The following is a 61483-nucleotide window of genomic DNA, read 5'->3' as shown; positions in this document are numbered from 1 at the left end:
GAAGAGGCACAGAGTAAGAAACCTCCTGGAGGGACACAGGAAATCTCAGCAGGCCTAACACCGAAGTGATGTTGATTACTGGGGTCCCCCACCCCCCCCATCATCCCTCACAGACAACCCCCCCGCCCCCCGACCCCGCCCTCCGAGGCCACCCTATTCAACTCACCATAGCACAACGATGACGAAGAACACCCAGGTTAGATACCCGAAACGAAAACCGAACCGAACGTTGTAAACCGTTTGCTGCTGCTTGCCGCTGCTGCTGCTTTTCACAGCGACATTTCTCCGCAGCGTCGTGCCCCGCTACACGCCGTCCCGTTCGCCGCGGCGACGCGTCCGACGTTTCGCGCTGCGCCAAACAGCGGGCAGGAAGATTCGTGGCACGAATGCGAAAACCAACCCAAGCTCGACTCCTCTCCTGCTGACGAGACGTCGGATCTCAAAGCCGCTCAAGACGCACTCCCAGGGAGGAAGGCCGCCAGGCTGATGGGATGTGTAAAAGAAAAATGTGTATGTGGAGGGGCAGATATGGGAAGGATATGGACGATTGGTCTTTTCACAGTCAGCCGAAACAATCTCCATTCGCCCCAAACGGGATGCGACAAAGTGGTGGGTTTCTGCCCTCTAACGGCTACGCCCGGGATCGCAAACTTTTGAGAGTTCATCTTCTTGGTTCTTTCGGTAAAGTCACGTAGAATGGAAATAATAAAGTAATAAAAATAAAACATAATAAAATAATATGTTTTATTTTTATTACTTTATTATTTCCCTTCTACGTGACTTTACCAAAAGAACCAAGAAGATGAATCCCTGCAGTCACGAAAGCTTTAAATCGAAATTTTGAGAGTTCGTTTCGTTGAAACGAGAAGATAACTCAAGTGGATGGGGGGGGGCCGCACCCCACAGGGGGCAATCTCATTGGCGACAGCGATGCAATCGTTCAGGGCAGCAGGGTGGCGGTGCAGTGGTCACGCTCGCGCCTCACAGGGAATAGCTGGGGTTCAACTCCCTGCCTGGGACTCTATTTTTGTGTGCAGTGTGTATGTCGCCTCCCTGTTCTGGAGTGTGTGTGTGTGCAGTGTGTATGTACTCCCCCTGTTCTACAGAGTGTGTGTGTGTTCAGTGTGTGTGTGTGTTTAGTGTGTGTGTGTGTGTTCAGTGTGTGTGTGTGTTCAGTTTGTATGTACTCCCCCTGTTCTACAGAGTGTGTGTGTGTTCAGTGTGTATGTGTATGTTCAGTGTGTGTGTGTGTTCAGTTTGTATGTACTCCCCCTGTTCTACAGAGTGTGTGTGTGTTCAGTGTGTGTGTGTGTTCAGTGTGTGTGTGTGTTCAGTTTGTATGTACTCCCCCTGTTCTACAGAGTACGTGTGTGTGTTCAGTGTGTGTGTGTGTTCAGTTTATATGTACTCCCCCTGTTCTACAGTGTGTGTGTGTTCAGTGTGTGTGTGTGTTCAGTGTGTGTGTGTTCAGTTTGTATGTACTCCCCCTGTTCTACAGAGTGTGTGTGTGTGTTCAGTGTGTATGTACTCACCCTGTTCTAGTGAGAGTGAGTGTGTGTTCAGTTTGTATGTACTCCCCCTGTCCTAGAGAGTGTGTGTGTGTTCAGTATGTGTGTGTGTTCAGTGTGTGTGTGTTCAGTTTGTATGTACTCCCCCTGTCCTAGAGAGTGTGTGTGTGTTCAGTATGTGTGTGTGTTCAGTGTGTGTGTGTGTTCAGTTTGTATGTACTCCCCCTGTCCTAGAGAGTGTGTGTTCAGTTTGTTCAAATTTTGCCCGATTCGAAAAAAAAAATCGCACCACAAAATCACTCGCTTGGGATCACCAAACGTCGCCAAACTACCGTGAGACCACCGGGCAGTCGGTGCGACGAGAGCGATAGCGCGAACAAACACCACGCGTACAGTGCCCAATTGGTCACTGCTAACACTGCCCCGAGCGTGCGTTAGACGACAGCGAGGAGGAAGTGAGGCGAGTTCGGAAGCTTGCGGAAACTTAGCGGAATACAGTTTAGAAAAACAACTAAAAATCTTCAAGTACCATATTTCACCGCACCTGGGGGGCCACGTCTTCTGGCCCCGGTAGCTCAGCGGCGGAGCGAGCGGAAGTCCCCGAGTTCGAATCCTGGTTGGCGGGGTGGGGGGAGGGGGGGTGGCTTGCTTGTCCCGGCCCATCATCTCTCCGAAACGCGGTCGAGAAAATGAAGCACCACTTCGCAGGAGACGTCAATGGCGGTCGTCCTACGGGTAGACTCGCTCGCCCCCCCCCCCCCCGTCCTCCACCTGCCACGAGAATGTGGAATGTCTCCGGCGGCTGGCTCTGCAGGGCTGTAAACAGATGAGCGCCGGCCTCAACGATGCTCATCGGAGCAGGGGGGGTAGCGGAGAGTAAAAAAACCGTCGTCGCTCCGACCCAACCCTCACCGCGTGCGCTACCGCCACGTCCGGCAAACGCCGTCCAGCATCGGCACTCACGGTGGCGGCGAGCGGCCAGGTCGCGGGTCAGGCCGCACCGACCTCCCCCCCCCTGCCGCCCCCCCCGTTCCCCCCCCCAAGTCAGCCGCTACCTCTCAGTGCCGCCACTGACATCCACAATCCCCGCCGCCGCCGCCAGCTTGCTGTAGTTGGCGTTGAGATCGGCGAGCCATCTTCGCAACTCTCCGGCTGCCGCGGCCCGCCCGCCGGGCCTCTTGGGCCGCACGCATTCGGCCAGCAGGGCCTCTAGGCGGCCCGCCAGGGGCCGCGGGGCCCCCCCGAGCAGAGCCGCCCCGCCCCGGGTGCCCCCGGCCCACAGCGGAGCCAGGAGGTTGCGGCACACGGCGTAGTGGTTGTGGTCGTGAGAGAGGCGCGAGCAGAGGTGCTTGCGCGACGGGGAGAGGGCGAGGCAGTCGTAGGAGTCGCGGCAATCCTGGTGCGCTGTCTCGTATGGGGAGTCAAACTGGGCCGGGCGCTCTGTGAGGGATGGGGGGAGGCGGTGAGGGGGTGGCGGTGTCGCGTGGATAATAAAGTACATGGTCAGCGTGACCACGTCACGGCGCTGCAGAGCCGAGTTCGTTTCCGGCAGATGTTCGAGATCCATCCTTGAGTCCGAGCCAGTTTTGCAACAGCAGGCTTAACTGGACGCGGGAAGGCATTTCTCACTGCAGGGCTATTGTAGTTCACTAGGATCTTGTGAACTACAATATCTAGAATTAACACAAGGATCTTGTGAACTACAATATCTAGAATTAACACAAGGAGCTTGTGAACTACAATATCTGGAATTAACACAAGGATCTTGTGAACTACAATATCTAGAATTAACACAAGGATCTTGTGAACTACAAATATCTAGAATTAACACAAGGATCTTGTGAACTACAATATCTAGAATTCACACAAGGATGTTGTGAACTACAATATCTAGAATTAACACAAGGATCTTGTGAACTACAATATCTAGAATTAACACAAGGATCTTGTGAACTACAATATCTAGAATTAACACAAGGATCTTGTCCGTAGATCTTGTCTGACCCGTCGTTATTACCGTTGGACAAATCCGAAAAAATCTGCGACGTGCGTCTAATTGTCTATGAACAGTTCCCAGATTTCGATTTAAAGCTTTCGTGACTGCAGGGATTCATCTTCTTGGTTCTTTCCGTAAAGTCACGTATGTTTTATTTTTATTATTTTATTATTTCCATTCTACGTGACTGTACCAAAAGAACCAAGAAGATGAGTTCCCAGATTTCGCATGTAATTTGGGATCAAAAGCACCGCGCCCGGACACCTTTGTCTCGCCAGTGGCAATGTTTACACACACACGTAGACACACGCGCGCCAGACACACGCAAGGGAGTTCCACGTCGTGGTTTTGCTGCAAGCGAATCGCCAGCGACGTCACGGCCGTACCCTGGCGGATGTGGCGCTTGTCCGACACCAGGACTCGCGAGGCCTCGGTGAGGATGAGCCGCCCGTCGCGTGTGCCCACGCCGAAGCTCTCGGCTCGCACGTCCAGCAGGTAGAGGCCAAAGTCCAGGTCGTTGTTGCTCAGCTGCTCCGCCAGCTCCAGGGCCTGCGGGAGGTGGTGGCGGACGGGGCAATGGTGGCGGAGGTGGTTACGGTGGTGATGGTTATGATGGTGGTGATGGTTAGGATGATAGTGGCGGTGGTTATGACGGTGATTATGAATATGATGGTGGTGGAGTTGATTGATGGCAGTGGTGATGGTTATGATGGTGGTGGTGATAGCTGTGATGGTGGTGGCGATGATTGACGGTGGTGGTGGTGATGATGATGGTTGTGGAGATGGTTATGATGGTGGTGGTGATAGCTGTGATGGTGGTGGAGATGATTGACGGTGATGATGATGATGGTTGTGGAGATGGTTATGATGGTGGTTTCGGTGGTGATGGTTATGATGGTGGCGATGATTGACGGTGGTGGTGATGATGATGGCGGTGGTGATGGTTATGATGGTGGTGGTGATAGCTGTGACGGTGGTGGTGATGATTGACGGTGGTGGTAGTGGTGATGATGATTGTGGTGATGGTTATGATGGTGGTGGTGATAGCTGTGATGGTGACGGCGATGATTGACGGTGGTGGTGGTGATGATGCTGGTTGTGGAGATGGTTGTGATGGTGGTGGTGATAGCTGTGATGGTGGTGGAGATGATTGACGGTGGTGGTGGTGGTGGTGGTGATGATGATGGTTGCGGAGATGGTTGTGATGGTGGTTTCGGTGGTGATGGTTATGATGGTGGTGGTGATAGCTGTGACGGTGGTGGCGATGATTGACGGTGGTGGTGGTGATGATGCTGGTTGTGGAGATGGTTATGATGGTGGTTTCGGTGGTGATGGTTATGATGGTGGCGATGATTGACGGTGGTGGTGGTGGTGATGATGATGGCGGAGGTGATGGTTATGATGGTGGTGGTGATAGCTGTGATGGTGGTGGCGATGATTGACGGTGGTGGTAGTGGTGATGATGATGGTTGTGGAGATGGTTGTGATGGTGGTTTTGGTGGTGCGTGCGTGACGCGCCTGCCAGGCGAGGTCGACACGTTTCTCCCAGGGCGAGCTCAGGAGGTCGGAGAGCGGAGGCCCCACGTAGCTCTCGGCCACAATCCGCCCACACGCACCCAGGTACTTGGCCAGAGGCCAGCCCTCATCCGGAGGGAAGCTCTAGCACACGCACACACGCACGCCACAGTCTCTGTGTGAGTCTACGGGTCTCTGTGTGAGTCTGTGGGTGTCTGTGTGAGTCTGTGAGTCTCTGTGTGAGTCTGTGGGTCTCTGTGTGAGTCTGTGGGTCTCTGCGTGAGTCTGTGGGTCTCTGTGTGAGTCGGTGGGTCTCTGTGTGAGTTTGTGGGTCTATGTGTGAGTCTATGGGTCTCCGTGTGAGTCTATGGGTCTCTGTGTGAGTCTGTGGATCTCTGTGTGAGTCTATGGGTCTCTGTGCGAGTCTGTGGCTCTCCGTGTGAGTCTATGGGTCTCTGTAGGAGTCTGTGGGTCTCTGTGCGAGTCTGTAGCTCTCCGTGTGAGTCTGTGGGTCTCTGCATACATCTATGGGTCTCTACGTAAGTCACTTGTGACCTGGCTGAAACCATCAACTTTCCGCACTTGCGAAGCCGGTTTAATTGCTGTGGTCGTGCAGCTGAAACCCAGATGGGAGGCCAGGATTCTCAGCGGTGTCCTTTCGCGAGTTCTTTTTATGTTTTTGTATTTTAAGGAACAGGCGATGAGGCATGCGGCTGGAGATCGCGACATCAGCACGCGGCCGCTCGGGTCAAAGGTCGTGAGGTCGCTAAGAATGAAACCCCCACCACGCCACCCGGCTATTGTTGCACGGAATGTCTGGCTGGTTGGTTAGGGGTCTGCTTAGGGCTTTGGTTAGTGTTCTGGTTAGAGGTCTGGTTAGAGGTCTGGTTAAGGGGCTGGTTAGGGGTCTGGTTAGGGGTCTGTTTATGGTTCTGGTTAGGGCTAGCATGAAGCTGGCTCGTGAGCACAACCTCCCAACCCCCTTCCCCTCCCGTCATTCACCCCCCAATTGCAATTCATTATCTTGCCAATAGATGCCAAAGTGGCCGAGCGTTCGAATGCTCGGCAGTTGTTGGGAGTGGCTCGTGGGTCGAATCTGGCAGGCCGTCCTGGTTAGTGCTGCGGGTGGGTGTGTTAACCACGGTGGCTAAGAGATGTTAACTACCTCGCCTGGTATACAGGAGGTTGTGGGTTCGATCCCGACCCTGACGCCTGCTGCTGTATATTTGGAGTTTGCGTCTCTCTCTCATCATCATCACGGTGGCTAGGAGATGTTAACAACATCGCCTGGTATGCAGGAGGTTGTGGGTTCGATTCCGACCCTAACGCCTGCTGTATATTTGGAGTTTACGTGTCTCTCTCTCATCATCATCACGGTGGCTAGGAGATGTTAACTACCTCGCCTGGTATGCAGGAGGTTGTGGGTTCGATTCCGACCCTGACGCCTGCTGTATATTTGGAGTTTACGTGTCGCTCTCTCATCATCATCACGGTGGCTAGGAGATGTTAACTACCTCGCCTGGTATGCAGGAGGTTGTGGGTTCGATTCCGACCCTGACACCTGCTGTATATTTGGAGTTTACGTGTCTCTCTCTCATCATCATCACGGTGGCTAGGAGATGTTAACTACCTCGCCAGGTATACAGGAGGTTGTGGGTTCGATCCCGACCCTGATGCCTGCTGCTGTATATTTGGAGTTTGCATGTTCTCCCCGTGGTCGCGTGAATTTTTCTCCGGGTCTTCCGGTTTTTCCCTCCACATTTAGAAACGTGCGTTTAGAGCATTTGGCTACCGCTGTACATTTCCACGTGACAAGCCACTTTGGCGAGCTATCGTTTGTGGTCAGGTCGCTTCTGAAGAAGAAGTTACATAGCTCAGTGGGCCTTAACTGGTAGAATTAAAAATAATCGTAACAAATTTAAAAGTTTCGATACTACGACAACGCACCCCGCCTAATTCGCAGCGGAACAGCGGAGGGGGGGGGGGGGCAACGCTCGATCCCCGTGCTGATGGAAATTGCTGGGCTGGCAAGACCTCGACGCCCGCGGGTAGAGGGGGGGAGAGACTGACAGGCGCAATCCACCAACCCTCGCTGGCCTTCGCTGTGCCACTGCGCTAAGGGCCAAGCGCGGCGCTACCCCCAGTGTCAATGTCACACCGCAGAAGCGCGCAGGGTAAATATAGGAACAATTGTCATCGAGCACCCGTGCGTGCATGCGTGGTGCCCGTAGACAGGTTTTGCTCCGACGGCTCACGCTGCGAGCGCGTTCCACCGAGACACAGGTCGTGACGGCGGTGCTGATGATGATGCTGCTGCTGCTGCACAGGGCTGCCCCAAAGCTCACAAGTCAATTACCGCGAGCGCTTACTTAGCGACGCCGTGGCGGCACGGGTCAGAGACGGCGAGCGCTCGGCCTGCCTGCCTGCCGACCCCGAAGTAGTAACCCGCAACCCTAATCGCATTATCCACCCCACGCACCATGCCCCTAAGCCCAAGTAATGAGCCACTTGCACGAGCCCTTGCACTGACCCTACCTGTTACTTACTAGCCAAGAACATTAGCCCCACCACGAAGCATAACCTTAGCTAACTAGCCACGAGTGCTAACACAAGCACCGACCCAAATTCATGAATGCAGAGTACACGAGGATAATAACAATACGCGCACGCACGCGCGCGCACACACAAAGCACGCACGCACACAATGGACGGGCATATGAGGCGGGGAGGAATGCAGAGCGAGTTATTTCCGTCGCGCGTGTGTCGCGTGTGTGCGTGTGAGTGCAGATGCACCGACAGAAGCACCGGGGAAACAAAGACAGGTTGAGATTGAGGACTCCTGCAATTCTCTCCTCTACTGCCTCCCCAACTCCGTCCTCTCCCCCACATCCCTCTCCTGCCTCTCACTCTACTACCATCCCCACGCTCTCCTCTCTCAGCTCACTCTCCTACTCCCCTCCACACACTCTCCTACCACTCCCCTCTCATCTCACTCTACTCTGGTCTGCTCCACAAGTCTATAGATTGCGTCTCTCTGGGTTTCTCTGCCCGTCTGTGACTGTCTCATTAACTCTGTCATCGTCTCCCCCTCCTCCTCCCCCTCCTCCTCCCCCTTCTCCTCTCCCTCCTCCTCCCCCTCCTCCTCCCCCTCCTCCTCCCCCTCCCCCTCCGTCTCCCCCTCCTCCTCCCCCCCCCTCCCCCTCCTTCCCCCCCTCCTCCTCCTCCTCCCCCTCCTCCCCCCCCCTTCCTCCCCCTCCTTCCCTCCCTCCTTCTCCTCCTCCCCCTCCACCTCCTCCTCCTCCCCCTCCTCCTCCCCCTCCTTCTCCCCCTCCCCCTCCTCCTCCCCCTCCTCCTCCACCCCCTCCTCCTCCTCCCCCTCCGTCTCCCCCTCCGTCTCCCCCTCCGTCTCTCCCTCCGTCTCCCTCACCTGCATGACGAGCGGCTCGGGGTTGAACGCGATGGTGAGGAGGAGGGTGATTTTCTCCGAGTCCTTGAGGTTCTTGAGCAGGAAGCTGCCCGAGTCGCGTGTTTCCGCGTAGCGCCGCACCACGCGGTCCAGCAGCCGCTGCGACGGGCAGTGCACCAGGTCGGACCAGCCCTCCACCACGGCCGGCGTCAGCAGCCGCGCCGGTGGCACGCCGGCCTTGGGGTCGCCTACACGGCCGCACCGCGTACGCACGGCGTGAGTCTATGGCTTTCTGCACAGATCTACTGGTCTCTGCGAGCCCGCGGGTCTCTGGCGAGTCTACGGGTTTCCGTGCGAAACTACGGGCATTCTCGCGAGTCCGCGAGTAACGCGGCCTTCACGATAACTCTCACGAAGGTCGACTCGCCGCGGAAATTCAAACTGCGCGGACGGCGAGGCTTGCGTCGCCCTTAGCTCGCTCCCCCCCCGGCACCGCCCGTACCCACGCCCGGGCCGCTCACCGTTGAGACGGTTGAACTCGGAGCGCAGGACGGCCTTGGCCACGTCGCACGCGGCCCGCCCGGTGGCGCGCAGGCAGAGGGCGCGGTCCAGTTCGGCCAGCTGCGCCGGCGAGCCCAGGCGCTTGAGGGTGACATCGCGCGGGCCTTCCCGCGGCTCCGTGTGCCGCCCGGCAAACACCTGCGGGCGCCCGGCGGAGGGGGGTGGCAAACCGGGCAAACTAAATAGACGCTCCAAGCCTGGGGTGTGTCATTCAGACTCTGTCTTCTCGACAGACTTGTTCTCCACCTGAGGACGGCTGCTTGCGTTGTGGCCGAAACGTCGTGAGAATTATTTTATTATGTTTAATTTTTATTATTTTATTATTTCCCTTCTACGCGACTTTACCGAAAGAACCAAGAAGAAGATAAACGTCGTCGTCGCTCCGTCGGCGTCGTCCGTCGTTGACGTCATCGTCGTTAAAACCGTCGTCATCAGCAACGTCGTTGTGGCTGCTGCCAAGGTGTAAGCACGCAGCACTTGAGGGTGGGAAAGATTCCACCGTTACCATCAACACCGTCGCCAGTCTTACACGTTTTCTTTACGATTTAAAGCTTTCGTGACTGCAGGGATTCGTCTTCTTGGTTCTTTCGGTAAAGTCACGTAGAAGAGAAATAATAAAATAATAAAAATAAAACATAATAAAATAATATATATAAAAATATTATTTATATTATTTTATTATTGTAATAAAAATAAAACATATAAATAATATATATATAAAAAATATATTATTTATATTATTTTATTGTTTTATTTTTATTATTTTATTATTTCCCTTCTACGTGACTCTACCGAAAAAACCAAGAAGACGTTTTCTTTACATATATATTTTCAACAAAGCAACGGGTGGAAATCGCACCGCTGTTCGGTCATCGCGTCACCGCCACCATCATCACCACTGCCGCCAAAGACAAAGATCCCCCGTATAGCCTGAACAGACTGTTGGTGCAAGTGCTGTTAGCGAGTAGCAGCACCTATGAAGGCCAGCATGGAACACAAGGTGGTGGGTGGTCAGCACCACACCTGGCTGCCTTCATCTCCCGAGGGGCGATGTTTACACACCGCACCAGGTACTGATTTGAGGCTGAGTCGACCGACCACAACCACAATCACCAAAACAAAGACAAAGATCCCTCGTGTAGCCTTAACAAACTGTTAGGGCAAGAGCTGTCCACGAGCACCTATGAAGGCCGAAACGGCACACGAGGGGTTGGATTGGCAACACCACCCCCTGCCACCTTTGTCTCCCTTGTGGCGATGTTTACACACCGCACCAGGCACTCATCTGAGGCCGTGTCGACCTACCACAGTCACAACCACCGCCACCGCCACCACCACCGCCACCACCACCACCACCACCGCCACCGTCACCGCCACCAACACCGCCACCACCACCGCCACCACCACCGCCAGCACCACCACCGTCACCGCCACCACCACCATCACCACCACCACCGTCACCGCCACCACCACCACCATCACCACCTTCACCACCACCACCACCACCGTCACCACCGTCACCACCACCGTCACCGCCACCACCGCCACTGTCACCGCCACCACCACTACAGTCACCACCACCACCGTCACCGCCACCGCCACACCTGCTGCCGGTTGAACCTGTCGAGCAGGCGGAACTGCGCGGCTCCCCGGAAGGTGAGCTGCCCCGCCGAGAAGCGTCGGCACCAGCTGGTGCCGAAGCACGCCGGGCAGCGGTGCAGGCCAAGGAAGCGGCGCTCCGTGAGCACGTTGTGCCGCAGCGAGCTGAGGAAGTCGTGCGAGCGAGCCAGCGCCAGGCACAGCAGCGCCAGGCACAGCAGCAGCTTGAGCCAGCGCAGCAGCCGGCCCAGCTTGCACAGCGGGAACGCTCGCACCACCATCGTCGCCGCCGCCGCGCGCTGACGCTACCACCGCTGCGGTTGTGCGTGTACGTACGCTGAGCTTCTTTAGCGGCGTACGTGGTCGGAGGTGCCGGGGGAAGTAGAACAAACTAAAGCACGAAAATCATTTCTCCAGAAATGAGTATTCAATCGAGATGATGTGAAACGTGCATCGCCCCCGGTAGATTGCTAATATCGGAAGAGCGTTCCAGACGGCCACAGAAGCGCGTCTGAAAGCGGCCGATGCGGTGACCGTCTTTGTTTGGTGGCCAGCCAAAAGCCGCTGCTCCTTGACGAGATCAATTGTTGTTGTTGTTGTTGTGCCGGTAGATGACTGATGTTGTGGGTTGTTGTTGTGGTTGTTGTACCTGCTGAGGTGGTTGATGCCGTTTTGGACTATTAATGCTGTTGTTGTTGTTGGTTTTGCTGCTGTGGATTATTGTTGCTGTTCTTGTTGCTGGTTGGAGCTTTTGTTGCGGTTGTGGCTTTTGCTGCTGTAAATTTTTGACGATGACGATGTTGAAACCGTCAACACCGATGAAAGGAATGTCCGGGTGATGGGCCTCGCACGGTATCCGCGGGTCTCCCGCTCCCCAAAGTTCTCAGTCAAGAGCTCATCGTGGTATAAGGGAGCGAGACCGGGACCCGTCACGCCGCGCGTGTCAGCGAGGCAAACCGTACACGCCTGGGGTCAGGCTCAAACCAATCGTGAACATGTATAAAGTGGCTACGCGCGGTTAGGCCATCTCGTGTTAAGTGTCACAAGTTATATAAAATCGCGAGCGGCGGTGGCGCCGTCTGACGCCCGCTGGGGACCGGCTGATTTTGGCAATTAGCGCTGAGGACAGCAAGTTTATAAAACACCGATTACAGTTTGTTTGGTTTTTTTGTCTCACGGAAAATTAACACGGCTGCGATCAATTCGCGAGCTTCGTACAAACACTGCTGGTGGTAACCCAAACCAAACGGCGAAACTTCAGCAGCCGGCGGCGAGTCGTGCCGCCCGGCAACTCGCCGGCGAGACCGAGAGGAGATCCCGGCGTAGCCGCGGCGCGGCGCGGAGGAGACGTTGCCGGTGCCGGTGAGGGTTTCGGTGAGGGTTTCGGTGAGGGCGGCCGCTACCGATTCCCCACTCGCCCGACCAGCGCCCCCTCCTCATGTCCCCCCTAGAGCATCACGCCGGCACTGCGGTGAAGGCGGGGTCTGCGCACGGTCACACACACGGAAACACAGTCAAAGATCCCTCATGTAGCGTTAACAGACTGTCGGGGCAAGTGCTGTTGGCGAGTACCAGCGCCTGTGAAGGTCGGCACCACACACGACGGGGTGGGCAGCCGGCAACACACGCGGCCACATTCATGTCTCCCGAGTGGCGATTGTTTCCACAACGCGCCGAGTCGACTTAGGGGAGGCACAGGACCTGTTCGGATATTCGCCAACATTGTTAGCTGTGAGCAGGAATCGCACTCAGGTTGCCGGGGTCGTAGCGCAGTATGGCAACCACTCCACGACCGCTCCCCATAGAAGCACACGCACACACACACACACGTGGCAACGCACACACACGTACACGGGTACACGAGTTGACACGGCCTACAACAGACTCCTGGGGAAACTGCTCTTCACGAGCAACGATGCAGGACGCTTTGGATGGACTTGGGGGTGGTGTGGCCAGAACCACGCGCGGCCACCTTTATCTCCCCAACGGTGATGTCTGATACTTGCCGCTAAGGCACCCGTTGTTCAAGGCTGATGACAATGATTGTGATGATGCCAACAAAAACGACAATGTGGACCAAGATGATAGTAGATGACGATGATGACGATTATCGTGATGATTATGATGATCACCATCACACATGGCCACACACATACGTACGGACACACAGACACGAGGACACGCGGACACAGCAACGGACGTATAAAGACAATAACCGCCGCTACCACGACCTCTGCCATCACCGCCACCGCCAACGCCAACACCATAACAGGAGAGGAAGGCTGCCTTGTGCCGAGCCCCGAGTCAAAGTGCAAGCTGAGCATCACGGCTCAACGTGCCAAAGCAGTCCACCCGCCATGAAACCATCCTCCTAAATGCAGCGAATTGAAGGACTCCGCAAGGCCACCAGTGCCTAATCACGTACGATCCTACAGACTCACAGAGACCCCCTACACTCGCGCAAAGACCCATCGGCTCACGCAGTTGCTCGTAGGGACCATCAACTAACGACGCTTGACACCCCGGTGCAATCGCCGTGGCTGTGCGACTGGGGGCGCCATGGTGGCGAGATGTTAGCAACCTCGCCTGTTATGCAGGAGGTCGTGGGTTCGATCCCGACCCTAAAGCCTGCTGTATATTTGGAGTTTGCATGTCTATCTCTACCGTGGCGAGATGTTAACAACCTCACCTGGTATACAGAAGGTCGTGGGTTCGATCCCGACCCTAACGCCTGCTGTATATTTGGAGCTTGCGTCTCTACCATGGCGAGATGTTAACTACCCTGTTATACATACAGGAGGTCGTGGGTTCGATCCCTAGCCTGAAGCCTGCTGTATATTTGGAGTTTGCATGTTCTCTATCTCCCCGAAGTCATGTGGATTTTTCTCCCGGTCCTCCGGTTTTCCCCTCCACATTTAGAATCGACGTGCGTTTAGAGTACTTGGCTGCTACACATTTCAACATGATAAGCCACTTCGGTGAGCTCTCGTTTGTGGCCAGGTCGCTTCTGAAAAAGAAACTAGACAGCTCAGTGGGCCATACCTGATCAAATAAAATAAAAAAAAATATTAAAACCTGGATCGGAAGCCGGGATCTCACTCCGGGTCAGCGCTTCCGACCCCCGGGCCACCCAGGCACCAACGCTGCTGCGCTGGCAATTTAAAAATCGCCGCGCTCAACACAAGCAACACGAACACTGCCATGCCCCCCCCTCCCCGCCCCCAATTATAGCGGCGAGAGGGAGTCAGGGGGGGAGTGGATGACGCTAAATGAGATGTAACAGCTACGCACACACGGGGTATTCACTGGGGAGCGTGAGAGACGAGCGTAGATTCACCATCCCCCCCACCCACCCACCAACCCCCCTCCCCACCCCGCCTGACACTCCTCGTCCCTCCGCCAAGTAGCGGAAGGAAGCACAAACACGTCAAGCAGCCAGCAACAAGCAGCACGACCAAAGTTGTACATTTAAGAGTTGGTACACTTAAATTTCGATTTAAAGCTTTCGTGACTGCAGGGATTCATCTTCTTGGTTCTTTCGGTAAAGTCACGTAGAAGGGAAATAATAAAATAATAAAAATAAAACATAATAAAATAATTCTCACGACGTTTCGGCCACAACGCAAGCAGCCGTCCTCAGCGTCTGAATGAGGCTGTCTTTCCGACAGACCTGTTCTTCACCTGAGGACGGCTGCTTGCGTTGTGGCCGAAACGTCGTGAGAATTATTTTATTATGTTTTATTTTTATTATTTTATTATTTCCCTTCTACGTGACTTTACCGAGAGAACCAAGAAGAAGGAGGCGATTGTCTGCCAGCGCCACGATTCGAATTTGAAAAACTACGCACCGAAAATGACTCAATTGGGAATCCACGGAGAAACATCGCCCTCGAATGGCAGATTCATGTCCGCGAAACAAAGTGGCGCCATCCTCCGTGACAGCCTCGCAACGCCATGAGAAGGATAGCGCCGACGATTTTTTTTGTTACAAAATTGGTGCTGCTGTTATTATTAATATTATAGCCTCGTGTGTTATTGTTGTCATTGATGGGCCTTTTTCGGTTGAACGTAATCCGGGAAGGAAGAGTGTGGTGGAAACAAAGCAGATCTGGGTAGAAACCGGATCCCCATGGGACATCACGCTTCGGTGTGCGTGTATACAGCAAGTACAAAAACAAAGCTCCCCCGTATAACCTTGACAGACTTTCTTTTGGGGGCAAGTGCTGTTAGCGAGCACATATGAGGGCCGGCACGACACACGAGCGGTTGGGTGGCCAACACCACGCCCGGCCGCCTTTGTCTCCCTAGTGGAGATGTTTACACATCGTACCAGGTACTCATTTGAGGCTGAGTCGACCTATGGGAGGCCCAGGACAGGTTCAGATAATCGTCACCGGTTTTGGCCGTGAGCGGGAATTGAACTCGGGTCGCCGGGTTCAAATACGCAGCGCGCTAACCGCTACACCACCGCTCCCTTACACACATACACCTCACCACTACCACACATCACCCACACACCTCACCACTCCACACACACACGATGTTTACACATCGTACCAGGTACTCATTTGAGGCTAAGTCGACCTATGGGAGGCCCAGGACCGGTTCAGATAATCGTCACTGGTGTTGGCCGCGAGCGGGAATTGAACCCGGGTAGCCAGGTTCGTAGCGCAGCGTAGCGCTAACCGCTACACCACCGCTCCCCACACAGCAAGTACAACACACACACAGACAAAAATCCCTCGTGTAGCCCACGTAGAATGTTAGGACAAGTGCTATTACTGAGCACAACTGAAAGCCACCACCATCACCACCACTGCCATTACTATATCACTGCCTCCACGACCCTCAATTCCACCACCAATGCCAACAACACCACCACCGATTGTCACAGCCACAACTGCTACAGCCGCCACCACCGCCACCACCACCGGCCCCCCTACGACATGCCAATGTGTCTACAGTCCTCCACAGGCGCGCGTAAATTTAATCAAGCACAGGGTGAGAGCACCGCGACTCGCTAATGAATCCACACCGCCCCGCGGGACTGCTTTGCGAAACCCGTCGCTCACGGGCGCCGGGATTTGCTCGTCGCCTTGATCTTTACCACAATTTCCTCCCCCCTAAAAAAATAAACCATAGACAAAGATGCACCCCCATATGAACCTCGTTCACCCACTCACTCACTCACCCACTCACCCACTCATTTCATCATTCCCTCACCCATCCTCTTACTCATCCACTCACTCATTCACTCATCCAGTCACTTACACATCCACCCAGTCACTCACTAATCTTATCAGTCACTCACTAATCTCATCACTCACTCATCCAGTCACTTACTCATCCACCCACTCACTCATCACTCACTTAGCCCGTCACTCACTCAGCCATCAACTCAATTCACCCATCCTCTCACTCACTCAAAGACAAAGATCCCCAGACTGTTGGGGCAAGTGCTGTTAGCGAGTAGCACCTATGAAGGCCGGCACGGCACAAGAAGGGGTGGGTGGCCAGCACCACGGTCGACCGCTTTTGTCTCCCCGAATGGAAATGTTTACACGTCATAAAAAAACAATACCGCACACACACACACATTCACTCAAAAAGGCGTTCCATAATAGGGTGGCCACCTGTCTGGGTTTGAAGTCAGAAAATTGTCCACTGCTTTTGGGCGGCAGGAATTGATTTGTGCCGAGATCCGGTACCGGTGTTGTGTTGAACGTGAGTTCTCTGCTGTGCTGTGCTGACCATAGACCAAGGCGGATTGAGAAACTCCGTCTGGGTTGGGTTTGTATGGAGGAAAGGTGGCGACCCCGATTGCGTGATCATCATCCCCTCCCTGATCTTTACAATATGCCCACAAAATAAAACTCGCACTCCCACACCAACATGGGGCTTAGCAAAGGCGAACGTCTAAGGTTAACTCACTGTGTGAAGGTCAGGAAACCAAATGCCTTGTGCAAGCCACAGACTGGATGGGTGGATAGATGAGGAGTGAACAGTTAGTGTTTTGTTACTGGGCATTTGGGAGGCAGTCGGAGCGACGCTCACAACAACGAGCGAAGCGCCGGGGGGGGGCTAAAATTCAGTTGGCAAAAGTGGGGAGCACAAGGGGTCATCTCAGTCCTGGGTCTGTCCCGTGACCTGCTGCCAGCATACCTTGGACACTCCACGTGGCCTCAAAGCGCACCTAACCTGGCACAAGCGCCATGGCGACGTCACCGCCACTTAGTGGCGAATGGCGGTTGTTGTGTGTGTGCGTGTGTGTGCGAGCGTGTGTGAGCGTGTGTGCGTGTGTGTGTGCAGTGTGTAAACGTCAGCACTGGGTAGACAAAGGCGACCCGGCGTGGTTTCTACCTACACCACTGCCTCTCGTGTGCAGTGCCAACATTCGAAAGGTACTCTCGCTAAGGGCACTTTCCCCAACAGTCTGGTAAAGGCTACACAGTGGACCTTTGTCTTTGTGTGTTTTATGTATGTGCGTGTATATGTGTGCGTGCGTGTGTACATGCATGCATGCCTGGGAGTGGTGTAGGTGCGTATGTGTACATGCATGCATGCGTGGCAGCAGTGTGTGTGTGTGCGTGTGTGTACATGCATGCATGCGTGGGAGCAGTGTGTGTGTGTGCGTGTGTGTACATGCATGCATGCGTGGGAGCAGGGTGTGTGCGAGTGTGTACATGCATGCATGCGTGGCAGCAGTGTGTGTGTGTGCGTGTGTGTACATGCATGCATGCGTGGCAGCAGTGTGTGTGTGTGCGTGTGTGTAATGCATGCATGCGTGGGAGCAGTGTGTGTGTGTGTGTGCGTCTGTGTGTGTCTAAACTGCGTCTGGCTCGCTCACCCGTGCTTGTACTTTTCCAGAAGCGCTAGGGAATGGAGCACGGTTCAATCAGCAGCGAACAAAGCTTCAAAGTGCCAGCAGCAGCCAAAACAAGTGGCTTGTCCACGCGCACACAAGCCACACACACGGCTCATTCAGAACTAACACATAACTCGTACAGAACTCCCACACAGAGCTCACACACAGCTCTTAAGACGAATATACAAAGTATTGTTATGTGGAACCGCACGGAAATCCACACTCTGCATAGAGACACTCATAGACGAGTCCAGGCTCAAGAGGATTCGTCTATGACGCAGTGCCTCACTCTCGCCTTTAGACTGTTCCAGAGGACCCAGGAACTAGTAGAGACCCACAGGCTCACAAAGAGACGTACGATTTGACCGCGGTCCTTTTAACAGCGCCTTGAGACGCGGACACATTTAGACGCTGCCGCATCAAGGAATTCACATTGTGTTATGGTTGTTGTCATCGATCATGATGTTGTGTTGGTCAAGCTAGCAACAGCCTCGCCGTATGTTTATTTCACTCTGCCCGTTATCCGCTGTCGTAAAGTAAAATCTTTAAAGAGGCCGCGTCACCACGACACTCACATCGCTCCGATGGCTCTCGGTGAAATCCTGGATCAATTTCAACATCAAACTGAACATCTTCAAGGCCCTACATCAGAGGTCGCAAACGGGTTTTGATTCCTTACCCGTACCCGGCCGCACCAGGGTCGCAAATGGGTACCCGTACCCGGCCGGGTACGGGTAGCCGTTCCCTACCCGTACCCTACCCGAAATGAGTGACAAACGGTGACTCACCAGTGACTCACGGCCTACCCGTACCCGGCCGCACCAGGGTCGCAAACGGGTACCCGTACCCGGCCGGGTACGGGTAGCCGGGTATCGGGTAGGGTACGGGTATCGGGTACCCGGTTGCGCCTTCTGCCGTGCATGGACAGACCCATGCCTGCCACTCCCGTCTCAGCCCCATCTACTGCCCTCCACTCTCATCCCCTAACTCTCCCCCTATCATCTCACTTTAACTCGCCTCAACACACTCTCTGTAGAAGGGGGGGGGGGTGGGAGGCTGGAAGTATGACCGCATCACGTTTTCGTCTCATCCACAACACTGTCGGTGGGAAAAACTCACTCGCTCACCCGTACCCGTCAACCCATGCGGTTTACCCGTATTCATGTACAGGGAAATTGAGTTTTCAGGTCCATACGACGTACAGCCGTTTCAATACGTGCATCATTTTTTAAAATCTATTTGTTTGCGTTTCTCCCTTGTGATGCGACTTTGTAGGATAAACGTTGAGATTTATTTTTCGATTTAAAGCTTTCGTGACTGCAGGGATTAATCTTATTGGTTCTTTCGGTAAAGTCACGTAGAATGGAAATAATAAAATAATAAAAATAATAAAACATAATAAAATATTTTATTATGTTGAGATTTATATTTATAAAGGTCTGAATTGGTCTGATAAGGGGTTGACAGGTATGTTCACCTACCGACTCACCCACCCACCCACCTCACCACGCTGTGTTCCACCACCACCACACCCACTCACCCACCCGCTCACCACGCTGTGTTCCACCACCACCACACCCACTCACCAACCCACTCACCACGCTACAGATCACAACACTAGTCTCTCCGGCTTCCCCCGTCGCACTGCTCCACTTTAGAATCCCATCCCCCCCCCCAGATCCATCATCGTCCCTTCTTGCAATAATAGCCGCGATTCTAGATTTGAAGCTTTCGTGACTGCAAGGATTCATACTCTTAGTTTTTTCGGTGAAGTCACGTAGGTAAAAAAAGAAATTAAAATTCATAAAAATAAATTAATAAAAATCACGACGTTTCGGAGGCAACACAAGTCTCCGTCATCAGGTGGGACCGTCACAGCCACATTTACTCTCCTCCCCCTTAACTTGTATTTAAGAACTTGCATCTTGGAATCCCTGCCTCACTTGATACAGCAAATCTGGCTGTGACGGTCCCACCTGATGACGGAGACTTGTGTTGCCTCCGAAACGTCGTGATTGTTATTATTTTATTTTTATTAATTTTAATTTCATTTTTTACCTACGTGACTTTACCGAAAAAAACTAAGAGCAATAATAGCCATGCTCCATTCAAAGAGAAAACGAAGTCAACCTTTGCCTTTTGCAACCGTGATCATGCAAACTTGGCACGTACATGTTCGAAGGGGGGGGGGGGGGGAGTGACAATGTTACGATTCACGATCAAGTACGGCAAGGTGTCAGAGAGCAAGCGGCGGTCTCAGAGTACGTGGACCCCGATTCACCCTCGCACTTTGTGCAGCTCGTACTTTCGCTACACGCACGGGGCAGGAAGCGACGAGACAAATCACCGCCCCCCGCCATCACGCAAGCGATGGGTTCGACGGCGTGTAACTCTATCGCACGCTGCAAGAAGCGAGTCCAAAACAATCTCTAGCATTCTAGTGTTAATCATAATCTACGTGACCACGGGGAGTACATAGGGAGGTGTCAGAAAGTTACACCGACAAACAATACAAGAACATTTCGATTTAAAGCTTTCGTGACTGCAGGGATTCATCTTCTTGGTTCTTTCGGTAAAGTCACGTAGAATGGACAGACCTGGTCTTCTTCTGAGGACGGCTGCTTGCGTTGTGGCCGAAACGTCGTGAGAATTATTTTATTATGTTTTATTTTATTATTTTATCATTTCCATTCTACGTGACTTTACCGAAAGAACCAAGAAGATGAATACAAGAAAACGTCAGGAGTGCAAAGTATAGAAAAGGTAAGCAAGTCACTCGTGGTTAGTGGACAGACGTTTGACTTAGGCCACACAATTATAATCTGAATCCAGACAGCCAAAATCCAGGCAGCAATTTCGCATTTATTCTGACTTCCTGGGCCTTGCCCTGCAGATGCTCGGTGCAGTCTCGAGTGAAACGTCGAATCTAAACGACTGAATCCCGTTGTGAGAATCGGTCTTTCACCTTAGCGGTGAGCGAGCGAGTCGCGAAAAACAATCAACTGTGTTGGGTAGCGGAGGGGCCTTGCGACACAGATTTGGCCAAATCATTACGTGGGCCCAACCGAAAAAATATATATCAATTGTTCATTTTAACGGTGCTGTTCTTTTTCATTCACCGTCGCTTGACACTTTGGGCCCGTGCTCAGCGACCGTGAATTTAAAAAAAAATATTCCGTGGGGGGGGATAATCTGGCCGTGGATAATCAAGAGATAACTGAACGTACAGTGGCTCTGTTTCCCTTGTTCAAGCTGGTTTTATGCCACACACGCAAACTGTGAATGCGTTCCTGGCGGCTGCCCAAAGAAACCTGTGTTATAAACAAGTTGGGGGGGGACCTTGCATACACGGGCGTCCTGTAACGTGTCCCGACATGTGTTTGTGTATCTTCTTGGTTCTTTCGGTAAAGTCACGTGGAATGGAAATAATAAAATAATAAAAATAAAACATAATAAAATACAATTCTCACGACGTTTCGGCCACAACGCAAGCAGCCGTCCTCAGGTGGAGAGCAGGTCTGTACAGGAGACAGAGTCTGAATGACTCAGACTCTGTCTACCGTGGCCGAAACGTCGTGAGAATTATTTGATGATGTTTCATTTTTATTATTTTATTATTTCCATTCTACGTGACTTTACCGAAAGAACCAAGAAGATGAATCCCTGCAGTCACGAAAGCTTTAAATCGAAATGTGTTTGTGTATTTAATTAGCGGTACGGAAAGGCAACTTTGTAGCTGCCAGGGCAAAAACACATTTGGCACATTTGCAAATATGTAAAAAAAAAGCTTGGTTTGTGTCTCCACGTTTGCAGCGAGGCTCTGATGGACGTGGCTGGTTTGTATCAACGTATTTGTCAAACTTCTTTCGCACCGCACGTAGCCAACCGTGCTAAACGCACGAACGTTGAGTTTTCACATTGGAACATCTTCGCCGTTAGGGAACTGTTCTACGTATGTATGTTGAACTTCGTTCGCACTGTGCGTAGCCAACCATGCCAATCACACAGAGCTCATGCCTGAACACGCTTTCAGTCCCAGGTCCGAGTTTGCGTGTCTCTCTCCCCGTGGTCGCGTGGATTTTTCTGCGAGCCCTCCGCTTTTTTCCCTCCACATTTAGAAGCAACGTGCATTCAGATTATTTGGCTGGAACTGTAAATTTCCGCGCGATAAGCCACTTCGTTGAGGCCATCATTTGTGATAGCCAAGTCGCTTCTGAAAAATATCTACACAGCTCAGTGGGCCTTCGTGGAGTTTACAGTGAGGGAAACAAGTATTTGATCCCCTGCTGATTGGTCTTGGCCATGGTGGAGAGTTTCGAATCTGATTGATTGATTGCTTCTGTGAACAGGTGTCTTTTATACAGGTAACGAGCTGAGATTAGGAGCACACTCTTAAAGGGAGTGCTCCTAATCTCAGCTTGTTACCTGTATAAAAGATACCTGGGAGCCAGAAATCTTTCTGATTGAGAGGGGGTCAAATACTTATTTCCCTCATTAAAACGCAAATCAATTTGTAAAAATTTTGACATGCGTTTTTCTGGATTTTGTTGTTGTTATTCTGTCTCTCACTGTTCAAATAAACCTACCATTAAAATTATAGACTGATCATTTCTTTGTCAGTGGGCAAACGTACTAAATCAGCGGGGGGTCAAATACTTTTTCCCTCACTGTAGGTGCCACCTCGACGCTCCATTGGCCAACCCCACACTGACCAGCGAGGTGGAGTATGGTCAAGCAACCCTGAGAGCCGACACAAAGTGGGGAAAGTTTTCATCCAGCAGCGGATTGACAAAGTGGCGTTCGCCGCTTGTTTGCTGAAGATTGCGGTCTTAATCTGGCAGTCCACCCTGGTTAATACTGCATGCTTCTCGCACAGCAGCCGTTAAAAGATCCCGTGGCGTCGTTCGAAAGAGTAGACCATCGTGTGGCGGCAGTCATGTTAAAAAAATTGAGTGAAGACTTGCAAATGACACAATGGGGATGCACACAACAGCATCATCATCGCTCCCTGCTATTAAACTACGCAAGACTGTGTTTGTAAAATCTACCGGCGTCTTCCTTTGTGATTATATCCCTGCGCTATGAGAATTAATATCACGAATATACCAATTGCACTGTATTATTATTAAAGTGAGAAATATATATTTAACTTATTATGCATAGCAGTCCGGGTGTAATCTCACTGCCTCGAGTCATTTCTCCCATAAGCCAATATTAAATTGTTACCAATCTTCTTCTTGGTTCTTTCGGTAAAGTCACGTAGAAGGGAAATAATAAAAATAAAACATAATAAAATAATTCTCACGACGTCATTCAGACAGCTCGCTCAACCACTCGCCCAACCTCCACACTGTAGGTCACAACAACACACTCTCACTCACTCAATCACTCACCTACTCACTCACCTACTCACGCACCCAATCACTCACCTACTCACTCACCTACTCACTCACCTACTCACTTACCAAATCATTCACCTACTCACTCACCTACTCACTTACCTACTCACTCACCCAATCACTCACCCAATCACTCACCCAATCACTCACCCAATCACTCACCCAATCACTCACCCACTCACTCACCTACTCACTCACCCAATCACTCACCTACTCACCTACTCACTCACCCAATCACTCACCTACTCACTCACCCAATCACTCACCTACTCACGCACTCAACCACTCACCCACCCACTCACCACACTGCAGGTCACCCAACTTTTCTTTCCGTATCTTTCCTCCCACTGCTCCACTTGTGAATTTCCTCCCACCGTCCCATTGCCAAGCACTTTAAACAAAAACCTTGCTTAATAAAAGAGGCACGTCAACTTTTTATCTGTTACAGCTTTGGTAGTGATGCGTAATGCCGGCCACGTGATGTTTTGGGGCTTTGCTCACTGCGTAGCAATCAGATTTACCAGATAATGACAATCACAAGATGATCCACTCACACCTGCACACAAACACACCAACTCGTACCGCCAAACTGAAATATTTACACACCCGCACAGAGACACAAGATCTATTATTGTACAGCCTTGGCAAAAACCACACCTAGACGCCTTTGTCTCCACAGTACTCACGTTCATACACCGGTTATGACAACGCCTGGGATTCGAAGTCAGGTTTGCTGGGTTTAAATAAGTGGACACACACACAGATCCCCCGTAAAGTCATAGGGGTTGTTGGGGAAAGAGCTGTCAGCAGGCACGCCTACACAACCATCACATTAACACACACACCCCAACACTACTGCACACAAACACCTAGACACACACACCTATACACACACAAAGTTGCGCACGAAGTTAGACAATACAAACCCCCACCATGTATGCGTATACTGCCCAGTACCCCAACGCACACACAGCCACTTTCCCTACACAAACTCACCCACATACACAACCACCACTATACACACATCAACAGACACACCACGCCTACACCCATACAAAGATACAAAGACAAAGATCCCCCGTATAGCCTTGACAGACTATTGGGGCAAGTGCTGTTAGCGAGCACCTATGAAGGCCGGCACGGCACACGAGGGGGTGGGTGGCCAACACCACGCCCGGCCGCCTTTGTCTCCCCAGTCATGATGGTTTTACACACCGCACCAGGTACTCATTCGAGGCTGAGTCGACCTAGGGGAGGCCCAGGACCGGTTCAGATAATCTTCACCGGTGTTGGCCGTGAGCGGGAATCTAACTCGGGTCGTCGGGTTCATAGCGCAGCGCGTTAACCGCTGCATCACCGCTCCCTTACACACACACCTCACCACTACCACACATCACCCACATACCTCACCACTCCACACATCACCCACACACCTCACCACTCCACTCACCCCTGACCACTACCACACATCACCCACACACCTCATCACTCCACACACACCTCACCACTACCACACATCACACACACACCTCACCACTCCACACACACACACCTCACCACTACCACACATCACCCACACGCCTGACCACTACCACATACACACACCTCACCACTACCACACATCACCCACCCACACAACTCACCACTACCACACATCACCCACCCACACAACTCACCACTACCACACATTACACACACACCTCACCACTCACCACTACCACACATCACCCACCCACACAACTCACCACTACCACACATCACCCACACAACTCACCACTACCACACATCACACCTCACCACTCACCACTACCACACATCACCCACCCACACAACTCACCACTACCACACATCACCCACACACCTCACCACTACCACACATCACAAAACTCACCACTACCACACATCACCCACACGCCTCACCACTACCACACACACACACACCCCTCACCACTCCACACATCACACACACCCCTCACCACTACCACACACACACACACCCCTCACCACTCCACACATCACACACACACCTCACCACTACCACACATCACACACACCCCTCACCACTACCACACACACACACACCCCTCACCACTCCACACATCACACACACACCTCACCACTACCACACATCACCCACACACCTCACCACTACCACACATCACACACACCCCTCACCACTACCACACATCACACACACCCCTCACCACTCCACACACACCTCACCACTCTACCACACATCACCCACACAACTCACCACTACCACACACCTCACCACTCCCACACATCACACACCCACCTCACCCACAGCAGCGGCGCAATTCCTCGACCCAAAAGTACCGGCGGTGACGTCACCACGGCGTTGGTGCCAGGCTAGGTGCACTTGGGAGGCCGTCACGCGAAGTGTCAAATTTGGTTCCGCTCGCAGGTCGCACGGGACAGACCAAGGTGCTGTGAGGTGAGTGGCAGGCAGAGGGACAAGCTTCGCTCACCACTAAGCCACCAACACACCCTCACCATAACCCCTCACCCTCACCCACCACACACATACAATGTAAACTTGCAGCTTTAGCCACAATGGGCCCTATTCACGGCTGCGTTAACGCGCCGAGAGCTTGCCAATCCCGCTCCCCGTTGCCGCCTCGTTCTCCTCACCACAGCGCTTTCTTCTCCTCACCACCATCACCATCATCACCACATCATCGTTTTCTCCTCACCTCGTCTATGGCCACCTCGTCCGATGCGCTGTCGCACCCCGCCTGTCAATCAACCGTGACGTCACCGCGGCTTATATAAGAAGCCCCGCCCATCGAGGGAGGGGGCGGAGCTAGAGATTTTTTTGTGGGATGACCATTTGAGTGACGTCATGTCCGCCGGGTTAATAAATATTAAACAAATTACTGGAGTGAACGCCGCTGGTGTATCAGGCAGTGGTGCACGAAGCACAATTAATAAAAACTAAATTAAACTCAGCATGTTACCTCAGTAAAAAAAAAATCAATGCGTTCGTCGGTTGGAAATATGTAAATGTTGACCCCTCCCTCTCCGATTAAATGACGTCACGTCCGTGTGGTTGCATGCGAAGTTCTCCGCCGATCTAATGACGTCACCAACATCGCTACAATTAATAAAAAAACTCAACACATTTGTTAATTACACAGCGCGGCCGTCAAAACTCTCTCGCTCTTTGTATATAATAGGGAACGTTTCGGGCAATGGACCTTCTTTCATAGCACATTAATCAAGAGGCAAAGGAGTGAATTGAGAGTTGGAGAGTTTTTAACACTATGGGATCTGATAAGAATTGCATACAAAAGTGTTTTCTGATGTTATCATGAATCCTAAAAGATTTAAAGATGATCGGATTCCTCCAGTATTAAATAAATATTTTAATTCTGTATCAAAAGCCGATAATTTGTGACGTCACCGCAAACTTGCTATGACGTCACCTTCATTTAGGCGCAGATTTTTTCAACGTCATCATCAAGTTCCCTTCGAACCCGCCCACTTTAGCTACGTCACAAGAGACTCACCCCCCCGGTGACGTCATGTATCTCTGTGTGTGTGTGGGGAGGGCTCGTTTTATCGAATACCTGCTGTGTGACGTCACAAATGTCACTTGAACTCCGTTGGTTGTTTGGGTGGGAAACGCGAATTGCTCCGCGATGAATTATATTTTATTGGGGGTTTCGCGAATGAACTGCGAAGTGGGTTAGATGGCGTCAATATAAACGTGTCGTTAAACCCGCCACCACCCGGCACGGCCAATAACGTCACGTATTTACGCGATCGAACTCAGAAAAACCTGTATTATGGATGATATTGGTCAAGAATGCCTACACGTGTTCAACTGGGAAGTTGGAGGTTAATGACACTCCGAACCTGTCAACCCCTTATCAGTGACCTACCTTATTACACACCAATTCAGACCTTATTGGTCTTCACAGTTCCTATGATTGCTTTTTCATTGCTTTCATGGCTTTATTTTGGTGATTTCGAAAAGTGTATTGGTTTAACCATGTTTGTTTGTTGTAGTACAGAGTTAGACTGATGGCCTTAATCTAAGTTGTCTTGTGGTTGTTATTGTTTGACTTGCATCCCACTGAGATTTTTGCACACAGCGTTGGTGTACGGTGCTTTTTCTGCAATATTTTTGCTGTCTTTTCTTGAATTTTCTGTTTGCACTTAGTCACATATTCACTTTAAGATGTTTTTTGTTCATGTTTTTGTTTTTGTTGCGGTTGCACCCGATTCAAGAGCTGAATGGCTCACAGGGCTATACCTAATAAATGAACTTGAACTTGAATCCCGTGCCCTTATACATCTCAACGTTCATCCGACAAAGTCCCATCACAAGGGAGAAATACATTTTTTTTTAAATTGTTACATTTCGATTTAAAGCTTTCGTGACTGCAGGGATTCATCTTCTTGGTTCTTTCGGTAAAGTCACGTAGAATGGAAATAATAAAATGAAGAACAGGGCTGTCGGAAAGACAGCGTCCGAATTCGGACACTGTCTTTCCGACAGCCCTGTTCTTCACCTGAGGACGGCTGCTTGCGTTGTGGCCGAAACGTCGTGAGAATTTTATTTTATTATGTTTTATTTTTATTATTTCCCTTCTACGTGACTTTACCGAAAGAACCAAGAAGAAAAAATTGTTAGTTTAACACGAAGGCTTTCGCGACCGATATCCTCCATAATAGTTGTTTTTGTTGGGTTAGATCGTGTAAATATAAATGTTGTAAAACCCGCCAGCATCCGATACAACCAATTAGTAAGGTTTGTCACGTCAACAGACCATGCCAGTTCGTTACTAGTACAGTACAACTTTGTTTTATTGTACCAGCTCAGGTCTCACTAAGCTATGGGGCCGCCCATAAATGACGTCACGCGATTTTTTAACCCCCTCCCCCTTCGTCACACGGCGTCACAAAGTCAGACCCCCCCTCAAATATGACGTCACAAAGCTCTGCCCCCCCCCAAAAAATATATAAAACATGCTTCAAATCGCTTTAAACTATTGTCATTGTCGTGCGTATTTAATGTGGCGCTGCACTCTGATTTTGTAGAAAAAACATTTATTAAAAAATATATTTAATTAAGTAGAACGTGTTGTTCATATTTATTTAAAGTTGCGCATTTTTATGTAACGTCACATTTCTCACCCCCCCCCCCTCGTCACAAATGTCTGACCCGCCCCCCCCCTAGGTGCGTGACGTCATTTATGGACGGCCCCTATATGTAGCTCTTTCAGAAGCGACCTGACCACACATTATAGCCCATCGATGTGGCCTATCACCACGTGCAAGTTCATAGCGTCCAGCAAATTGTTCCGCAATTCTTGGGTCTCGGAGCGAGCCGGGCAGTGGAGGTTAATGGGATTCTAGATTTGAAGCTTTCGTGACTGCAAAGATTCATATTCTTAGGTTTTTTCGGTTAAGTCACGTAAGTAAAACGTCGTGATTTATTTTCATTTTATTTTTATTTTGATGTTTTACTTACGTGACTTAACCGAAAAAACCTAAGAATATGTTAATGGGATTCTACTATAAACCTTTTTTTTATTTTACCAGGTAAGGCCCCACCGAACTGTTACTTAATTCTAGATTTGAAGCTTTCGTGACTGCAAGGATTCATATTCTTAGGTTTTTTCGGTAAAGTCATGTGACTTTACCGAAAAAACCTAAGAATATGCTACTTAACTCTTTTTCAAAAGTGACCTGGCCACCACAAATGATGGCCCAACTTTCTCATCGCGTGGAATTTTATTGCGACCAAAAGCTTATAGAATGTGGAGGGGGAAAAACTACGGGGAGAGAGAAAGAACATGCAAAACTCCAAATATACAGCAGGAAGGATCGGACCCACGACCTCCTGCATACCAGGCGAGATGGTTAACATCTCGCCACCGTGGCTGGAGGATTGGGCGCCTTCACTAGACGGCTACGACCACATTTGGAAACGTGATTTGTAACCTTAATCCTGACCCGTTGTGTATCGATGGTTCAATGTGAACTTACCATGGGATTGAGGGTCTCCTACAGCTGCGTGTTGTTGTCTTGGTGTGGTCTGGGACTGTTGATGTTTCGCTGCCTTGCCCCAAGCTTGCATTGTTAAAAAATCGGCAGGAATTTCCGTACCTATGCAATTTGTACTCATACGCTTTATTTATACTGGTAGGAACCCACTGGTTCCACCAGCCCACAGGGGATTATTGTGTCCGTCCGTCGTGCAGGGAGGGGCTGGATGGGGAGGGGCTGGGTGGGGAGGGGCTGGTCACCCCGTGGTGCCCTTATAAAACTCAACATTTAACCTACTCACGCCGGCTTGTGCCCGCCCTCAGTCGGGCATATTTGCGGAATACACCACGCCGACGTTGACCCTGCAGGCCATTGACCGAGCAACCCAACGTTACTACCAGCTCCCTCCAGAGAAATGTGTTATCCCCCGTTAATTTAAGTAGTGATCTAGTGACTCTATAGTAGTAAGAAGCCCTCCCTCTGCAGGAGCTAGAACTTCGCAGAAATCCTACTTCATGCAAATTACCGTTTATATTATATTATCTTTAATAATGGAGTGACAGCACAGAGCAATGGAGCGTGCCCACGATGGCTGGAGAAGCTGTTCTCTCGTGCTCTGTTAGGGGACAAAGCTTGTGGAGCTTGAAGAGCTGAATGCAATTAAGAAGAACTCGCAAAACAAACACCGCTTGTGAAAGGCTCAACGCAAGATCTCCCACGAAGTTCATGGTCCACCCTAAACTGCATCGGCACAAACCACGGCAGCAGATGCAGATACCTAATGATGCACAAATTAAAAATAAACTCTCCAGTTGTATGTGAGTGTGGTCATCCAGAACAGACCATACAACGTGTGACGACGCAATGCCCCGGTCCACAATCACAAAGGAGACATCACAGCCATGATAAACTCCGCTTGCTCCTGACGTGGTTGCCTGAATGTGAGATTGTAGTTGTTGTTCTGCAGCAGCAGCAGCAGCCATACGACAAGAAAAAAGAAGGGGACAAAGGTCCCTTGTGTTGTTACCCTGCGGCACACACACACACACACGGGCCGTGTTTGTAGAGGGCCCATAAGCACCCTCGCCCACCACCTTGCGAAATGGCAACGTGCCCCAATAAACATTGCTGGTTCCGATGCTCAAAAAGTCCGGCGAACTTTTATTGGGCTCTCTGTGGAAACAGCGGCGAGTCAGCGGGAAGCATCGCCGGTTAGCGTGCCAACGTTGGTCCAACGTAGCCCCAACGTTGCCCCGAACGATGCACCTTGACCGGGATTGTGGCATCGCGACAGAGCGGGCTGGCGCAGCTGATGAGAACTCGTGCCCTTCTGCATGGGATTTGTCGAGGAGGACGACTTTCTAATTCGCACAGCGAAGCGGATTTTTTGACGCCCGTTCACGGCGCCGTTAATGCCAGTATCAAGCATCAAGTTAATCGGTGTCTATTTGGTGTTTAAACATCTTACCGCCTCCTGCATTATCGCCAGAAAGCCTTGCATTATTTTTTGTTAATCATCTTGTACAGCTGCCACCGAGTGTGCTGTAGACACACAATCACGTTAACTGTTAACATCCCCTGTGACCAACGCAGCCTGGCGAGGCCTCCATCTCCAGCATTGAAATTGACAACGGGGCAGTACATTTATATTACAGCCCATTGGCTTGTGTGAAAGGTGGCGCGCGTGTTCTTCTGGGGCAGCATCATCATCGCGAGCAGTGCAGTGGGGGCTTGGGCAGGAGACGCGATGTTCCGAGTGGCAGACAAAGCAGAGAGCACGCGTGGAGGGCGGAGAATGGACGTCCGACCGAGGAGATGGAGCTATAAAATCAGCCCGTGTGGCGTGCAGACCACGAGGTGGGTAGACCGGTTGCCGTCGCAGGCTTGGGAAGGCCTTTGGGGAGGCCTTCATCCAGCAGCGGACTGATCATGGCTGCTGATGATGACGCGAGCCTCCTCAGTCTTTACACCCTCCACACTCGACACGTGTTGTCTTTGCTGCCTGCGAGACACCGCACGGCGCGCGCAAAAACACCATCTTTGACGCAACGTGTGCGACGGCACGTTTGGCGATGTGTGCCAGTGGGTGTCATGTGGATGTGGTTAGCGCCCTGCGCTACCTACCAACTCGGCAAACCAGAGTTCAATTCCCGCTCGCGACCAAATATCAGCGGGGAATATCGGAATCGGTCGTGGGCCTCCCCTAGGTCCACTGAGCCACAGTGGCGAGATGTTAACTCCCTCGCCTGGTACGCAGGAGTTTATGGGTTCGATCCCGACCCTGACGCCTGTATATTTGGAGTTTGCGTGTCTCTCTCTCCGTGGTCACGTGGATTTTTCTCACGCGTTTTGAGTATTTGGCTGCTATAAATTTGCGCACGATAAGCCAATTAGTTGAGCTATCATTTGCCATAGTCGCTTGCTTCTGCAGAAGAGCTATGTATAGCTCAATGAGCCTTACATGGTAAAATAAAAAAAATAGTTTAAAGTTTGATTTCATAGTTTCAATAGGTGTATGTTGTGGTACGCAAACATCAGCAGGGGCGAGACAAAGCCGGCCGCGAGTGGCGTTCGCCACCGGCTCCCTTCGTGCGCCGCTAACAGCGCCTGCGCCCAAACGCGCCGGCCGTGGAATCTCTCAACTCTGTGTGCGTACCGGTGATGATCGAGTCCCCCTCGTAGTTGAAGGCGCAGGAGAAGATCTCCTCCGTGTGTCCGTCGAGCACCTGGAGGCAGCGTCCGGACCGCGGCTCCCAGAGCCTCGCCGTCTTGTCCGAGCTCGCCGTGAGCACGCGGGTAGCCTGTGCGTTGAAGCACACCTGGTGCCCCCCGGCAGGGAGAGCGGCCACACCACCAGAGCTCAAACCACCCCCAAAGGCGAGCGAGGATTCTTACTCTTTCTTACCTTTCCTATGCAGTCGTCCTACGGCTTACGATGCCACCGTTGAACGATGTTCAGATTCACCATTGGAACCTCATTTGCCAGTAAAAAATATGATAATTGTTTTTTTACCTCTCGATTTAAAGCTTTCGTGACTGCAGGGATTCATCTTCTTGGTTCTTTCGGTAAAGTCACGTAGAAGGGAAGTTTATTATGTTTTATTTTTATTATTTTATTACTTCCCTTCTACGTGACTTTACCGAAAGAACCAAGAAGATGGTTTTTTACCCTTTCTATCTGGCAACAAAACTGACACCTTTTTTACAAGGAGTCATGTTTGCATTGACCACAATACCTGGAGTCATAATGCACCTTTTGGCGTCATCTGGTCCAACCCATGTGAGACTAGGCTCTAAGGAAAGCTGTCTCGGGTGTGGACCAATCAACTTCAAGGACAGTGCATAAATTATCAGAGTTATGTTTTTTGTTTGCATTATGAATGCAGGTATTGTGGTCTATGCAAACATGACTCCTTGTAAAAAAAGGTGTCAGTTTTGTTGCCAGATAGAAGGGTAAAAAAACTATTATCAAGTATTTCCTGTATTCGATTAACGATCATTTCAATCGACGATGGTTTTCGTGGAAGCAATTAGTATCGTTAACCGACTGGACCACTGTACTCTGCACTCATGTCGTGTTTTTGTTTGTTGCTGCAACATTCCGACCCCCGCTCCCTGCGCTGGGCATCTGTGAAAAAGAGCTTCATAACTCGTCGGATTCCTCCTCCAGTCGAAATAAACATTCTGAGTTTTTGCTGCACTAACCCCCCCCGCACCCTCCACCCACAACCTACAACACCTGGCACCGCTTGGTGCTCACACATCCAAACGCTATCCGGGCTCAACCTTTGCTTCACTTGCGAGGCCGGGGCGAGACCGGGGCGCACGGCGGCTGATGCTGCCGTAGAGCTGTGACCACCGCCAACGCGGATCCCGAGTTTTGATTCGTTTCGGGTCCCTACCTTGGAAATCTCCCCGTCGTGCCCCTCCAGTTTGGAGATACAGGTTCGCTCCGCCGTGCTGTACACCCGTGCCGTGCCTGCGCGACAGCACAACACGCGACGGCGTCGTACAAGACACGTGGCGCATGACGTACGTCACGCGACATGCAATCCTCCGATCGGCATGGTTGGCTACGTACAGTGGGAAAGAGAGAAGTTAAATGTATGATAATTGTTTTTTTACCCTTCTATCTGGCAACAAAGCTGACACCTTTTTTACAAGGAGTCATGTTTACATAGACCACAATACCTGCAGTCATAATGCAAACAAAAAACATAACTCTGATAATATATGCACTGTCCTTGAAGTTGATTGGTCCACACCCGAGACAGCTTTCCTTAGAGCCTAGTCTCACATGGGTTGGACCAGATGACGCCAAAAGGCGTACTATACATTATCAGAGTTATGTTTTTTTTTGCATTATGACTGCAGGTATTGTGGTCTATGCAAACATGACTCCTTGTAAAAAAAAGGTGTCAGTTTTGTTGCCAGATAGAAGGGTAAAAAAACAATTATGATATTTTTTACTGGCAAATGAGGTCCCAATGAAGTTAAATGTACATACGTGCATACGTGCGGCCCATGGTGCGCGACACATGATGCACGGCACACAACGCACGGCACGGAACGCATGACAGGTGACGCACAACACATGACGCGGTGTGGCGGTGGTGGTTTTGTGGTGGTTGTGTGGTGGCGGTTGTGTTGGTGGCTTCACCATCGGTAGAGGCGGTGGCCACCAGCTGCCCCGTGAGGTCAAAGCTCACGTCCAGCACCTCGTCCTCGTGGCCAGCCAGCGTGGCCACGCAGCGTCCGCTTCTCGAGTCCCACAGCTACAAAGACAAAGACCCCCCGTATAGCCTTCAACAGACTGATGGGCCAAGTGCTGTGAGCGGGTAGCACCTACGAAGGCCGGCACGGCACACGCAGGGGTGTGGGTGGCCAGCACCACACCCGGCCGCCTTTGTCTCCCCAGTGGCGATGCTTACACATCGCACCAGGTACTCATCTCAGGCTGAGTTGACCTAGGGGAGGTCCAGGACCAGTTCAGATAATCGTCACAGGTGTGTGACTGCGCCACCGCTCCCCATAAAAGCACACACACATAAGCATATGTACACAGACACACATTAATGGATAGACGCGCATAGGCATGCACACACGCGGGCACATACAGGCACACAGACATGGGTACGCACGGGGTAGACACGCACGGGCATGCACACACACGCGAGCACACACGCGGACACACACAGGTACACAGACATGGGTACGCACAGGGGTAGACACGCACGGGCATGCACACACACACAGGTACACACAGGCACACAGACATGGGTACGCACGTTGTAGGCGGGCACACACGCACGCACACACGCGCGCACCTTGCACGTCTTGTCCATGGAGCCGGTAGCGATGAGCGAAGAGTCCCAGTTGAATTGCGTGCTGCTGATCTCCCCCCTGTGCCCGATCAGAGCGTGGCTCCTCCTGTGCCCATCGCACAGCAAAGCCACAGTCACACAGCAGGAGTGCGAGCACACACACTGTCTCCAGTCCGTCCGTCGGTCCATCCGTACGTCCGTCCCTCAGTCCATCTATCTGTCCATCCGTGTGTGTGACCCGGGGCTCACAACAACTCTCGTAAAGAGGATCCGATGTGAACGAAACGTTATTGTAAAATCGTGTCGCTACTGGAGATCGAGAAATGGATCAGCGTTCCCGTCGGGATTTGCGGCACAACGACCGATTCGCTCGTTCCACCTCCCCCCCCGCCCTCCCCCGATAACGTCATCACGTGCAACGGCCAATGGGCGACACTGGTGACAGCACGGCAGCCTCCCTCCGCCTGCCGCCCAGCGAAGAGGACGTTCACCGCGGAGATGGAGCGACGACGAGATCGCTTCGTGCGCGTCAGCGGCGACGGCCAGGAGAGGCCTTCATCCAGCAGTCGAGAGGCTGTGGCTGAAGTTGAGAGCGGGGGGAGGTGGTGGGGGGGGTTTACCTGCCCGTGCTGACGTCCCACACGGACACCGTGTGGTCGAAGGAGCCGGTGATCAGCTGATCTCCCGTCGTGTTGAAGCCCAGCGAGATGATTTCCGCAGTGTGTCCCTGTGCACATACATAAAACGCATATATAGCATTCACACGCGTGGATTTTGATTCATGAGACTCATTGGCGTAAGGACATGTCGAATGCTCTGACCAAGTTTGTGTTGTTAGACCACCACCTTGCACATCCAAACGGTACTACAAGCATTTAATGAAATGCCGGTTATTGTTTAGGCTCAACTCGCCACTCACTCACCTACCAACTCACACACTCACTCACCCATCCGCTTACACACTCACGCGCACTCACTCACCTACCAACTCACACACACACTCACTCACCCATCCGCTTGCACACTCACGCGCACTCACTCAGTCACCTACCAACTCACCCACCCACTCACTCGCTGACTCACTTATCGACCAACTCAAACACCCACCCACCCACTCACCTACCAACACACACACCTACTTAGACACTCGCACTCACCCGTGCTCACTCACCTACCAACTCTCCCACTCACTGACTCACCCACCCACTCACACACTCGCCCGCTCACTCACTCACTTACCCAATCACCCACTCACACACTCACCTCTACTCAACTCACTCACCTACCAACTGACCAACCTCACTCATCCACTCATTCACTCACCCATCAGCCCATCTCTTCTCTAGCCCGTTGCTGCGTGCATTTATCCCCCTCTATCCGGCAAAAACAGAAGCTGCTTGGGCATGGGGTGGCTGGGCATGCGAGCTGCATGACAGCCTGCCCAATGCCCAGCTGCTGATGCGGTGAGCCGTGAGCCGTGCATACGGTGAGCGTGGCTGCCTCCGTGCCGGCCTGCACGTCCCAGAGTCGCGCCGTTGCGTCCATGCTCCCGGTGGCCACGAGTGTGCTGGCTGGGTTAAACGCCAGACACACCTGTAGAGAACGCGGGGAGAGCGAGGGATAAGCCAACCCCAACACCACCACCATCACCACCGTGACCATCAGCGTCATTACCACCATCGCCATCACCATCATCACCATCACCATGATCGCCAGCATCATAACCACCATCGCCATCACCGTGACCATCAGCATCATTACCACCATCGCCATCATCGTGACCATCAGCATCATTACCACCACCATGATCGTCAGCATCATTACCACCATCGCCATCATCGTGACCATCAGCATCATTACCACCACGTCGATGGTGTAACTGATGCTGAAATATCACCACCACCACCATCATCAACACCCTTACCGTGATCATCACCGCCATCCTCGCCATCACCCTCCTCATCCCACAACCCCCCACTCAAGATCTCGGCCGAGTGCCCCCCCACCCCCCCACCCCCCCTTCCCCCCCACCCCCCCCCTCCCCCCCACCCCCCCACTCACGATCTCGGCTGAGTGTCCGCGCAGCGTGTGGCAGCACTGCCCGCTCTGTGCACTCCATAGTTTGCACGTCTTGTCAAACGACCCCGTCGCGATCTTATCCCTGTAGGGTCAGGGGGGGATGGGGAGGGGAGGCAGGAGTCACAGGGAAGTGGGGGGGTTACGACACATAGTGGGGGGAGCGGGGGGGGGGGGGGTCAAATGAGAAGTGGGGGGAATGGGGATACAAGTCGACTAAGAGAGCTGAGGCAGCTGTGAGCAAGCTGTGTGTGTGTGTGAGCTGTGTGTGTGAGCTGTGTGTGTGTGAGCTGTGTGTGTGTGTAAGCTATGTGTGTGTGTGAGCTGTGTGTGTGAGCTGTGTGTGAGCGAACTGTGTGTGTGTGAGCTGTGTGTGTGTGAGCTGTGTGTGTGAGGTGTGTGTGTGTGAAATGTGTGTGTGTGAACTGTGTGTGTGTAAGCTATGTGTGTGTGTGAGCTGTGTGTGTGAGCTGTGTGTGTGTGAGCTGTGTGTGTGTGAGCTGTGTGTGTGTGTATGTGCTGTGTGTGTGTGCGCTGTGTGTGTGAGCTGTGTGTGTGAGCTGTGTGTGTGTGAGCTGTGTGTGTGTGAGCTGTGTGTGTGTGAGCTGTGTGTGAGCAGCTGTGAAACAGCTATGAGCGAGCTGCGTGTGCTGCGAAGGAGCTGCGTGCGCACGCGAGGGAGCTGCGTGCGTGTGCGCGCGTACCCATAGGGGACGTTGAAGGCGATGGCGTACACGACGTTACGGTGTCCATCCAGCGTGAGTCGCTCCTCTCCGCTCGCCGTGTCCCACACCTTGCACGTGCGGTCATAGCTTCCCGTGATGAAGCTGGGGGACACGGGGGGGGGGGGGGGGGGGGGGACATGGGGGAGGGGACACAGAGACATAGGGACACAGGGGGGGGCACACAAGAGACATGGAGACACGGAAGGGGGGGGGACATGGGGGAGGGGACGCAGAGATATGGGAACACGTGTACATGGACACATAGACACACAAGCATGGAAGTCTGGGTACAAAGCAACAGAGACGTGGGGGTAACAAGAGGACATGGAGACGCACAAGCATGGGATATTGAGACACGGGGACACGGGGTCTCAGGCTCACCTCTCACCGGACTTGTTGAAGGCCACGTTGGTGAGGGGCAGGATGTGAGCTCTGAGTACCTGCGTGCACACACACACACAGAGAAGCACACACACACGGAGAAGCACACACACACAGAGATGGATGCACACACGTGAAGACGCATGCACACACACGGAGACGCACACACACACACAGAGAAGCACACACACACGGAGAAGCACACACACACAGAGATGGATGCACACACGCGGAGACGCATGCACACACACACATGGAGATGCGTGAGAGAGAGGCTTGCCGTGCCTAAGTCACACAGAGCTGGAATTTAGCGACAGAAAGTGCAAAATGAAATTCCGAATCGGTTTCAGAAGTTTTATTTCCCACTGAGTAAAGCCCGTAGAGCCAAGAAACTCTTTGTCAAGGGGGAGGGAGTGACTCAGCCAGCAGGTCAACATCGAAGTATTCCACAATTTACAGATATGAAAAAAAAACTTAACAACAATTATGTTGTAAAATTACATTCACACTTAAAACTTTAGAGATTTTAACACGGTTGGTTTAAATGAGGACAGAGATGGCAGAATGGAGAAAATGTGGCGATATTTATTGAGACATTTTATCAACTTTAATTTCTGTTTGGATGTCTTCAGCTCTGACTTTTATTTGCTTGACAAGTTAAATGTTTCTTCGGTTAGCCAAGGTGTTCCAGATTATTTATTTCGACTGGAGGAGGAATCTGATAACCTATGAAGTTATTTTTCACAGATGTCCAGCTTCAGGGTCTAGGTCTCCCTGTAGCGCAAACCCCGTGGGGCTCATAATCTTTGGGGTAGGGGAGGCCTCAAAAGATGAAGCCTTTTTTTGTGTGCGCGTGTCTCTAAAGTGTCCCTAGCATGTCCGCATGTCCCTAGCAAATCAACGTGTGTCCCTAGTGTGTCCCGAGCGTGTCCCGAGCATGCAGGTCGACCCCACGGGGGATTCGAATCTTGGGGGACAATCCCAAGAAACTGGGACGGAAACCCGAGAAACATTCAAAAGTGGCGCATTCATTCCAACCTCTGCAGGTCTTAACGCGTCAACCTAATTAACAAACTAACGGCCGTACAGGCAGGCGAGCGAGCGGGCAGGTGAGCGGGCAGGTGAGCGGGCGGGCAGGCAAGCGAGCGGGCGGGCAGGCAAGTGAGCGAGCGAGGGGGTGAGCGGGCGGGTGGATACCTTGAAGAGATGGAACGGGCGGTCGCTGGCCTGCTGGAGTTTTCCCAAGAGCCTCTCGACCAGCTGGCGCACCTGCGGGGCCCGGGACGGCGTCACGAGCGGCTCAGAGGCCACGATATCCCCAACCACGGCCGCCACGTCCGTGCTGGCACCGTCATCGCACGACGGACACGCACACACACACACACGTGGATACGGGCAGATGTACAGGCGGGTAGACAGACAGGCCAACGGACAGACGGACAAGTGGGGCAGACGGACAGGCAGATGGAACGACAAATGGATAGGCACACGTAACAGCCAGGCCAATGGACAGATGAACAGATGGATGCATTAAAGAAGAGACGGGGAGAGAGACGGGCGGAGAGATACAAGGACAAGGGTCAGGGGCAGTAGCGGACCGGAGGAATCTGATGAGCTATGAATCTATTTTTTTACAGATGTCCTCAAGGAAGGGGGAGGGGGACTCCACTCACTCTGGGCTGAGGTCCAGCAGGTCAATCGACTTGGTCTTCAGCTGCCCAGTGGTGCTCGTACTCCAGAATGATGCCTTGCGACAGACAGGTGTGTACAACACTTGATTTGAAGCTTTCGTGACTGCAGGAATTACCCTTTGGTTCTTTCGGTAAAGTCGCGTAGAAAGAAAATAAATTAAAGAATAGAGTACGACGTTTCGATTGCAATCGATACGTCGTACTGTACTCTATAATTTAATTTTCTTTGATAATTGGTTTTTTTACCCTTCTATCTGGCAACAAAACTGACACCTTTTTTACAAGGAGTCATGTTTGCATAGAACACAATACCTGCAGCCATAATGCAAACAAAAAACATAACTCTGATAATATATGCACTGTCCTTGAAGTTGATTGTTCACACTATTATTTCCCTTCTACGTGACTTTACCGAAAGAACCAAGAAGATGAGTATGACATAAGGGTACAACAACGACGACAACAGTGAGTTAATAGAAAGCGTGTAAAAAGATTGTTTAAAAAAATATATTTAAATTTTTTATGATAGAATATAGCATTGTCATCAGTATGACAAGTATACCAAGTTTACCAAGTCGATACCATATTGGGAAGTGGCTTAAAATTAAGTTACAAGATTTGAGGATACGACAACAGCAACAGACAAGAGTGAGTTTAATAAAAAACGTGTAATAAAAACCACGGTATTACGAGCGTTTACCTGGCGGGTAATACCGCAGTAGGAACCTTTTCAGCCGCATGTCTGTCCTGCGAGTGAGTCTCCCTCACCCTCCTCCGTCTCTGCACGTGGAAGGCACGGACAGACAGACGTTTTGCAAACAAACGTCCAGAACACATGCGAAGGGGAGGGGGGGTAACATAGCGTGCAGCGTTGTCGTAGCTAAAAGGCTCAGCCCTGCAATTGAACCACTCACGTCACTGCTGGTGGAAGGGCCAACACTGAAGGGAGATCGAGAGTGGGAGATCTATACTCTTAGGTTTTTTTCGGTAAAGTCACGTAGGTAAAAATAAAAATAAATAATAAAACATTTCTAAATGATAATAGAAATAAAATAATAAATCACGGCGTTTCGGAGGCAACACAAGTCTCCGTCGTCAGGTGGGACCGTCACAGCTAAAATTACTATCAATTCCAATTCAGTGATTCTGCACTTGCTCTATTACTATAGTACTATACCGCCTTAAACTTTTACGAACGACCGGGTGTTTAAGCTTAGCGATTTGTCTATTATCTGGCTGTATAGCAAATGAAAAGACACAATTACTTTACCAAGCAAGTAAAACATTTACGCGTTTTAATATTCACGTGTTTTAACATTTAATTTGGGTCACTTTATAACGAATGCTGCAGGCCTCACACTGGCATCATCCGGCACTGCACACAGACGCACAAGATACAAATAGACCCCCCTCTGCCCCCCTCTGCAGGTGCGTGCACGCTCACGCCATGCCCCCCTACGTCTCCCGCCCCACGAGGAACTCACGGCGCTTGAGTTGCGGACTCGAAGCTTGAGTCGAGGACTCGAAGCGAAACGTCGTCGCCTCACGAACCGCGGTCCGCCATGACGAGCGAAGCGGCGGCAACACGTTGCTAGGAGACGGGCGTCGCGCGGACGGCGTTTCGGTGGGGAGGATCATCCGCTTCCGGAAGACGTCTTCCAGAAGATGAGTGGTTGAGGGAGGCTTATAGAAGTAGGGAGTCTTCCGGAAGAGGCAGAGAGGGAGATCTTCCAGAAGATTGATTAGAGTCTTCCGGAAGAGGCAGAGAGGGAGTCTTCCAGAAGATTGATGAGAGTCTTCCGGAAGATTGATGAGAGAGTCTTCCAGAAGAAGCAGAAAAAGAGTCTTCCAGAAGATTGATGACAGCGTCTTCCAGAAGAGGCAGAGGAAGAGCCTGCCAGAAGATTTATGAGAGAGTCTTCCAGAAGAGGCAGAGAGAGAGAGCGTCTTCCAGAAGAGTGATGAGAGAGTCTTCCGGAAGTGGCAGAGAAAGGGAATCTTCCAGAAGATTGATGAGGGAGTCTTCCAGAAGAGGCAGAGAGAGACAGGCTTCCAGAAGAGTAATGAGAGAGTCTTCCAGAAGAGGCAGAGAAAGAGAATCTTCCAGAAGAGTGATGAGAGAGTCTTCCAGAAGAGGCAGAGAAAGAGTATTCCAGAAGAGGCAGAGAGAGAGAGAGAGTCTTCCAGAAGTAGCAGAGAAAGGGAATCTTCCAGAAGATTGATGAGGGAGTCTTCCAGAAGAGGCAGAGAGAGAGGCTTCCAGAAGAATGATGAGAGAAACTTCTATATTCGGAATTTCCTACCGTACCATTAAAAAAAACCAAGATAGATGCCACTAGATTTGAAGTTTTCGTGACTGCAAGGATCCATACTCTTTGTTTTTTTCGGTAAAGTCACGTAGGTGAAAATAAAATACAAAATGAAAGCTAAATTAAATCACGTTTCGGAAGCAACACAAGCCTCCGTTGACGCTGATTGGCTTCCTTCGACATGAACATAATTTGTCATTTATTCTGTCGCGGATTAATTTTATCCTGTTTACACGTTCAATCTGCTTCGGGGTGGCCGCCTTTCTCAAAATCAGAATATTTTTACTGGAGGAAACCGATGAGCTCTAGAGCTATTTTCCGCAGGTATCCAGTAGGGGCGGGTTAGCAAGTTACAACAGCAAGCAATCCAAAATCACGATAGGAGTGCAAAGTCAAAACAAATTAAACAAAACTATATATTTTTTACCTTACCAGCTAAGGCTCACTGAGCAATTAGCTTCTTTTTTGAGAAGTGACCTGGCCACCACAAACGATAACTCAACGAAGTGGCTTATCAGCACGTGGACATTTACAGCAGCAAAATCATATGAATATTAATCACGCATGTTTCGATTTAAAGCTTTCGTGACTGCAGGGATTCATATTCTTCGTTCTTTCGGTAAAGTCACGTAGAAGGGAAATAATAAAAATAAAACATAAAATAATTCTCACGACGTTTCGGCCACAACGCAAGCAGCCGTCCTCAGGTGAAGACTAGGTCTGTCGGGGAGACAGCGTGACTTTACCGAAAGAACCAAGAAGATGAATCACGCATGTTTCTAAATACGTGCTCCCTTTGTTAAATTCTTTCTAATGCATCTACTACCATACTACTATTCAGCGTAGAGCCAGGCAAGCCTGTAGTATTGGCCGAGGTGCTACTCTCCCAAGGGCTGTGTGCATCGGCTGACATTTTCTCAAGATGTTGTGGTTCATTTGTGGCAAGCACTTGGCACTCATTACACACAAAGTGTTTGCCAACAAATGAATCACAATAGTTCTAGATTTGAAGCTTTCGTGACTGCAAGGATTCATATTCTTAGGTTTTTTCGGTAAAGTCACGTAGGTAAAAAAATTAAATTAATTAAAGTAAAATAAAACAAAATAAAAAATCACGACCTTTCGGAAGCAACACAAGCTTCCGTCTTCAGGTGGAACCGTCACAGCCACGACAGCTGTATATTTGACACAGCCACGACAGCTGTATCAAGTATACGGCTGTCGTGGCTGTGACGGTTCCACCTGAAGACGGAAGCTTGTGTTGCCTCCGAAACGTCGTGATTTTTTTTTTATTTTACTTTTATTATTTTAAATGTTTTACCTACGTGACTTTACCGAAAAAACCTAAGAATATGAATCACAATAGCTTTGCTGATTTCGTCAAGGAGCAAAAGGCCATCATCACCTCGCAATAGCAGAGGATTTTGGTTCGGACATCGAACAAAGACGGTGGTCACCGCATTGCGCGGCGCTTTCAAATGCGCTTCTGTGGCCGTCTGGAAAGCTCTTCCCTTCCGATGTTATGAAGCCACTGGAGCTATGCACGTTTAAATCATCATCTAGATTGACAAATTCATTACTTTAGAACTGCTTTTTGTGTTGAGTTGTCCTTCCCGCGAACCTTCGATTTGCATGGCCGGCTACACACACACATACACATCAGTGCCAACTGACGGCCAAAGACGTAGATTCTTGACTCTGCCGTGACCTTTCAGCATCCCTAATTCCAAAAGCAATTACCAAATTGGCTTTTCTGATCGGGATTAAAGAAAATCGCATTAACCCCCCCCCCCCCCCACTTCAGAACCCACGGTGGTAGCGTTAAGCGTTTCACAAGACGCCTCTTTGGGTCTGGCACCATTTGCATTCGAAATCCCGCCCGCATTATTGCTCTGGAGGTGTTTGAACTCCTCCTGCCGCGTTGCACAGAAGGTCCTCGTTTGGCGTGCGAGTGGTCGTTCGCGTTCGCGCAGAAAAGGTGCCGCGGAAAGCGAAAACAACGTCCCCTAATAGGGGTTTTCCCCTTTTTTCTGGCAACAAAACTGACACCTTTTGCAAGGCATCATGTTTACATTAACCACAATACTTGCAGTCAAATGCAAACAAAAAACAATACTCTGATAATTTATGCATTGTCTTTGAAACTGATTGGTCCACACCAGAGACAGCTTTCTTTGGAGCCTCGTCTCATATGGCGTCATCTGTGTTTCCGCAGGGCAAAGCATCACGTGGGAGGTGTGCAAGTACCATGAGCGATTGTCTGCGAGCGCTCGCGAACAGCACTTGCCCCAAACTTCTGTTGAGGCTATACGGGTAACTTTAAGCGAGCGAGGGAGCGGTGGCGCTGTGGTCAGCAGCTCCGAGCTACGATACCGGCGGTCCGGTGTTGGATCACCGCTCACAGGCAGCATTGCCCCATCCCTCCATTCGTTTTTTGGTCCCTCGCCGCGAGAGATTTTGAGATTAAAGAGTCGCTTGGTTTCCAGCCACAGACAGACAGACAGAAAGCGAGAGAGAGACAGCAGTGGTGGTGATGAAGACTGGACCCAAAATTAACCCCACCCTTAATCGCTCGAGATAAATGCCCCCCCCGCGCCCCCGCTGAGATGTGTTTCCACAGCCGGCTCTCAGAAGTGATTTCCACTTGGACCATTTTCAGCGGTAACCAAGAGCCCCCGCAACCCTCAATAACACTCCCTGTAAGCAACAAGAACACTCATAATCAACGTTTTTGGGTTTAGATCGCGTTATTTATAAATGTGTCGTAACCCTCCACCACCGGACACGGCCAATCAGTAAAAAAAGTGTCACGTTGACAAAAGACAAACAGTTCACTACTTTAGCCCACCGGTGTGTTGAAGAGGGAATCCACAACATTTACAATTTTTGAGTACAACCAGCGAAACGTCGTACTCAAAAATTGTAAATGTTGTGGATTCACTCTTCAACACACCGGTGGGCTAAAGTAGTGAACTGTTTGTCTTTTGTCAACGTGACACTTTTTACTGATTGGCCGTGTCGGGTGGTGGAGGGTTACGACACATTTATAAATAACGCGATCTAAACCCAAAAACGTTGATTATGAATAATATTGGTCGCGAAAGCCTGCTACGTGTTAAACTAACAAGAACACTCTCGCAGGAACCTTGTGTGTAGCGTGACCCTTGTGTAGTGTCAGTGAGTTCGGAGACGAGGTTTGTAGGGTCACCTGCTTTACTCCGCAACAGCTCCTGCTGTTGTGGAGTGACTCATGCAGCCAGATATGGCTGCAGAGTTTGGTGGTACATGTTGTTAACGTCGTTTATTGTGAAAATTCGGTCACAGTTCCTATGATCACTGTTTCATTGCTTTTATGGCTTTATTTTGCTGATTTTCGAAAAGTTTTTTGGTTTGGCCATGTTTGTTTGTTGTAGTACAGAGTTAGACTTGTTGGCCTTAATCTAAGTTGTCTTGTGGTTGTTGTTTGACTTGCATCCCACTGGAATTTTTGCACACAGTGTTGGTGTACGGTGCTTTTTCTGAAATATTTTGCTGTCTTTTCTTGGATTTTCTGTTTGCACATAGTCACATAGTCACTTTAAGATGTTTTCTTGTTCATGTTTTAGTTTTTTGTTTGTTGCGGTTGCACCCGATTCAAGAGCTGAATGGCTCACAGGGCTATACCTAATAAATGAACTTGAACTTGAACTATTGAACACACACGCACACTCTACATTCGCTAGCCTATAACACAACGCTCGCCGTCTAACACCGACGGCGCTGACCGAGACAGCCAACAGGCTTTCTAGCAGCGCAATATCCAGAGAAGATGGCAGCGACGACAGCGACGACGAGACGATCCAATCCCAGAACCGACAGCCTTGAGCCCCCCGCTCTCGTCCCCTTTTATGCTCCCAGCGTGGCCCGGCTCCGCCCTGGCCACGCCTCCCTTCTCGAACCCGCCGGCAGGTTCCAGGGGCCTCCAGATGGGGCGCTCCATGACCCTTGATGACCCTTGCCCCCGTTCCTCCGCCCTGCCGACACAGCCGTGTATATGCTCACCTGCGTGTGTACTGTTTGCCCACCGCAGTTGCCGCTGCTGGTCACCAGTCGGCGCTATTACACTACACTTGTATAAAGTGGGGGGGGGGGGGCATATAGACACAGAGGGTGGGGGGCTCGACATAATAGGAAAGAAATTTCCCGGTACGGCATCAGAGGAGGAGGAATCCGGTGAGCTACGAAGCTGTTTCACAAGATGTTCAGTGTGATGCGGGTCAGCAAATTACAAACAGCAAACGATACAAAACAACGAGTGGAGAGTGCAAAGTTGAGAAAATAGCTAAGTCACTAATTAATTATATAAGTCCGATTCATCTAAATTTTGCAAGGCAGCAAAAACAACAACAAACAGTCCCAGACCACACCAATATATCACGCAGTCCCTCAACCCAGCCACCAACCCACCCAGCCACCCATCACCAAGACACCAACCCACCCAGCCACCAACCCACCCAGCTACCAACCCACCCAGACACCAACCCACCCAGACATCAACCCACCCACCACCAAGACACCAACCAACCCAGACACCAACCCACCAGGCCACAAACCCACGCACCCACCCAGTCACCCACCCACCTACCCAGCTACCAACCCACCCAGCCACCTACCCACCTAGCCACCCACCACCCAGCCACCCACCACCCAGTCACCCACCCACCCAGCTACCAACCCACCCAGTCACCCACCCACCCAGCTGCCAACCCACCCAGTCACCCACCCACCCAGCTACCAACCCACCCACCCAGCTACCAACCCACCCAGCCGCCCACCACCCAGACACCAACCCACGCACCCACCCAGTCACCCACCCACCAAGCCACCAACCTACCCACCCAGCTACCAACCCACCCAGCCACCAACCCACCCCGCCACCCACCCACCCAGCCACCCACCCACCCACCCAGCTACCAACCCACCCAGCCACCAACCCACTCAGTCACCCACCACTCAGTCACCCACCCACCCAGCCACCAACCCACCCACCCAGCCACCAACCCACCCAGCCACCCACCACCCAGTCACCCACCCACCCAGCCACCCACCACCCAGCCACCAACCCACCCAGCCACCCACCACCCAGCCACCCACCCACCCAGCCACCAACCCACTCAGTCACCCACCACTCAGTCACCCACCCACCCAGCCACCAACCCACCCACCCAGCCACCAACCCACCCAGCCACCCACCACCCAGTCACCCACCCACCCAGCCACCAACCCACCCAACCACCCACCCACCCAGCCACCAACCCACCCAGCCACCCACCACCCAGTCACCCACCCACCCAGCTACCAACCCACCCAGCTACCAACCCACCCACCCACCCACACACCCAACCAGCCATCCACCCAGCCACCAACCCACCCAGCTACCAACCCACCCACCCAGCCACCCACACACCCAACCAGCCACCCACCCAGCCACAAACCCACCCAGCCACCAACCACCCAGTCACCCACCCACCCAGCTACCGACCCACCCAGCCACCGACCCACCCAGTCACCCACCACTCAGTCACCCACCCACCCAGCCACCAACCCAGCCACCAACCCAGCCACCAACCCAGCCACCAACCCAGCCACCAACCCAGCCACCAACCCAGCCACCAACCCAGCCACCAACCCAGCCACCAACCCAGCCACCAACCCAGCCACCAACCCACCCAGCCACCCAGCCACCCAGCCACCAACCCACTCAGTCACCCACCACTCAGTCACCCACCCACCCAGCCACCAACCCACCCAGCCACCCAGCCACCAACCCACCCCACCCACCCAGCCACCAACCCACCCAGCCACCCAGCCACCCACCCAGCCACCAACCCAGCTACCCACACAGCAACCCACCCACCCACCCAGCCACCCACCCAGCCACCCACCCAGCCACCCACCCAGCCACCCACCCACCCAGCCACCCACACACCCACCAACCCAATGTGGAGGGAAAACCTAGAAAGATCCAGAGGAATATCAATGTGTTCACAGGGGAGAACGTGTCAACTCCAAATATACAGGCATCGTCAGGGTCGGGGATCGAACCCAGGACCTCCTGCATACCGGGTGAGGTAGATAACATCTCGAACCGGGACAACCCCCTGCTTAAGACGTCTTATCTGTTTAATGCCGTATTTTGGCACCTATAATTACAACTCCACTGCTCAGATTAGATCTGCGCAATAAATGCTAGGGGGATGAAGGCGGGGGAGACGGGTGGGGGCGGGAACCCAGACTGTGTCTACATTCGTGCCATTGCTGAATGTGCTTTTGTCTTATACATCTAAAGTGGATATTCTTCTTCTTGGTTCTGTCGGTAAAGTCACGTAGAAGGAAAATAATAAAATGATAAAAATAAAACAATAAAATAATTCTCACGACGTTTCGGCCACAACGCAAGCAGCCGTCCTCAGGTGAAGAACAGGTCTGTCGGAAAGCCGCTGTCTTTCCGACAGACCTGTTCTTCACCTGAGGACGGCTGCTTGCGTTGTGGCCGATACGTCGTGAGAATTATTTTATTATGTTTTATTTTTATTACTTTATTATTTCCCTTCTACGTGACTTTACCGAAAGAACCAAGAAGATTAATCCCTGCAGTCACGAAAGCTTTAAGTGGATATTATTGTTTGCTGTCCGGCCACCAGACCTCTGCCCTTACCACCCTCCGACTATCCTCATCCATGCCCATTTCACAATTTCACGCATGCCTACCCCATACCCCACTGGCTCTCACCCAGGCTGCACCCATCAGACACCGTCACTCACCATCACATTCCACCTTATTCTGCCTTATCTACCCCCGCAACATTAGCTCCATTCCCAGCCCCTGTCTCTCCATCCATTCCATCACCTTCCTCACTGAACGCCGTCCGATTTCATCTTAAAGTGCTCTGGAAAGGGCGCTATATGAATGCGAAAGAGAATAGAATTGAATGCACACGTGGTTGTGAGAGCGTTTTTATGTGCAGAACATACGCCTTCTCCGACTATCTGCTCCTTCATACATTTCTATTCTTAAAAGTTCTTGAATGATCTTCTTGGTTCTTTCGATAAAGTCACGTAGAAGGAAAATAATGAAAATAAGACGTAATAAATAATAAAATAATTCTAACGACGTTTCGGCCACAACGCAAGCAGCCGTCTTCAGGTGGAGAACAGGTCTGTCGAGAAGGCAGAATTCAAAATCTGCCTTTTCGACAGACCTGTTCTCCAGAATTCAGACTCTGCCTTCTCGACAGACCTGTTCTCCACCTGAAGACGGCTGCTTGTGTTGTGGCCGAAACGTCGTGAGAATTATTTTATGTTTTATTTTTATTATTTTATTATTTTCCTTCTACGTGACTTTACCGAAAGAACCAAGAAGATGAATCACTGCAGTCACGAAAGCTTTAAATCGAAATTCTTGAATTATTTTTCAGCTGAATATTTTTCAATGCAAGCAACACGTCCGCACCGGACTCCACATTCGACTGCCTCATCGGCAGAGTGGGGCTCGCTTTAGCCAATGCTCGTGGTGCAAATAATAATAATAGTTCAATTTATAACGCGCGCAAATTTGCAGACGTAGTGGCCGCAACTCAGAGGCGCGGAGCCAAGCTCAGAGTCGCTCGAAAGCACGTGGTTGTAGAGGTGAGTTGTTAAGTCTCTCTTGAAGGAGGCGATTGAGGTGATGTTGCGAATGTGCAGAGGGATGATAGCGTTCCAGACTGTTGGGGCTGCCACCGAGAAGCGGCGCATAGACACGAACATCCTGGATCTTGGTATCATGAGGAGGTCGTGAGTCGCGCTGCGCAGGCATCTGCCGTGTGCTGCGCTGCAAGTTGTCAATAATGAAGAGAGGTACGGCGGGCAGGCGGATATGAAGGCATTGTGGCAGAGGCAGGCGATCTTGTATGTGACCCTACTGGCGATGGGTAGCCAGTTGAGAGCAAATGCCACGGCGAGGTGTTTAAAAGGCAGGCGCGTGATGGTCGTGTCGTGAGATGTGTGGGTGTTGCGATGTAATGTGAGCCTCTGTTAATTTACAGCCGTTTTCTAACCCACTGCTGTGAGATCAGAGGAGAGGTGGGGGTTCGTTTGACCATACTTCACCATGCTGGTCAGTGCGTGTTGGTAATCGCCGCCTCGTACGCACAAATAGTACAACGAGTACAAATAGTGGACGCGCGTGTGCACGCATCGATGGCACAGATCGAAAACATAAAATGCCGGTGGGCAAATCATATTGCCTCTGCATCTCATTAACCTGCAACTTCACCTCTTAATTCTAAATTATTTTATTTCTATTATTGCTTCTATTAATTTTATTTTTATTTTTTACCTACGTGACTTTACCGAAAAAGCCTAAGAGTACTCACCTCTTAACCTTCTACATTCTCCACTCTCTAATCCTTGACCTCCCCCACCATCAACAACCCCCCCTCCCCACCAACCATGTGCTTTACCGTGACTCCTTCAAGTCGGCCTCGACGGAGTTGGGGCAGCGATTAGGACGTAAGCGCTTAAGACGCACAAAGTTAGGAGCGTCCGTCTGCGCTGATCGGATTTGAGTGCTTCGAGTATATATAGAGAGAGAGATCAAGAGACCCTCCCGACAAGTGGATCGTTAATCAGCGCCTCCAGCATCGCCCATCACCTCCTGCACTGCACCCTTCCTCTCGTCTCACAGGTGCCCAGCCAGCTCCCGTCTCATTTGAAATGGTCCCTCGAGTAAAGAGGATGGGATGGGATGCAGTGAGGTGGGATGGGGTGGAAAGGGGATGGCGTGGAATAGCTAACTAGCATTTTTTTATTTTAACAGGTAAAGTCCATTGAGTTTTGTCGTTCTTTTTTCAGAAGCTACCAGGCTATCGTAAATTATATCTCAGTGGCTTATGACGTGGAAATGTATTACAGCCAAATGCTCTGAAGGCGTGATGTTTATTCTAAAATGTGGAAGGAAAAACCGGAGGACCCGGAGAAAAATCCACCCGGCCACGGGGAGAGAGAGAGAAAGATACACAAACTCCAAATATACAGCAGCAGGCGTCAGGGTCGGGATCGAACCCACGACCTCCTGCATACCAGGCGAGGTGGTTAACATCTCCTAGCCACCATGGGGTGAGATGGGATTGGGTGCAATAGGATGGGATGTAAAAGGAAGGGGTGAAATGGGATGGGTTCGAATAGAATGAAATGGGATGCGGTGGAATGAGTTGGCATAGCATTCAAATGTCAAAAGAGCCATCTCTGACAGCTTGCTTTGTGTACAAGGTGAGTTAAAAGCGTGGAGAACCTCGCTTCGTTTTAAAAAAAAAGATTCCAAATCCTGCTGATGAGATGCAGAATGTGAAAACCGCTCCGGAGTTTGCGCGCTCGCTCAAACTCGCTGCTCAAACTCGCTGCTGGAAAGCCAAATCGGCTGACGACTTCAAAATGGGCATCGGTGCGGTTGCTTGCCTCCGTTTCCAAGTCCAGAGACATTGGTGGTGGAAATTCCACGTTCCTGTCGGCGTGCTTAAACCTCATGGCGCAGTGACAACAATAAATTAACGACACTTAAGTACGGCTTGTTTTCTCCGTAGCAATTATAACAATAATAATAATGTGAGATCCACTTTGCTAAAAGCCGTACTGGTGTATGTTGAACTTATTTCGCAGCGTACGTAGCCAACCGTACTCATCGAAGCACTGTGGCTTGTCTTTAATGTATATCTGTGAGCTTCTATGGGTCTGCATGCGTCTCTGTATCTCCAGGTGTCTCTGGGTATAATGTAGTGTGGGTCGCATGGCCACAATCGCATTGCTGTGGACCGTGTCTCTAAGTTTCCCATTCATGAAGGAGACGTGCTTGTCGACCTGTATGTATTTTTCGATTTAAAGCTTTCGTGACTGCAGGGATTCATCTTCTTGGTTCTTTCGGTGAAGTCACGTAGAAGGGAAATAATAAAATAATAAAATTTCAATATAATAAAATACAATTATCACGACGTTTCGGCCACAACGCAAGCAGCCGTCCTCAGGTGAAGAACAGGTCTGTCGGAAAGACAGCGTCTGAATGAACACCACCAAGCTTGGCAGCGTATATTTAAGCTGGGTTAGGGGAGGAAGAGCGCCTTGACAAATGGATTTGCATATCAAGAGAGGAATTTAGCATATTTATGGAAAATGCAACGTCGTGAGAATGTATTTAATTATGTTTTATTTTTATTAATTTATTATTTCCCTTCTACGTGACTTTACCGAAAGAACCAAGAAGATCTGTATGTATGTTGAACTTCGTTCGCACCGTACCTAGCCAACCGTGCTAACCGTAGTTGCGGGGGGGGGGGGGGGGGCAGTAAACCAGACACAACGAGCGGTTCTAAAGACACGAGTTTCCAATCGAGATTTAAAGATGCTGCAGCTCCAATGGCTTCCGAACATCGGGGAGGGATGGCGATCGATTCGCTGTTTGCTTTGCGAGCAAGCGACAGGGAGGGCTTGGCACGCGTGACCACGGTTAATCGATAAGGGCTTCGCTCGTGGATTCGTCGTTTGTCTGGGCCTCATGCCCTCTCTGTGCCGTGCGCTCACAACTCGCTGTGCTCTTTCTTCCCGCTCGCGTTCCTCCTTCAACTCACGACCCTCCCTGGCGCTGTCCACTCGACAGCGGTGCTGATCGGCGCGGACCTCTGGGTGGAAGTGAGGCTACTGCTGCTACTGCTGCATCTGCTGCTGCCGCTACTGCTGCTGCTACTGCTGCCGCTACTGCCTCTGCTGCGGACGGAGACGAACAACGGAGATGGGAGACGGCGGAAACCGGTAAAGAATTCGTGGTGTGAGCGCTTTGCCTGTTAGCAGTGCTGCAGAGAGAGAGAGATGTAGAGAGAGGTGGGGAGAGATAGGGGTGATACTGTGTATGTACCAAGGACGTTTGCCAGTTCGCCTCTTAAAGTAGCATCGCTCGGCCAACTGGTTGGTGGAGCGATGTGTGTATGTTGAACTTCTTTCGCACCATACGGAGCCTCACCACGATACTCGGAGGTGCGGGGGAAGGACAACAAACTAAACACAACAACAACAGAAACATCAGTTTTTTTTTAAGAAGCGAGTTCGTCAATCTAGACGATGATTTTTAAAGTGCCATAGCGCCCACTGGCTTCCTAACATCGGAGGGAAGAGCGTTCCAGACGGCCGCAGAAGCGACCGGCGACTTTGGTTGCACAACGCGAGACGCGACGCCGGCACGAGAAGTTGATGCAACTTTGTCGCGCGAATCGCTCCGGGCGCCGTGGCCACGTCACGTGGTGCCTAACACCCAATGGGCACGCGGGCAACAACGAGACGGGGGAAGGGGCTACAAATTATATAATTAAATAATCAACGGCCGTGTGGAGTGAGTGAGTGTGTGTGTGAAGTGAGTGTGTGGGGGGAGAGTGTGGGGGGAGTGTGTAGGGGAGTGAGTGTGTGGGGGGAGTGAGTGTGTGAGTGTGTGGGGGGAGTGTGGGGGGAGTGTGTAGGGGAGTGAGTGTGTGGGGGGAGTGAGTGTGTGGGGTGGAGTGTGGGGGGAGTGAGTGTGTGGGGAGAGTGAGTGTGTGGGGTGGAGTGTGGGGGGAGTGAGTGTGTGGGGGGAGTGTGGGGGGAGTGTGTAGGGGAGTGAGTGTGTGGGGGGAGTGAGTGTGTGGGGTGGAGTGTGGGGGGAGTGAGTGTGTGGGGGGAGTGAGTGTGTGGGGGGGAGTGTGGGGGGAGTGAGTGTGTGGGGGGAGTGAGTGTGTGAGTGTGTGGGGGGAGAGTGTAGGGGAGTGAGTGTGTGGGGGGAGTGAGTGTGTGGGGGGGAGTGTGGGGGGAGTGAGTGTGTGGGGGGAGTGAGTGTGTGAGTGTGTGGGGGGAGAGTGTAGGGGAGTGAGTGTGTGGGGGGAGTGAGTGTGTGGGGGGGAGTGTGGGGGGAGTGAGTGTGTGGGGGGAGTGAGTGTGTGGGGGGAGAGTGTAGGGGAGTGAGTGTGTGGGGGGAGTGAGTGTGTGGGGGGAGTGTGTAGGGGAGTGAGTGTGTGGGGGGAGTGAGTGTGTGGGGTGGAGTGTGGGGGGAGTGAGTGTGTGGGGGGAGTGAGTGTGTGGGGTGGAGTGTGGGGGGAGTGAGTGTGTGGGGGGAGTGTGGGGGGAGTGTGTAGGGGAGTGAGTGTGTGGGGGGAGTGAGTGTGTGGGGTGGAGTGTGGGGGGAGTGAGTGTGTGGGGGGAGTGAGTGTGTGAGTGTGTGGGGGAGAGTGTAGGGGAGTGAGTGTGTGGGGGGAGTGAGTGTGTGGGGGGGAGTGTGGGGGGAGTGAGTGTGTGGGGGGAGTGAGTGTGTGAGTGTGTGGGGGGAGAGTGTAGGGGAGTGAGTGTGTGGGGGGAGTGAGTGTGTGGGGGGGGAGTGTGGGGGGTGTGAGTGTGTGGGGGGAGTGAGTGTGTGAGTATGTGAGTGTATGGGGGGTTGAGAAATGTGACGTAACATCAAAATGCGCAACTTTAAATAAATACAGACAACACGTTCTACTTAATTAAATATACTTTTTAACAAATGTTTTCTCCTACAACATCAGAGTGCAGCGGCACATTAAATACGCACTACAATGACAATAGTTTAAAGCGATTTGAAACATGTTTTATTTGGGGGAGTGGGGGGCAGAGCTGTGTGACGTCATATTTGAGGGGGGGGGGGGGTCTGACTTTTTGTGACGCCGTGTGACGATGGCGGGCGGGGGGGAGTAAAAAATCGTCCAAAATCGCGTGACGTCATTTATGGACGGTCCCTTAGGTGCTACCCTCTAACAGCACTTGCCCCGACAATCTGTTAAAGTTACGCGGGGCTGGTCTTTGTCTTGTGGTCTTCACTGCCTGAGAGTCGCGGGAGGAACTTCCATGCGCTGCCTTGCTCTGCTCGAAGCATGGACAATTGGCTTCGTGGCTATTGCTGGTGCCCGGCTAGGTGCATGTCCGGTGAGCATAGGAGGGGGGGTGGGGTGGGGGGTAGGGGTGGTGCGCGCATAAGCCTCGCCCTGAGTCAATGAGCTCATCCCTCCGGAAAGCTCCCCATTAGCGCGATTAGCTCGAGTGAGCGTGGGCAGGGTAAGTTTAGCCAAACTCGATTTGATTTAAATCCTCGGACGCACGGATTACGGGCGAGGGAGACGTCAAGACCCCGGACCGCATCCCTGGGGACCGTTCGGAAAGGCCGTGTCCAGAAGCGCACTCCGTGAATTGTAATAAACTTTGATTTAAAGCTTTTGTGACTGCAGGGATTCATATTCTTGGTTCTTTCGGTAAAGTCACGTAGAAGGAAAATAACAAAATAATAAAAATAGTCATTCAGACTCTGTCTTCTCGACAGACCTGTTCTCCACCTGAAGACGGCTGCTTGCGTTGTGGCCGAAACGTCGTGAGAATTATTTCATGATGTTTTATTTTTATTATTTTGCTATTTTCCTTCTACGTGACTTTACCGAAAGAACCAAGAAGAGTAATATACTCGATAACGCGTGAACGAGTGGTTCTTTCGGTAAAGTAACGTAGAAGGGAAGTAATAAAATAATACAAATAAAACATAATAAAATTTGATTATGTTTTATTTTTATTATTTAAAAATAATAATAATAATGAAAATAAAACATAATAAAATTTTATTATGTTTTATTTTTATTATTTTATTACTTCCCTTCTACGTGACTTTACCGAAAGAACCAAGAAGATACTACTAACTACTACGCGTTGAACGAGTGTTTTCACATTTCCCGTGTTTAAATATTAAAAAAAAGCAGATACCATCAAAGAAACTATTTTGAAAAAAAACAACGATGGAAAACACCGTTATCAGGGTGTCCACTTAGCACACTGACAAGCCCCCCCCACCCCCCCCCCCATCGTTGAGTTCGATTGCAGATAAATGTTGGCTCGGTGATTCGCCCACCACGCCACGCATGGACCCAACTGATGATGCAATTCCCATACAATTACCACTTTGTCCGCACGCAGAAGGGCCGAATTGATTATTCGCTCGCCCCCAACCCCCTCTCCTCCCCCCTCAATAAAAATAAATAAACAAAAACATGAACTCATCTTCTTGGTTCTTTCGGTAAAGTCACGTAGGATGGAAATAATAAAATAATAATAAAAATAAAATATTATATGTTTTATTTTTATTATTTTATTAAAACATAATATGTTTTATTTTTGTTATTTTATTACTTCCCTTCTACGTGACTTTATCGAAAGAACCAAGAAGATGAATCCCTGCAGTCACGAAAGCTTTAAATCGAAAAAACATGAGCTACTTAATGTTGTTTAATGCTGCCGTAGTATTGTTAAATCGAGCGTGGGTGGGGTAAAATGTGGGTAACATCCACATCTTCCAAGGCGTCTGGCTTTCGTGGAAACGTAGGCCAAAGGAGCCTGTCTTAGAGGGTTACTGTGGTCGAGCGGCAGGCCCTTGCAGGGGCTGCGCCTTCAACTCTCTGAGAGCGCAGTGGTGGATGTCGTTACTCCGACCAATCTGACTCTGTCTCACGTGTTGTGCCCGCAGTGTCTTCAAGAAAACGAGCCCCAATGGCAAGGTGTGTCACGCGCAATGCAATGCAGTACGATTACACGGCACGATGTGGATTCGTGTGACGTGGAAACGTGACCACGTCTCCGGACGTTCCGCAGAAACCGCGGGCGTCTTCATTTCATAGAGAGAGGCAGACAGAAATAGAGCAGAGGACGAAGGGAGCGGTAGGAGAGTGCGTGGTGGAGGGGGGTGGAGTGAGATGAGAGGGGAGGGGTAAGAGAGTGTGTGGAGGGGAGTAGGGGAGTAGAGTGAGATGAGAGAGGTAGGAGAGTGCGTGGAGGGGAGTAGAGTGAGATGAGAGGGGAGAGGCAGGAGAGTGCGTGGAGGGGAGTGGAATGAGATGAGACGGGAGAGGCAGGAGAGTGTGTGGAGGGGATTAGAGTGAGATGAGAGGGGAGGGGTAAGAGAGTGTGTGGAGGGGAGTAGGGGAGTAGAGTGAGATGAGAGAGGTAGGAGAGTGCGTGGAGGGGAGTAGAGTGAGATGAGAGGGGAGAGGCAGGAGAGTGTGTGGAGGGGAGTGGAATGAGATGAGACGGGAGAGGCAGGAGAGTGTGTGGAGGGGATTAGAGTGAGATGAGAGGGGAGGGGTAAGAGAGTGTGTGGAGGGGAGTAGGGGAGTAGAGTGAGATGAGAGAGGTAGGAGAGTGCGTGGAGGGGAGTAGAGTGAGATGAGAGGGGAGAGGCAGGAGAGTGTGTGGAGGGGAGTGGAATGAGATGAGACGGGAGAGGCAGGAGAGTGTGTGGAGGGGATTAGAGTGAGATGAGAGGGGAGGGGTAAGAGAGTGTGTGGAGGGGAGTAGGGGAGTAGAATGATATGAGAGGGGTAGGAGAGTGCGTGGAGGGGAGTGGAGTGAGATGAGAGGAGTAGGATAGTGCGTGGAGGGGAGTAGAGTGAGATGAGAGGGGAGAGGCAGGAGAGTGTGTGGAGGGGAGTGGAGTGAGATAAGAGGGGAGAGGGAGGAGAGTGTGTGGAGGGGAGCAGAGTGAGATGATAGGGGAGAGGTAGGAGAGTGCGCGGAGGGGAGTGGAGTGAGATGAGAGGGGAGAAGTAGGAGAGTACGTGGAGGGGAGTATAGTGAGATGAGAGTGGAGGGGTAGGAGAGTGCGTGGAGGGGAGTAGAGTGAGATAAGAGGGGAGGGTAGGAGAGTGCGTAAAGGGGAGTATAGTGAGATAAGAGGGGAGGGTAGGAGAGTGCGTGGAGGGGAGTAGAGTGAGATGAGAGGAGTAGGATAGTGTGTGGAGGGGAGTGGAGTAAGACGAGAGGGGAGGGGTAGGAGAGGCTGTGGAGGGGAGTGGAATGAGATGAGAGGGGAGAGGTGGGAGAGTGTGTGGAGGGGAGTAGAGTGAGATGAGAGGGGAGGGGCAGGAGAGTGCGTGGAGGGGAGTGTAGTGAGATAAGAGGGGAGAGGTAGGAGAGTGCGTGGAGGGGAGTAGAGTGAGATGAGAGGGGAGGGGCAGGAGAGTGCGTGGAGGAGAGCAGAGTGAGATGAAAGGGGAGAGGTGGGAGAGTGCGTGGAGGGGAGTAGAGTGAGATGAGAGGGGAAGGGTAGGAGAGTGTGTGGAGGGGAGTGTAGTGAGATAAGAGGGGAGAGGTAGGAGAGTGCGTGGAGGGGAGTGTAGTGAGATAAGAGGGGAGAGGTAGGAGAGTGCGTGGAGGAGAGTAGAGTGAGATGAGAGGGAGAGGCAGGAGAGTGCGTGGAGGGGAGTAGAGTGAGATGAGAGGGGAGAGGTGGGAGAGTGCGTGGAGGAGAGTAGAGTGAGATGAGAGGGGAAGGGTAGGAGAGTGCGTGGAGGGGAGTAGAGTGAGATGAGAGGGGAGAGGTAGGAGAGTGCGTGGAGGGGAGTGGAGTGAGATGAGAGGGGAGAGGTAGGAGAGTGCGTGGAGGGGAGTGGAGTGAGATGAGAGGGAGAGACAGGAGAGTGCGTGGAGGGGAGTAGAGTGATATGAGAGGTAGAGGTAGGAGAGTGCGTGGAGGGGAGTGGAGTGAGATGAGCGGGGAGAGGTAGGAGAGTGCGTGGAGGGTAGTAGGCCTTCCCCCTAGGTCGACTCAGCCTCAAATGAGTACCTGATGCAGTGTATATAAACATCACGAGTGGGGGAGACAAAGGCGACCGGGCGTGGTGCTGACCGCCCACCGCTTTGCGTGCCGCGCCTTCCTTCATAGGAGCTGCTCGCTCACAACACTTGCCTCTAAAGTCTGCGCAGGCTACACGGGGTACCTTTATCTGGTCTTCGATGAATTTCACACCTTGAATCTCTCCCGTTGTGCAGATCACGCTTTACCTGGGCAAGCGCGACTACGTCGACCACGTTGATCACGTGGACCCCATAGGTCAGTTGACCCACTCATTGTCGCCGGTTTCGCGAGTTCAACCCCTGGCTGGGGTAACTGGGCCCCTCTCTCCGGGGTCAATAGCACAATTGCAAAGTTGTGGGGGAAATTCAACACCGCTTGTCCCGTACTCTGGGGTGACTCTGGCCCGGCCATAGGAACGTGCAATTTCCAACAAACGCCACGGGGTTGTGAACGCGAGATGAACACGGCTGGGACGCGTCGTTTCCGCACGATGGAGGAGTCATTTGGAAGCTTGTGACGCGCATAACGGTGCCTGTGACGTCACGGCATCTACTTTAAGGACCCGGATTGATGAAGGAACCATGCCTGGAGTGAGAACTCCGTGGTTATCACCTGGCGATGTACTTGCTGATCGCTGGGGGGGGGGGGGGGGGGGGGGGCAGCGTGGATAGTGGTTAAATGACGTCACGCACCTAGGGGGGGGGGGTCAGACATTTGTGACGATGTGTGACGAGGTGGGGGGGGGAGGTTTGAGAAATGTGACTTCACGTAAAAATGCGCAACTTTAAATAAATATAGACAACACGTTCTACTTAATTAAATAGACTTTTTGATAAATTGTTTTCTCCCTCAACATAGCGCCACCTTAAATACGCACGACAATAGTTTAAAGCGATTTGAAGCATGTTTTATATTTTTTTTTGGGGGGGGAGGGGGGGCAGAGCTTTGTGACGTCGTATTTGAGGGGGGGGGGGGGCTGACTTTTTGTGACGATGTGTGACGAGGGGGGGGGGGGGGGGTTGAGAAATGTGACGTCACATCAAAATGTGCAACTTTAAATAAATATAGACAACACATTCTACTTAATTAAATAGACTTTTTGATAAATGTTTTCTCCTACAACATCAGAGTGCAGCGGCACCTTAAATACGCACTACAATGACAATAGTTTAAAGCGATTTGAAGCATGTTTTATTTGTTTTGGGGGGATGGGCAAAGTTTTGTGACGTCATTTTTGAGAGGGGGGGGGGGTCTGACTTTTTGTGACGCCGTGTGACGATGGCGGGGGGAGTTAAAAATCGTCCAAATTCGCGTGACGTCATTTATGGACGGCCCCTTTAGGTGCTACTCTCTAACAGCACTTGCCCCGACAGTCTGTTAAAGCTACGCGGGGTTGGTCTTTGCCTCGTGGTCTTCACTTGCCTGAGAGTCGCGGGAGGAACTTCCATGAGCCGACTCGGTAGCAGCTGCCGTGTTCTACCCCCGGTGGCTTTCGGGGCTATTGCTGGTGCCTGGCTAAGAGCATCGGGGCGATCTTTGTCTCGCAGATGGGATCGTCATCCTTGATCCGGAGTATCTTAAGGAACGCAAAGGTGAGTCATGTATTCTAGATTTGAGGCTTTCGTGACTGCAAGGATTCATATTCTTAGGTTTTTTCGGTAAAGTCACGTAGGTAAAACATTAAAATTAATAAAATAAAAATAAAATCACGACGTTTCGGAGGCAACACAAGCTTCCGTCTTCAGGTGGAACCGTCACAGCCACGACAGCTGTATCAAGTAAATGAGAGATTACAAGAGCTACCACTCCGTATATATAATGGTTGGAGAGGGGAAGGGCCAAGTACGGCACACGTTTTATTAATATGGTAAGGTGAGTCTTAAGACTAAGAATAGACTCACCTTGTAATCTCTCATTCACTTGATACAGCTGTCGTGGCTGTGACGGTTCCACCTGAAGACGGAAGCTTGTGTTGCCTCCGAAACGTCGTGATTTTTATTTTATTTTTATTTTATTAATTTTAATGTTTTACCTACGTGACTTTACCGAAAACACCTAAGAATAAGGTGAGTCATGTCCTCGTGTGGCGTGTCTTCATCATCACCATCACCATCGTCATCGTCGTCGTCGTCATCAGACGTGGTCTATCCACTGCTGGATGAAAGCCTCGCCGGGCCGTCGCCGTGCCTCCGCGAATCTCGCGATCTTTCACGGCTCCTTAACGAGCCGGTCGCTCCATCTCCCAGGTGCAACGTTACCTGCGCGCTCTCGAATGCCACGCGGGCAAATTCGTTGAAGAAAATAAAGATGATTCTGTGCATTCATGGGGGGGGGGGGCGGTGGGTGGGTGCAGTGCCCGGGGGAACTCACTCACCGTGTGACCCCCCCCCCCCAAAGCGCGGGGCCCGGGGCGCTCGCCCCAAAGAACGCCTCTGTTTCTGTGTAATGGAACGTAAACGTGAGTGTGCGTCTCTGCACGTTGCCTCTCACGATGCTGGGCCCGTCGTTTCGAACTCTCACGACTCGTCGTAGATGTCCAAGGCTCCCCCCGAGCAATACAAGCTGCTGATCTGATGTCAACAGATAGGCGCCCGAGTCTGGAATCGAATCCAGGTCCCTTCTGGTTTGTGAGACGCTGACGTTCCCAACGCGCCGAGATGTTAACTACCTCGCCTGGTATGCAGGAGGTCGTGGGTTCGATCCCGACCCTGACGCCTGCTGCTGTATATTTGGAGTTTGCGGTGTCTCTCTCCATGGCGGTCGCGTGGATTTTTCTCCGGGTCCTCCGGTTTTTCCCTCGATGCTTTCAGAGTATTTGGCTGCTATGACTTCCCACGTGATAAGCCACCTTCATGAGGCTATCGCTTGTGGCCAGGTCGCTTCTGAAAAACCGCTGCCTAGCTCAGTGGGCCTTACCTGGTAAAATAAAATAAAATATTTTTATTTCTAGATTTGAAGCTTCCGTGACTGCAAGGATTCATACTCTTAGGCTTTTTCGGTAAAGTCACGTAGGTAAAAAATAAAATAAATCACGACGTTGCCGTCATCAGGTGGGGAAGCATGTCCTGCTGCCGATGCAGACTCTTTTAAAACGTCGAGTATGAAAGAGTTTTTAGTTGTATACTACATTGTCTATGTTATTTGACTGCTGCTCTTTCCTTTCTTGGATTCCCCCCCCCCCATTCACCCTCCTCCCCCGCCGCCCCCACCCTGCAGCCTACGTGCAGATGACGTGCGCGTTCCGCTACGGACGCGACGACCTGGACGTGCTGGACATGACGTTCCGCAAGGAAATCTACGTGAGCACCATGCAGGTGTTCCCGCCGCTGCCCGAGGACAAGAAGCCGCTCACTCAGCTGCAGGAGCGACTCGTGAAGAAGACCGGCGACAACAGCTTCCCGTTCGTATTCGAGGCGAGAGCACGGCGTCCGTCCGGTCCGTCCGACTGGACCG

At 51.4% G+C, this 61483-nt stretch overlaps 3 protein-coding genes across 4 annotated transcripts in view; 1 reads left to right on the top strand and 2 right to left on the bottom strand.

The window, feature by feature from the left end:
* Window positions 1-1123: 1123 nt before the first annotated feature.
* Window positions 1124-25629, bottom strand: DIPK2A (divergent protein kinase domain 2A). 2 transcript variants are annotated; one of them, XM_061575472.1, is made up of 7 exons: window positions 25564-25629; window positions 10591-12069; window positions 8947-9124; window positions 8447-8673; window positions 5023-5163; window positions 3891-4053; window positions 1124-2948 (listed from the first exon to the last, which is right to left on the bottom strand). In XM_061575472.1, exons 2-7 carry the CDS (start codon window positions 10864-10866, stop codon window positions 2560-2562), a joined length of 1374 nt encoding a protein of 457 aa, XP_061431456.1. In that variant the 5' UTR covers window positions 10867-12069; window positions 25564-25629; the 3' UTR covers window positions 1124-2559. The 2 variants fall into 2 exon arrangements, with proteins under 2 accessions (XP_061431456.1, XP_061431455.1); XM_061575471.1 differs by lacking the exon at window positions 25564-25629 and adding an exon at window positions 25502-25553.
* Window positions 25630-30015: 4386 nt separating this feature from the next.
* On the bottom strand, window positions 30016-40708 carry LOC133357509 (dynein assembly factor with WD repeat domains 1-like). The gene is given in 15 exon segments (XM_061575473.1): window positions 30016-30869; window positions 31524-31686; window positions 32770-32846; window positions 33528-33642; window positions 34195-34297; window positions 34812-34918; window positions 35677-35784; window positions 36253-36352; window positions 36972-37094; window positions 37374-37432; window positions 38571-38715; window positions 39047-39093; window positions 39095-39120; window positions 39765-39844; window positions 40549-40708. Coding segments are annotated over 14 exon segments (1251 nt in total). The 5' UTR covers window positions 39805-39844; window positions 40549-40708; the 3' UTR covers window positions 30016-30831.
* Window positions 40709-50013: 9305 nt separating this feature from the next.
* Window positions 50014-61483, top strand: part of LOC133357530 (beta-arrestin-1-like) — a 30028-nt gene continuing 18558 nt past the window's right edge. Inside the window, exons 1-6 of the mRNA XM_061575501.1 lie at window positions 50014-50080; window positions 52043-52194; window positions 55925-55955; window positions 58225-58285; window positions 59578-59622; window positions 61247-61443. Coding sequence (XP_061431485.1) covers window positions 52175-52194; window positions 55925-55955; window positions 58225-58285; window positions 59578-59622; window positions 61247-61443 — 354 coding nt within the window. The 5' untranslated portion in view covers window positions 50014-50080; window positions 52043-52174. The remainder of the gene's footprint in view (window positions 50081-52042; window positions 52195-55924; window positions 55956-58224; window positions 58286-59577; window positions 59623-61246; window positions 61444-61483) is intronic.

The sequence above is a fragment of the Lethenteron reissneri genome, chromosome 58 (assembly GCF_015708825.2).
Source record: "Lethenteron reissneri isolate LAM-NWPU_2019-01 chromosome 58, ASM1570882v1, whole genome shotgun sequence".
NCBI lineage: Eukaryota > Metazoa > Chordata > Hyperoartia > Petromyzontiformes > Petromyzontidae > Lethenteron > Lethenteron reissneri.
Note: the sequence above shows the minus strand (reverse complement) of the source record. Positions and strands in the feature narration are given on the sequence as shown.

What these genes read in the sequence shown, in the direction of transcription:
- DIPK2A (XM_061575472.1), bottom strand. Translation starts at nt 10,866, where the DNA reads ATGGTGGTGCGAGCGTTCCCGCTGTGCAAGCTGGGCCGGCTGCTGCGC. An exon ending in GTGTCGACCTCGCCTGGCAG is followed by an intron (nt 4,054 to 5,022) that starts GCGCGTCACGCA and finishes CACCTCCCGCAG; the next exon opens with GCCCTGGAGCTGGCGGAGCA. An exon ending in CAAGCGCCACATCCGCCAGG is followed by an intron (nt 2,949 to 3,890) that starts GTACGGCCGTGA and finishes CATCCCTCACAG; the next exon opens with AGCGCCCGGCCCAGTTTGAC.